This window comes from Arachis hypogaea, chromosome 15 (assembly GCF_003086295.3).
Source record: "Arachis hypogaea cultivar Tifrunner chromosome 15, arahy.Tifrunner.gnm2.J5K5, whole genome shotgun sequence".
Taxonomy (NCBI): Eukaryota; Viridiplantae; Streptophyta; class Magnoliopsida; order Fabales; family Fabaceae; genus Arachis; species Arachis hypogaea.
Window position 1 is genome coordinate 17,627,907 of NC_092050.1, and position 72,089 is coordinate 17,699,995.

A 72,089-nucleotide genomic window follows, 5' to 3' on the forward strand; every position below is an offset into this window, starting at 1 on the left:
CACCCACACGAACGCGTGCCCTGTAAAATCGACTTAAAAGAGGTGTATGGCAGCAAGTTGCGATGGAGCTGGGCTGGAATGATGCTGAAAGCACTAGCCCCATCACGCGACCGCGTGCTTCACGCGGCCGCGTCATTTTCAAAAAAAATGGCCATTCACGCGTTCGCGTGACCCACGCGAACGCGTCACCCAGATTTTTGGCAAAATGCATTTAAAACAGAGAGTTGCACGAACGCGAGGCTGCACTCGCGCCATTCGCATAAATCAAGTCGCGCGACCGCGTGACCCACGCGTCCGCGTCACCTGACCTTATCGCACACCACGCGACCGCGTCACTCACGCGTCCGCGTCACATGCGACGCACAACTTATCCATATCAGCGCCAACTATCTTATCTTTTCTTCCCCAAATCCAAATCTTTTTTCCCTTCTTATTTCTTTCTTCTTCCTTTCTTATTTTCTTTGACTTCTCATCTTCTTCACTTCCATTCTATTTTACTTAATTTATTTGCATACTTTCATTCATTGCATTTTAATTTTGTGCATGTTTTTATTTTTCCATTGGTGTTAAATTTTCTTATTCAACTGTTACATCTTTTCTTGAATTATTCTGGTGCTTCATGACTTATTTTATTCTGATTGGGTATTATTAGTTATAAGTCAATGCTAATTTTTATAATACTGGTATTCCTTTTGCATTGACATGAATTTATATTGTCTTTCATTACCCACACTTCTCCCCCATTTGTTGCAATTTTTGTACTATTAATATGCCATGTGCTTCTATTGTTTTCTCACTTGCATGTTGTAGCTACCATGTAATTGAGACCCCATTATTTGGCATTAACCCACCCAGACTTTATTTATTTTCTTATCTTTATTTCTGGGTTACTTTTTCTTCTTTTTCCTCTTCTTTCAGGATGGCCACCGAGGAAGAGAAACAGAAAATGTTTACATGGGGCGACAAACAAGTCTATCTGCACAATCCTTGGAGAAAAGCGTCAGTTGGAGCAGCCCGTCCACTTGTACATCTCAGCATGCACCAAGGACGGTACAATCTTTAAGTGTGGGGAGGTCGATACCGACTTTCAGGGGTTAGTTACCTTCTTTTCAATACCAATATTCTATTTTCTTTGTTTGTTCATTGTTGCATTTGCATATTTGATTGCATGTTTGTTTGATTTTATGCATTTAGTTACTACTTGGTTGAAGTAATATTTTCTTTTTCAATAAATTTTTATAGTATTTCACTAATTTAAATTAAAAACTTATGTGTTAAATTTGTTTGAAGTTGTATTTGGAACATAGTTTAAAAAGCTAAGATTACATGGTTACATTATTTAACCATAAATTTTTATTCTTATGTGTTTACTTCTCTATGATTGCAATCTTTGCTTTGTTCCATTCTATATGTCCATTATTTAGTGTATTTACATGCTTGCATATGATTGAGACAATCATTTGTCATTAACTCACTTATCCCAAATAGCCTACCCTTTTATGTCACCCTTGTTAGCCACCTTGAGCCTCTTAATCCCCTTTTGTTCTATATTTTACCACATCACTAGCCTTAAGCAGAAAAATAAATTAAATATCCCCAAATTGAATCTTTGGTTAGCTTAAGATAGAGATTGTGTATCAACTAAGTGTGGAGAACCGTGGGAACTTGAATGACAAGATATTTGGAATTTGGGTACATACTCATGTGAACTTAGAAAAATTAAAAATCCATGTGCATTGACAATGTTATGTTTATTTTTATGCTACAAAAAAAAAAAATAAATAAAAAATAAAAAAAAAGAGAAAAAAAAAGAAAAAAATCCAAAAAAAAATATTCAATAATTAAGTAAATAAATAAGGGGACAAAATTACCCCAATATTAAGTTTAATAAAAGATCAATGCATATGTGATAAAATTAAAGAAAAGTTGATACATGAGTATGTGAAATATACAAAAGTAGGAATTTTTGGTAGCCAGGCATGATTTTAGAGTTATATAGAGTATGTGTGTATGTTAGGTGAAAGCTTAGGTTAATTAAAGATTCATATTTCAGCTCACTTGGCCATACATATATCCTCACCCTTACCTTGGCCCCATTACAACCTTGAAAAGACCTCATGATGTTTGCATTGATATACTAAATATTTGTTGATTTGTTAGATGAAGAACAAAGTTTAGAAAGCATGACTAGAGAAGAGTAGAGAGATTAACCCTAGACACTTGAGTGATTAGAGTGCATATACACTACCAGTGAGGGTTCAATGCTTAATTCTATGTTCCCTGCTTTCATGAGCTATCTTCTTACAAGTTTACTTGTCTTTTATCGTATGATTTGGATTAGTAGAATTTGATTTATATTTGTCTTGGAGAACTTGTTTACTTTTAACCAAGTAGATAGAAACATCTTAGTATATAATTGCATTCATATACATAGGCTGCATCGCATTGCATTGCATTGCCTGAGTCTTATTTTTCCCTACTCATTTATTTTATCTCCTTAAGCTAAGCATGAGGACATGCTAATGTTTAAGTGTGGGGAGTTTGATGAACCATTATTTTATGGTTTATCTTGTGCTGATTTGAGTGGTTTTTATCAACTCTTCACTCACTTATTCATATGATTTGCATGAATTTACAATTCCTTCCTAGTTTTATGCTATGATTGAAAACATGCTTCCTAGAAGTCTTTTAATTGTATATTTTAGTTCTCTTTTATACCATTCGATGCCGTGATCCGTGTGTGTTAATTATTTCAGGCTTCATAAGGCAGGAATAGCTTAGAGAATGGAGATGAAGCTCGCAAAAATGGAAGGAACACAAGAAACTAAGGAGATGACCAGCGAGAAGCGACGCGAACGCATGGCTCACGCGACCGCGTGAAATGGAGAAGTTGCAATGACGCGTGCGCGTGCCTGATGCGTACGCGTGGATTGGAATTCTGCAAAGCGACGCGAGCGCGTGCTTGACGCGAACGTGTGACACGCCAAAACGACTAGTGACGCGTGTGTGTGACCGACGCGTACGCGTGACATGCGCGATCTGCAGAAATCTCAGAAAATGCTGGGGCGATTTCGGGCCGCATTTTGACCCAATTTTTGGCGCAGAAACACAGATTAAAGTCAGGGAACATGCAGAGACTCAATAAGCTTTTAATAATTCATAATTTTAGGTTTTAGATGTAGTTTTAGAGAGAGAGAGAGAGAGAGGCTCTCTCCTCTCTCTTAGGATTTAGGATTAGGATTTCTCTTAGTTTTAGGCTACTTCTCTTCAATCACAGGTTCAATGTTCCTTTAATTTATTTTCTACTTTTATTTATTCTATTACTTTAATTGTTATTTATCTTTTCAATTTGGCTTATGAACTATTCATGTTAGGATTTTCTTAATTAATATAATTTGAGGTGTTTCAGATTGATGATTGTTTTATTCTATTTATGTCATTGATGCTTTTGATTTATCCAAATTATTTTCATTCAAGTAGATTTTCTTCCCTTTTGGCGTTGGTTGATTAATTGGTAACACTTGAGTTATCAAGCTCAGCTGTTGATTGAAATTGGAGTTGCTAATTGATTCGAATCCCTCTAAAGCTAGTCTTTCCATAGGAGTTGACTAGGACTTGAGGAATCAAGTTGATTAGTCCACTTGACTTTTCTTTATTTAGTAAGGGTTAACTAAGTGGGAGCAATAACAATTCTCATCACACCTGATAAGGATAACTATGATAGGATTTCCAGTTCTCATACCTTGACAAGAGATTTTCTAATTATTAATTTATTTTTATTGCCATTTAAATTACTTGTTCCTTATTTCAAAAACCCAAAAATATATCTTTTTCCAAAACCAATAATAAATCATACTTTCTTGCAATTCCTTGAGAAGACGACCCGAGGTTTAAATACTTCGGTTATCAAAATTATTGGATTTGCTTAAGTGACAAACAAAACTTTTGTACGAAAGGATTATTGCTTGGTTTAGAAACTATACTACCAACGAGAATTTATTGTGAATTCTAAACCATCAATCTTCCGATCGTCATTTCCGCAGAAAAAGAGAAGAAGGCAAATGATGCTGTTAATCTTGACCTCTCTGCACTCAAACCTGAATATCTCTAGCTACAAAGGTCTAATTGACGTGATTCCAATGGCGTTGGAAAGCTAACTTCCAGAGCTTTCCAACGATATATAATAGTCCATATTTCTCTTCCATCAATTCTGCCAAGGCTGCGCCTAACTTGAGATTTCTCAAGTTAGGCGCAAGACATTAACAAGCACGCACAAGGAAAGGCCACATTCCAAGTTAGGCGCCAAAAACTTGGTGCGAAATTTATAACTACAAACTAACCGGCAAGTGCACCGGGTCGTACCAAGTAGTACCTCAGCTGCTAAATGAGGATTTCAGAAAACACCTTACCATCAAGCCCATCTAGACAATGCAGGAAATTCAGAACGTAGCCAGGAAATATATCAATGATGAAGAAATAAGTCAGGTCGTGGCAGCCAATAAACAGCAGCCCGCATACTCTAATGCCCGCCCATCTGGCGGCGGGAAAAGGTCTAAGGAACACTCTAGAGACGGATGATCGGCTAAGGCTTTCAAACCCTTTCTCCGAGTTGGGAAGTTCACCAACTACAGCCCCTAGCGGCCCCAATCGTCGAGGTCTATCAATAAATCACCGACATGGGCATCTTGTCGAAGCCCTGACAACTCAAGGACCGGACGGGAGGAAACAAGAACCTCTATTGTGATTATCACAAGGGTTATGGCCACAAGACCCAAGACTACTTTGACCTGAAGGACGCCCTGGAGCAGGCCATTCGAGAAGGAAAGTTGGCCGAGTTCTCCCACCTAATAAGGGAATCAAAGAGGAGGGACCGATCAACCGAGGATAAAAGTCGCGCCGTAAGGCAGAGACAGGAACCCGAGGAGGACGCTGAGTGTGGCCTCACTGTGGTAAATGTGGTGATTGGAAGGGACGTCCCTCCCAGATCAAAATCGGCTAGCAAGAAGGACGCCAAGATCCTAGCTATGTCCTTTGTCCCTGCACCGACCTCCCGGAGGGTACCCTTGATATCTTTCAGCTCCGAAGATCAGTGGTTCGATGAGGTTGCGGAGAATCCGCCGATGGTGATCACGGCCAGGGTGGGCACCGGCCTAGTAAAGTGGATCTTGGTGGACACGGGGGCTGACTCCAACATCATGTTCCGTAATGTATTTGATGCTTTGGGCCTACGGGATATCGACTTGAAAGGCCACCAACACGGCATGGTAGGCTTAGGCGACAACTTCATAAAGCCAGACGGTGTAGTTTCCCTCTCGATCTCCATTGGCGGAGGCAGGGGGAGGAGGTCGCTAATGGCGGAGTTCATTGTCTTGAGGGACTCCACGGCCTACAACCTCATCCTGGGGAGGAAGACCATCAACGAGTTCGGGGCGGCGATCTGCACCAAGCTATTACTAATGAAGTTTGTTGCTGATGATGGATCAGTGGGGACCATCAGGGGAGACCTGAAGACGGTGGTCGCATGCGACAACACCAGCCTCTCCCTGAGAAAGAAGTCAAAAGAAGCATCCGGTGTTTTTCTTGCCGACTTGGATGCCAGAGTTGATGACAAGCCCAGGCCGGAACCAGAGGGGGACCTTGAAAAGTTCAAGGTCGGCGACTCAGACGAGAAGTTTACCTTTGTGAACAGGAATCTACCCCATGATTTGAAAGAACCCCTGATGGAGATGATCAGAGCCAACGACGACTTGTTTGCCTGGACCCCGGCCGACATGCCGGGTATAGACCCCCAACTCATGTCGCACCATCTGGCCGTCAGACCGGAGGCAAAGCCGGTGGCTCAAAGGAGAAGAAAAATGTCCCAAGAAAGGGCACAAGAAGTGGCCAAACAGACGGCCAGCCTGCTAGAAGCGGGCTTCATTCGGGAACTCGACTACATGACCTGGTTGTCAAACGTGGTCTTGGTTAAGATACCCAGCGGGAAATGGAGAATGTGCGTGGATTACTCTGACCTTAACAAAGCATGTCCCAAGGACTCCTTCCCACTACCCAACATCGACTCTCATGTAGACGCGGCGGCGAGTTACCGGTATCTGAGCTTCATGGATGCCTACTCTGGGTACAACCAGATACCGATGCACCGGCCAGATGAAGATAAAACAGCGTTCATAACGCCAGAAGGGACATACTACTACAAAGTAATGCCGTTCGGGCTGAAGAACGCAGGGGCCACACATCAAAGGCTGATGAACAGGGTCTTTAGAGACCTCATCGGAAAAACGGTAGAGGTGTATGTGGATGATATCTTGGTCAAGACTGACAAAACTGACGACCTCATAGCCGACTTGGAAAACGTCTTCATCTCTCTTCGTCGACACGGAATGAGGCTCAATCCGTTGAAGTGTGCCTTCGCTGTCGAAGCTGGAAAATTCTTGGGGTTCATGATAACCTAAAGGGGGTAGAAACTAACCCGGAAAAAAGTGAAGCCATCCTACAGATGAAGAGCCCGGGAAACGTGAAAGATGTCCAAAGGTTAGCAGGCAGACTCACCGCACTATCCCGTTTCCTCGGCGCGTCGGCGGCCAAGGCTCTGCCTTTCTTTAACCTCATGAAGAAGGGGATCGCGTTCGAGTGGATCCCGGCATGTGAGGAGGCTTTCCAACAATTCAAAAAGATAATCTCGGCGCCACCCGTCCTCGCGAGGCCTAGAAATGGAGAAACACTGTATATGTATTTGGCAGTAACCGATGAAGCCTTAGCGGCGGTCTTGGTGCGAAAAGAGGGAAAGGCCCAGCAACCGATATATTTTGTGAGTAAAGCACTGCAAGGAGCAGAACTAAGATATAGCAAACTGGAGAAGGTGGAATATGCACTCCTGACCTCGTCGAGGCGGTTGCGACGGTACTTCCAGGGTCACCAAATAGTCATTAGGACGGATCAGGCGATCTGACAAGTTCTCCAGAAGCCCGATCTGGCGGACAGAATGATGACTTGGGCTGTTGAACTCTCCCAATATGATTTACATTATGAACCAAGGCACGCGATCAAAGCTCAAGCCATGGCTGACTTCCTAGTAGAAGTGACAGGGGATCTCGCCGGGGCACCGAACACACGGTGGAAGCTCCATGTGGACGGAGCATCCAACCAAACGTTCGGAGGAGCAAGAATCATCTTAGAAAATCCAGCTGGAGTTGTATACGAGCAGTCAGTCAGATTTGAGTTCCCAGTATCGAACAACCAGGCAGAGTACGAGGCCTTGCTGGGTGGACTAGCTCTAGCAAAAAAAGTCAAAGCTACCCGGCTGGAGGTATGTAGCGACTCGTAGGTCGTAACTTCTTATATCAATGGGACCTACCAAGCCAGAGACTCACTGTTACAGAAATATCTGGAGAAAGTCAAAGAGTTGAGCAAACAATTTGAGGAGGTCACGGTCCAGCACGTTCCAAGAGAAAGGAACACACAGGCAACCTGTCTCTCATTCAGGGCCTAATGAAAGAATCGGTAGTGGCTTTACATCTGACCCAGGCAGATCCCTCTTGGATGAACCCGATCGTCGACTTCCTGGAAAAGGCCAAGCTCCCCAGCAACGAGAAGGAGGCCAAAGCAATAAGGCGAAAAGCAGCCAAGTATGCAATCATGTAGGGCCAGTTGTTTAAAAAAGGGTTGAGCCAACCACTGCTGAAGTGCCTCCGCCTCGACCAAACAGACTTCGTCCTAAGGAAAGTCCATGAGGGATGCTGCGGCCATCACATCGGAGGAAAGGCCTTAGCCAGGAAACTCATCAGAGCTGGATATTACTGGCTCTCTATGATGGTGGATTCTAAGGAGTTCGTGAGAAGGTGTAAAAGATGCCAAGAGAACTCCAACTTCCACAAAGCGCCAGTAACTGAACTTAGCCTACTGACAGCCTCCCGACCTTTCTCACAATGAGGAATCGATCTCTTAGGACCTTTCCCGGTCGGGCCAGGGCAGGTCAAATACCTGATAGTGGCCATTGATTATTATACAAAGTGGATAGAGGCCGAGCCGCTGGCTAGCATATCCTCGGCAAACTACAGGAAATTCATGTGGAGGCAGGTAATAGCAAGATTCGGTATCCTGGAAGCCGTCATCTCGGATAACGGGACACAGTTTACTGATAAAAAGTTCGGAGAGTTCCTTGCCGGTTTGGGCATAAAGCAAAAGTTTTCATCAGTCGAGCATCCCCAAACCAACAGACAAGTTGAAGCCGCGAACAAGGTCATCTTGCAGGACCTCAAGAAGCGACTCGACCAAAAGAAGGGAGCGTGGGCAGACGAGTTGGCTTTAGTTCTTTGGTCCTACCGCACAACTCAACAGTCGACCACCGGGGAAACGCCTTTCCGGCTCACCTATGGGGTAGATGCAATAATACCCGTGGAAATCAGTGAGCTGTGCCCGCGACTACTCTTAAGAGGAGTCGAAGAAGCCGTGGAAAAGGACCTGGTGGATGAAGCCAGAGAAATGGCCCATTTATCAGAAACGGCGCTAAAGCAAAGAATTGCCTTGCGCTACAACACCAAGGTGCTCAAGAGAGAGTTCGAACGGGACGACCTAGTCCTAAGGCGCAATAATATCGGGATCCCGACTCCGGGGGAAGGAAAGCTGGCGGCAAACTGGAAAGGTCCCTACAGAGTGAAAGAGGTAATCGGCAGCGGCGCCTACAAGCTGGAGCAACTAGACGGCAAGGAAGTTTCGAGAACGTGAAACACGGGCAACCGAAAAAGATTCTATTCCTATGACAAGCCCACCGGCCTAGTAAGAACCCTTTATGATGAACTGTTTGTTATATAGTTATTATCATTTTGCGTTTGAGCCACTTTACGTTTCGGCCGTTTACTGTTGCCATTTGTAAACTACTTGTCGTCTCCTCCTTTTTATCGGCATTCATTAATTATTAATTAAACCACCACGGCAAGTAAACGGCCTCAAGCCAATATGGTAACCTGGGACTGATCACCCCGAGAACCACGAAATTATACGCCAAAATACACGGCTATTAAAATGATGAAAGCCACAGCCTGGTGATGAAAGAGAATTCTTGTTTGGTTCGGAATCAATCAAGACAAGCATCGATTCATTGGTAGCATAGTCCAAACCAAAAATGAATTCTCACAATCAAATGATAAATTCAAATACAAAATATAAACCGAGAGTATTTAGCTCCCAGGTCGTCTTCCCTAGGATTTGCAATGAATTGTACGATCATTGGCTATGAGAGCATGAAAGCATGGGGATTGTGAATGCAAGAGAGAGCAAGAGATGTAAATAGCAAGAATTGAATGGAAAGCAAGGAAGGCAAGGAAATCAAGTAAAGGCAATGCAAGGAATGTAAATGGCAACTCTTGGCAAGAATTGGGGAATTCAGGATTCCTATCCTAGTTATGGACCACAAACATGGCAATTGTGTGAAATCAATCCAAATCAATCAGTCTTCCTTGAGAATTAGTCAAAAGAGTGTAATTGATCTCAATCCATAAGTCCTATTCAACTCACTAATTACTTAGTGAAAGACTATCGTCAATGGAAACCAAACCAATTAACCATTCTCACATAATACGGAATGGACGTCCACAACTCAATTCCACCCAAACATCCAATTTCTCAACCAAGAGTGAGAAAACTTAACATGCAAGAAATTAAAAGTCAAAAGCAATAAAAGTCAAAGCAAGTAAAATTAAAGTGCAAGTAAAGGAAACTTAAAATGCAAGAAACCTCTTGGCAAGTAATTGAGGACTAAGGCTACCTATCCTAGTCATTGACCACAAACATATGATGATTATGAAGAGTTAATCCTGCTTAGTCAACCTTACATCGAAGATAAGTCAAATAGGCATAGTTAATTTCAATCCCTAAGTCCTATGTCAACACTAAGGGGTCACATAGAGTCAAGGAAAACCAAATCAACTAACTTACTCTAATATATCAAACAAGAATGGACATCAATGACTCAAGGGATACCAAAGTCAACAATTCCAAGCCAAGAGTGTAGAAAAACTAAGTAAAAACTAAGCCAAGCATTTTATCAAACACTTGGTGTGCATGAGAATAAAATAATATTAAAATACAATAAAATAAATTCTAAGACTACCAAATCAAGAAAGTGACAACGACAACTAAAGAAAGCAATAAATGACATGGAAACATAAATTTGCATTAATTAGAATTAAAATAACAAAGGTGTTCATAACATGAAAATTGCCATAAAAAAGAAAAGAACAAAAGAGATGAAGAAGATAAAGACAAGAAAACATAAAAACATAAAGGAAACTACATTAAAACAAGAATTAAAGTGCTGAAATTAAATAGAAACTAAGCTAAAAATCCTAATTCTAGAGAGAGGGGGGAGCTTCTCTCTCTAGAGAACTAAAGCAAAAACATAGAAAACCTAAACCTAATTGCCCCCCTTCATTCCTCTTCACTTTGGCCTTAAATAGCTTCAAAAACTGAGTTGGAATGGGTTTTGAGGGTCCAGAAATTGCTCCTAGCGGTTTCCAATTAATGAGCTCACGTGCAGGGACCTGTGCGGACGCACAGATGTGTGCGTCCGCACACTTGTTGTTTTCTGACCTGTGCGTATGCACAAGTTGTGTGCGTTCGCACAGGTAGACTTATGTCCACTATAGCAAATTATATATCAAATCAAAGCCCCGGACATTATCTTTTCAATGCCGCTGGAACCGCTTCATTTGGACATCTGTAGCTCAAGTTATGACCAATTTAGTACAGAGAGGTCAGGGCTGGCAGCTTTCCAAATCTCATTTCTTCATGGTTTCTTCCCTTTTGCATGCTCCTCTCCTCACTTATCCAACCCATGCTTGTCTTGAAAACCTGAAATTACTTAACAAATACATCAAGGCACCAAATGGAATTAAAGTGAATAAAATTAACTAGAACTAAGCACAAAAGAGCATGTTTTCACATTTAAACACAATTTAAGAAGAAAACTCAAAAGCATGCTATTTGGATGAATAAATGTGGATTTATGTGATGAAATCCGTTCAATTCAAACCAAAATATACTAACAAATATGGACTCATCACCTGGCTTCGCTAATTACCAACTACACGGTAAAGCAGTCATAAACAATAGTTAATATCAACAACACGGTAAAGAGCAAAAAAGAAGAGTAAACGCCGACAAGGCGGGAAAAAATGGTTTGTCACATGCCGGTCAGGCGGCAAACAAGTTCGAACAGTACAAAAGGTAATAAACATTACAAGTTACAAAAACACAAGTTGCAAAGAGGAGTCACTTCTTCGGAATATCGACGATCTTGCCATCCTTGATGGTCTTGAAAACGCCAACAGTCGAGGTGTCGAAGTCGGGAGACAGCAGCTTCACTTGAGCTTTGAGAGCCTCCTTGGTCATCAGGATGGCATTCTTGCCCTGCTTGACGGTCTCTTTATACTTCTTCTTAAACTCAGCAGTCTCAGCTTGAGCCGTCTTGACCGAGGAAAGAGCAACGTCACGCTCTTTCTCCAATTCGGCCACCCGACCTTGAGAGGCGTTAAGTTGACCCTCCAATGTAAGCTCCCGGTCAGTAAGATGAACCACGGCAGCGTCAGATGTCTTCAGTTTCTCCTTCGCGGTCTGCAACTTGTCGCCAACAACCTTGGCCTTCTCTTCGGCCAACTTGGCCCTCTCCTCGGCAGCTGCGAGCTGCTCCCAGAGCAATTTCACTTCCTCTTTGTATTTGACGTTAGCCTTAACCGAAGAATTAAGCTTCATCTCAAGAGATCGGGACCCCGCCAAAGCAGATTCAGCCTTCCTAGCTATGGCGGCCCCCCTGAGCAGAGTACGGTACATCCACCTCGCCTGGGCAGAGAAGTCCCCACCATAGAAGAAGTCCTCCGTGCCGGGGAGTAATTGGGAATCAATAAAGCTCCCGGCATCGAAGTTCTTCTCCATAACGGTGAGAACCCCCTCCGGGCTAGAAGACGATCTCTTTTTCCTTGGCTCCTCAATTATTTTAAATTCAGCACTAGCAGGTGATTTCCTTTTCTTTGGATTCTCTCCTTCCTCCTCGGCCCCCTCAGGTCGGGACCCCGAGCCATCCCCCGCCTCCAGCTGAGGACCCAAAGAGGCGTTGGCCCCGGTCCCCTCCCCCTGGGCAGGCTGGGACTGGACCTCAGGCTCAATGACGTCGTCAGCCGGGGTCTCCTGAGCGGGGGTAGCAGAGTCGTCATCACTACCTGCCAAGAAGGTATTGAACAAACCCTCAAGTCTGGTCACCTCGGCAGACATTGACACTACAGTAAAACACGGAAAACATTCAACCGTCAAAATGGGCAGGTAAACCAAAACAACATGCAAGTAAAAACAAGTCACTAAACGACTACTCACGGATATAACTCCTGGCCATATCCCGGTCACCCATAAGAAGATGAGGGTTAACAAGATTTCTCCCGAAAATAGCCAACAAGACGTCGGCAACCCTCTTGTTCTCGGGGGACAACCCTTTATACGTTATCTTAGTAAAGGCGTTAGTCCCTACCCCAAAGCTCCAGTACGTCGGTATGCGACGTTCCCCCTCTAGAGTCAACCAAAAAGGATGCCGACCTTCGGCCGGGCGGACCTTGAAGTACTTATCCTTAAAATCGTGATACGAATCTTCAAACACGCCGAAGATCCACCGACCCTGGGCCACCTGGAAGGACATGTAGCCCTTTTTAGCCCTCCCCTCCTTAGAAGGATTTGTTAAAGTAAAAAGAAAAAGAAACACTTCAACCGACACCAGCAGCTCCAGATATTCACACACTATCTCAAAACAGCGGATGGAAGCCCAGCTGTTCGGATGCAATTGGGACGGCGCTACAGCACATCGATTGAGCAGCGCCATTTGAAAAGGAGAGAAGGAAAGGCGGACTCCCAAACGAGTGAACATGGCCTTATACAACCACATCCAGTCAGCGACCTGAGGAGAGTGCAGGTTTAGTTCATATATTCACTCGTTGTCGGCAGGAACAAAGACTGCGTAATTAGCTTCCTCGTCGGTACCTCCACAAAGGTAGCCAGCCTGTCGAAACTCCTCCAGTTCCTCCAGGGGTATTTGGTTCGGGTCTCCTTTACATCCGATGTTACCCAGGCATATCGGTCGTACGGAGCCGGCCTCACGACCCTTACGACAGGACGCTGAGCCATACCTACAGTGGGGGTACCACTCAAAATCAGTCTATAAGGCCGGGAGGTCGGAAGTACTACTAGAAAACTACAGCACTACCAGCAACTACAATTTGCCTATCCATTAACTATAACCATCAAAATAAAGTCAAGAAAAACAAAATCCTAGAATGGTAACCCCCCTACAGCATCTACCTAATGCTAAAACACAGGCGAATACGCAGTTCACATCAGGCAGTTCATACCAACAGTACAAACGCGCATGCAAAGCTAGAAGGATAAACACCAATATTAAGAAAAAGAATAGGAAGCTTACCAGGATAAGGATAATAATGGAAAGAGATCGAGGACTTGATGAGGAGCAAGATGAAACAGAGGTGTGCGATGAAGATTCTCGAGAGAAAAAGGAGAAAGCAAAGGAAATGTAGCAGAACTGAAATGAAACCGAACGAAAACCGCAAGAAAAACCAACTCTGAGAAGCGCAAAGGACAGGGGCATAATGGTCTTCTCCCGCGGGATTTTGAATTGCCATTAAGAGCATTAAATACTCGGCGCGATAAACGAGGTGACAAAGGGTGCACCCCAACAACGAACAGGTCTGCACGCGCACAGAAAGCGCGTTCTCACCACAGGGGACCGACGAAACGACGACTTTGTGAGGGAAAAAGGAACGCGCCATCAACGGTGCTCGCGACAGCAGCTGGCGCGTTAGGGGCACTGTTACGGCCCAGCCCAGCTGAGCGAAATTGCCGCCCGGTCATGGGTAAACCGATCTGCACGGTTGGCTCAGAATATGTAACCCGCCGGGCCAACGACCCAGACACGCGTCCTGGTTGACAGCTACGTGACAGCTATGGGAAGCGAAGCTTCCAGGAAGGAGACCTCCCCTCGTGGGACCCACACACTGACAAGGTATATAAGGGGAGGGTCTTACCCCTCCCCAGAGCTACGTCACCACAACGTTTTCTCTCCGCCACTTGCACACCCATTGACTTGAGCGTCGGAGTGTCCTTGCAGGTGGCACCCCCTCAACTCGAGAAGAATCCGGGAGGCCGGTCGCTCACATTGTTCGTTCTCAGGACCCAAACTGAGACAGAGACTCACTTTCACACCCAATCAGTCATCCCGAATCGTCCGGTACCCAACTTACCGAACACACACACACGACTGTGTTAAGTGTATATTAAAATTAACTATCTAAATCAATCATTAATATAAAAAACATATTAAAATATAAATATACATTAAAAATAAATTAAATTACATATGTATTTATACATAAATATATTAATAGCTAATTTTAATCATTTAATGGCTAATTTTAGTATACAAATAATATTTTTAAGTTATTTTTATGTAAAGTGAATAAATAATCTAATCATTTTTAGTTATCAATTTTAGGTGAAAACAACTAAACATAAATCTCTACCATTAAATAAATATATTAAATTATGAAATAGATTTTAATTATTATTTTTATATAAAAAAATTTAAATTACAGATATGTCCTCATGTTTGTGAAGTGAGAAGGGAAACGGCAGCAGTGCATTTCCTAGAATAGAAGAAATAAAAGAATTTGTGATATGATGACGATGATGATGATATGTCTGATGCACTCACACTATTGAATTCCATCCGTCACAATACAAGCTCTCTCCAAATCCACGTGTGTTCTCAGCACACTCTCCATTTGCATGTTTCAACATACACATTTTACCCACTTTATATTCCTCCCTTGCTTCTTCTCTTCTTTTTTTCATTCATCATCTTTGTTCTATCACTCATCATGATGGATTTGATAAACAGTGTGCTCAACTTGTTTGTCCCTCCTGCCAGTTTGATCACGCTGGCTTTCTCATGGCCTGCACTCTGTTTCCTCCATGCCTGCGAGTGGCTCTACAACACCGTCTACGGCGACAACATGGATGGCAAGGTCGTCATCATCACCGGTGCTTCTTCCGGCATCGGAGAGGCAAGTTCACTCTCTTTCTTTCTTCTTTGTTTCATGACATGGTATCAGAACTTCTATTTCGTGACAGTTATATAATGATTTGGAAATTGGAATAATGAATTTGTAGCAAATAGCATATGAGTATGCATTGAGGAGAGCATGTTTAGTGCTGGTGGCACGAAGAGAGCACAGATTAAGAGGGATTGCGGAGAACGCCAGAAGAATGGGCGCAAGGCATGTCATGATTGTCGCAGCTGATGTTGTTAAAGAAGATGAGTGCCGCCGATTCGTCAATGAAACCATCAATTTCTATGGCCGTGGTATGTATGAATGTATCTACTTCATTACTTGTTATCTAGATCATTATTTTCCATTAGCAATAATTGAAGTAATGGTTTTGTAGTACAAGTACCTAACGAGTACACACCAATAAAAAATGTTTGTTAAGTGTTATACCTTATGTATGTACTCCTACTACAAAATTAATTACAACTGAGCTTACATTATTGTTAATGAAAAATGATTTAGATAATACTACTCGTTTCTAACCAATAACTTGTTCATTTATGTTTCCATGGCGTTGATGTTGCAGTTGATCATCTTGTAAATACAGTAAGTTTGGGACACACATTCTACTTTGAAGAAGTTACAGACACATCAGTTTTCCCTGTTCTCTTGGTAATAAATAAAATAAGAATAATTTATTTCCAATTCGCAGCATTAAGACTTCCAATTTTTCTTAAAATTTGATACTTTAATTTTTCAGGATATTAATTTCTGGGGGAATATTTATCCAACACTTGTGGCTCTTCCTTACCTTCATCGAACCAACGGTCGCGTGATTATCAATGCATCGGTTGAGAGTTGGTTACCTTTGCCAAGGATGAGTTTATATGCTGTAAGAATTTATCAATTTAATTGACATCGACGTTCTGTGTTTTAATGATTTGTTGTCAATTGATTCGTTCTGTATTTTGTGTGTGTTACTTGGTGGTAATAGGCTGCAAAGGCAGCATTAGTGAACTTCTATGAGACTCTCAGATTTGAATTGAGAGATGAAGTTGGAGTAACTATAGCAACTCATGGTTGGATTGGAAGTGAGATGACAAGTGGAAAGTTCATGCTAGAGGAAGGCGCCGAGATGCAGTGGAAAGAAGAAAGAGAGGTAAGCCCTCGCGCACTAGCATTTACCATCTTAACTAATTTCACGTTTATTTAGATGCGAAAGAGAAAGAGAATTAGAGGATGAATTAGGACTTGTAATCATTACTCATCTTGAATTGTTGTTGATTGATGATAGATGAATGTGATAGGCGGACCGGTAGAGGAGTTTGCGCGGTTGATGGTGGCGGGGGCATGTAGAGGAGATGCATATGTGAAGTATCCAAGTTGGTATGATGTGTTTCTACTATACAGGGTGTTTGCTCCAAATGTTCTAAACTGGGCATTTAGGCTCTTGATTGCACCACAAGGCACCAAAAGGACTTCATCCTATGTAGGCACCGGCAGATCTCTTGAAGGAAGGCCCATGTTGGAGGCACCATCCCCGAGAACCGCCCTCCTCGCTCCCTATAGCTTCTCCGGCGGCGGCCAGTTGAGTTAAAATGGATTCAATCAAAGGGATCCCATCCCCTCCAAGCAATGAAGGAAGCAAGGAAGCTGTGGTTTAACTTGTATTCTTGAATTCTTGTTGGAAGCTTGTTTTTGTGGACCTATTATTATGTCATGTAGTCTCAGACCTATCATCTCTTTATGTAGAAACTACGAAAATAAATCTCTCTGGTAATGCATCTGTCGTATGAATCAAATATCTTGAAAACACTGTCTCACCAAAATGGAATTTCCTGCCTTAGAGACTTAAAATGCGGTGAGCTTTTCATGAAAGTGGTCACCAAATCTGTCATTATCTATATATTTGTATAAATATACATATTTTGTTTAATTTATTTTTAATATATATTTTATATGAATAGTTGATTTTGTGTGTGTATATTTTTGTGTACATTTAAGTTGAATTAATAATTATAAAGCTAATAAAATTTATTACAAAAAATGTTTGATTTGCAACAAAGAGAGCCCTTTTTAAAATTTTCAGTGCTGCTAAAAAATAGATTATATAATCTGACTTGGGAAGTTTAAACTTCGAAGTGAAGCAAGTTTTTAATGGAAAGCAAGAGTTTTTATTTGGCAAAGCTACTTGAGTGGTGCCCGGCAAGGTTCTTCACCCGCGAATCCTCCGACTGGGCTGTTTCTCCGACACTTTTCTCTCCAAGAACCTCGTCCAATTGTACTCCAACAGCGATGACATCGTCTCTGCACATCAAGTGTTCGCGAAAATGCCTCAAAAGAACATCTTCTCTTAGAATGACATCTTAGCTGCATACTGCAAAAACCGCAACTTGCAAGACGCGTGTCGTTTGTTCCTGCAAATGCCTGAAAGGAACACCATCTCCTTGAACACCATGATCAGGACAATGCTACGTGCTGGCTATGAACGACAAGCATTGGATACCTATGATTTGATTAAGTAACAAGGTGTTAAACCTTCCCATATAATGTTTTTAGTGCTTGTGGTGCTCTTTTGGATGCAGGATGCGGTAGGAAAAATCATGGGGTTGTGATCAAGCTTGGTCTTGACGGTCTCATTTATGTAGTTAATGTTCTTTTGTCCATGTATGTAGGTGCGACCTTTTCTGGGGATGTAATTCGTGTTTTTGATGACATTGATGAGCCTAATGAGGTTACCTTTACTACAATGATGGGTGGATTATCACAGATGAATAAAGTCAAGGAAGCTTTTGGAGATATTTAGGCTCATGCTGCAAAAAAGGGTTCATGTTGATTCTGTATCCTTGTCCAGCATATTGGGCGTGTGCGCGAAAGGAGGATTTGATGAAAGGGATATTGGTCTATGCAATCAGAGTTATGGAAAACAAGTGCACACATGCACTCTCAATTAAACTGGGATTTGAAGGAGACATCCATTTAAGCAACTCAACGCTGGATATGTGCGAAAATAGGGGACATGGATATCCCCAAAAGGTTTTCGCCAATATGAATTCGGCATAGTGTTGTTTCTTGGAATGTGATGATAGCTGGGTATGGCAACAAATGCAACGGTGAGATAGCTATGGGTATCTCCAGAGAATGCAGTGCTGTGGATATGAACCGGATGATGTTACTTATATCAATAATTCAATATGCTAGCAGCATGTGTCAAGTCTGGGGATGTTGAAACCGGGCATGATATATTTGATAGCATGCCATGCCCGAGTTAGAGTTCAGAATGCTATACTCTCAGTCTATAGCTAGAATGCAGATCATGAAGAGGCGCTAAAGATGTTTAGAAAAATGCAGTTCCAATGTTAGCATCCTGATCGGACTACATTAGCAGTTATTCTTAGTTCATATGCTGAATTGGGACTCCTTGAGACTAGAAAACAGGTCCATGAAGCCTCTCAGAAGTTCAGGTTTGACAAGGATGAGTATGTTTCCAGTGGTCTTGTTAATATGTATTCAAAATGTGGAAAAATGGAGTCTTCAAAGAATATATTCAGTAAACTGTCTGAAGTAGATGTTTGTTGGAACTCAATGATAGCAGGTTTCTCAATAAATTATCTGGACAAAACGAAGCTTTCTCTTTCTTCAAGCAGATGCGCCAATGCAGCTTCTATCCTTCAGAGTTTTCCTTTGCTACCATTGTGAGCTCTTGCGCAAAACTCTTTTCGTTATCCTAGGGACGCCAGGCTCAGATCGTAAAAGATGGTTATGATGATGACATATTTGTTGGCAGTACTCTTATAGAAATGTATTGTAAATGTGGGAATGTGGATCAAGCCAGATACTTTTTCGATATGATGCCAGGTAAAAACACGGTTACCTGGAACGAAATGATACACAGTTATGCAGAGAATGGATATCGTGATGAAGCTGTTTCCCACTACAAGGACATGATCACATCTGGTGAAAAATCAGATGATATTACTTTTGTTGCTGTCTTAACTGGTTGTAGCCACTCTGCATTGATTGATGAAGGAGTTTAGATATTCAATTCAATGCAGCAAAGATTTGGGGTGGTGCCAAAGTCAGATCATTACACTTGCATCATAGATTGTCTCTCGTGCAGGGCGATTCCAGGAAGTAGAAGTGATCCTAGATATCATGCCATGCAAGGATGATCCAGTTGTTTGGGAAGTGGTGCTGAACTCATGCCGCACTCACACTAACTTGAGCTTAGCAAAAAGAGCAGCCGAGAAGCTCTTTCTCTAAATTCGGCATTTTATGTGCTTCTAGCAAACATGTACTCTTCTTTGGGAAGATGGGAGGATGCAAGGGCTGTCAGAGATCTAATGAGTGACAATAGGGTCCGCAAGGATCTTGGTTATAGCTGGAGTGAGCACAAGAATGATATTCAGAATATTATATAGTCTATTAACCTTCCACCTTATTGGAAAACAACTCATTGATTTCTGGAAGACATGTTTCAGATGGCTACGAAATTCAATTTGTCAAGCCAGGAAAAAGGACAACACATGAGCAAATTGGTCACCGTCTCTCTCTGCTTTGTAGCACTCTAGTGATTGATTATAATTCTTGCACCAATTGTAACTGTGGATAAATTAAAATTGACCAACTTTAAAATGAAGATATTGTCCTCGTACACATAATAAATAAGACTTAGCTAGTTAGCTACATGATTGTTATGGTATCAGTAAAAATGTTTGATTTTTCTTTTTCTACCCGATAATTTAAAGAACTTAAATTTTTTTACTAAAATTTTCTATTTTAAGACATGACTCATGATGCTGACACATTGCGTCTTCTCTTGGTGAACCATTTATATCTCTAACTATCTATATTTGTCTTAGAATTAAGAAGGCTCTTTAGTCTTTAACAGTTTGACACCATTTATATTTATATTTATAATACATCATAAGATAAGATTAACTTTGCAAAAAGTAAGAGGAGACTGGAGAGGGTGACGATGGAGGGCAGTATCCGATGCTCCGCCAACTATGTTCCGTTGACTCCGATCAGCTTCTTGGAGCGCTCTGCCGTCGTGTACCGCGACAGCACCTCTGTCGTCTTCGGTGACGTCACCTACACCTGGTCTCTCACTCATCAGCGCTGCCTCAGACTCGCTTCTTCCATCGCCAACCTCGCTATTTCTCCTGGTCACGTGGTTTGTCACTTTCTTTCATACTTCGTCAATTTCGTGTATACATATCACACCCTTCATGTGCTGCTTCTGTTTTATTCATATATTCGGTTCTACTAATTTAAACTGAGTATTTTTGTTTTTAGGAGAAAAGAAATAATTGACCGAAAAGTTAAAAATAGGATGAAAATAGTACCTCACCAAATTAAAATTAAGAGATACTCCCTTTTTTACAAGTAAAACTTTAAAATTAAAATTACAAAGAAGATGAAGAAGATTTTCTTCTAATGGAGTTAGTTATCTTCATGTTAATCAAAACCAGATTGGAGAGTTCATCTCAAAAGAGTTCAATAGTAAAATTTTAAACTTGTAAGCACTTGTAGATAAGTGTTAAATCCCATGGTGATGGTTACTAGTTATTAAATATTTGATTGAGCAGGTTGCTGTGTTGGCCCCTAATATCCCAGCTATGTATGAGCTACATTTTGGTGTTCCAATGTCAGGGGCAATTCTCTGCACTCTAAATACACGCCATGATTCTGCAATGGTTGCATTGTTATTGAAACATTCTGAAGCCAAACTCTTGTTTGTGGACTACCAACTTCTTGATATTGCTAGAGGGGCACTGCAAATCATGGCAAAATCAAACACCAAGCTTCCACTTTTGGTCTTAATTTTGGAGTGTGGTCAGGCTTCACCGGACACGGCCAACATTTCACCCCCTCCCGGAACATTGATATATGAGGATCTTATAGCTAAAGGAAGTCTTGAATTCGAGGTGAGGAGGCCAAAGAATGAATGTGATCCAATCTCACTCAATTACACTTCTGGGACCACATCAAGTCCTAAAGGGGTAATCTATAGTCATAGAGGTGCATATCTCAATTCTCTGGCTACAGTCCTTCTGAACGAGATGGGGTCTATGCCGGTATATTTGTGGTGCGTTCCGATGTTCCATTGCAATGGATGGTGCCTCCCTTGGGGAATTGCTGCTCAGGGCGGCACGAATGTCTGCCTAAGAAATGTAACTGCTAAAGGAATATTTGACAGCATTTTTAGGTACAAGGTGACACACACTGGGGGAGCACCAACAGTATTGAATATGATAATAAATTCGTCAAGTGAAGTCCGGAAGCCACTTCCAAGGAAGGTGGCAGTGATGACTGGTGCTGCCCCGCCACCCCCGGATGTGCTCTTCAGGATGGAAGAACTAGGATTCATTGTGACTCACTCATATGGCTTGACAGAAACTTATGGTCCGGGGACAATTTGCTCTTGGAAACCAGAATGGGATAGCCTTCCCCGAGATATACAAGCGAAAATGAAGGCCCGCCAAGGAGTGACTCACCTTGGAATGGAAGAAATTGATATAAAAGATCCAGTCACAATGAAGAGTGTGCCGGCCGACGGAAAAACAATGGGTGAGGTGATGTTCAGGGGAAACACCGTGATGAATGGATATCTAAAGGATCTGAAAGCGACCCAAGATACATTCAAAGGGGGATGGCTTAGGAGTGGTGACTTGGGAGTGAAGCATCCTGACGGCTACATAGAACTAAAGGACCGGTCGAAGGACATTATCATCTCTGGTGGAGAAAACATTAGCACCATTGAGTTGGAGGGTGTGATTTATAGTCATCCGGCAGTTCTTGAGGCGGCGGTTGTTGGGAGACCGGATGATTATTGGGGAGAGACACCATGTGCATTTGTGAAGCTGAAGGAGGGTAAGAGTGCCACAGCAGAGGAGATAATACAGTTCTGTAGGAACCGTTTGCCGCATTATATGGCTCCAAGAACTCTGGTGTTTTCTGAGCTGCCAAAGACTTCAACTGGCAAAACACAGAAGTTCATTCTCAGAGAGAAAGCAAAGGCCATGGGAAGCTTGTCTAAGAACAAGATTAGTCGCTTGTAAATGTAAATCATACTAATCAATATTCAGTTTGGATGCATTGTTTTCCAATGACAGGTGCTTGAAATAAATGGTGCAAGTTTGATCATCATCTGTGCCAAAATCTGTCTATTAACTAAGTGTGTTTGGATTAAGGTTTGCAAATGAGTATTCTCATTTATGAATGTGCTATTTTAAAATTAACTTTGATTAAAATTGGATCAATAATAATGTAATTTGTATTTGAAAATCTTTTGTCAAACATAATTATGAAAAAATAAAATTTGTTTGGATGATGTTATTCAGAATTTATTGAAATACAAAATTACTAAAATAAAAGTAAAAACTTAAGACTAGCATATTACTTTTCAAAATAAAAGGTTGTAATAGGTAATTGACATCCTATTACTATTTTAACGTAATTCTCACACATGAAGAAGTAAAAAATTAGAATTATTCTTTACATACAAGCGTTTTTTTTCATATAAGTCTTTACAAGTTATTTATATTCACGCGTTTCGTACGATTGCTACACGTTCTTCTTCTTCTTGTTACTGCACGTTCTCCTTCTTCTTCTTCGTTATTTTTCTTCTTCATTATCGTCATCATCAACACCACCTCTTCCTCCTCCTCTTTCTCCTTCTTTTTTTCATTGGAATGTTTTCTCCTCCTTTCTTTTTCTCTTTTTCCTCCATCATCAGTTATCTCGTTGTTGAAGATAATGAATAATTCAGGTTCAGATTGTCAATTGGACCAGAACAAAATTGATTATTGTTTTGAATCCAATCAAGTGGCTGAGGTATGGTTCAATTCAAAAGAAAAAAATGTAGCATTAGAGGAAACATTTTTCTGTATTTACAGCAAATTTGGGTGTAACACGAAAATATTTAGGTGTATTTTTATTCCGATAAGTTCTGCATAATTCAAAACTCTTCCTCTTCCTCTTTCTCCTTCTCATCTTTTGGTGCTTTTTTCTTATTTATCTTTTCTTTTTTTTTTACCTTATCAAGTTTTTTTTTATTTTACTCTCTTAACAATAATAAAAACAAAAAAATCAAACAAAGAAGAAGAAGAAACACGTAATGCTGTAAAATTATTTGGAAGATGATGAATTTATATTCATTTAACTAAAAGAAAGAAAGAAATAAGAAAAAAAAATGCAGCATTAGATGAAACATTTTTCTGTATTTGCAGCAAATTTGAGTGTAACACGAAAATATTTAAGTGTATTTTTATTCTCATAAGTTCTGCATAATTCAAAACTCTTCATCTTCCTCCTTCTCATCTTCTACTGCTTCTTCTTCCTCATCTTCTTATTCCGTTTTCTTATAATTCTTCTTGCGAGAAAAAATCAAACAAAGAAGAAAAAATACATAATGTTGCAAAATCAATAGAAAGAGGAGGAGGAGGAAAAAAATGCAGCAACAATAACAACAATAAAAAGAACCATGATGAGGATGAAAACGCGAAGAAGAAGAATAAGGAATACGAAGAAAAATGAGAAGGACCGTAAAGAAGAAAGAGAAGAAAAAGAGCAGGAAAAAGAACGTGAAATACAAACATTGAAAAAGAACCGTTTCTCATTTTGCGCTATTCAAAGTTGAGGAAGTGTGTTTACACGCTCTTTAAATTGAGAGTTGTTTTTGTTGCACTTAGGCTGACTTGTATATCAAAAAAATTTGTATGTGTAGCAAGTCTCAAAAAATTATTACTTTCACCAAAAATATATTTAGAATAAAATTTAATGCATGTTGAATTAACCAAATACTATGTATGTACAATTGTATTCATTTAAAGCTAACTTTAACTTACATTAACAGATGCCAACCACAAACCAGACACACACAAAAGTCTTCAAAGTTCAAACGTCCATCTGTTGGAATAGCTTGGCTTCCTAGCTATATTATTTTCTACTAGTTGTTTGAACTTGCTTTTTATGCAAAGTATTAATGACTTGTTATAAAACATAAATATTCAAGTGCTCAATTTAATGTTATTGTATTGTGTACAGGATTCATTTAATGCTGAGTTCCGGACAGAAATATTTGCAGTTTTCCAGCTAGAGGATACTATCATTTTTCAATTCGATTTTGTTTAGAACAATTCGTTCTAATAAGTAATAAATGCCGCCCCGCAAAACACGTATTATACTCTGTTCTGAAGAAGTGTAGTTTTAGTAGTTTCAATAGACCATTATTATAAATTGACTTGTAAACAATGACAGACGCAGATCCATGGTGGACTACTAGTGGATGAAATTACATATATTAAATCACATTTTTTTAATTAATCAATGGAATTTTAGGTCAACTCTTATTATTATGTTCAGAATGGAAATCAGCTTCTAGACATTATTGTTAAGGAAGAAATATGTCACTTTTTAATTTTAATATTAGAGAGATAATTGTGTTTTGCATTCTTATTAAAAGTTGGTGTATTTCATCCGGTGGTAAAGGTTACATTCGAAAAAATTGAAAGGTTAGTTTTCGTTCACGTGAAATCGGAAGGTCGATTTCTTAAATTTTATAAATTTGACTCGTATATTTCTTAATTTTGAATTTAAATTTTTTTATTTGCAAATTTGACTCACAGATTTGTCTTACAATAAAAATAAAAAAAATTAATCATCCACAAATCAAATTTTTAATTTATGTATCCTCAAAATCTGAACTTCTCACTTCAAAAATCTTACTCTTAAATTTTAATTGAAATTTTGTCTAATTTCAAATCTAAGCCTAAAATTTGGTTTCTGCAATTAAAAAAATCAAATTCATATTGAATTAAAACATGCCGTTTTTCTATGACTAAGAATAATTTTCACTAAAAAATTGAGTCGAAATATGTTGGCCATTATTTATTAGCAAAATATATTATTTTTAGTTAATAATTAATTATTAATATTTAAAAATATAAACTAAAAATATATTATTAAATTATTAAATTATATATTATTAAATTATTAAATTAAAAAAATTGAATTAATGATTAAATATAATAACAAAAACAATACTTAATTACTTAAATGCGCGTTCGTGGTTGAGAATTAAAGAACGGTGGAGCCACTCGAGTTTCAGTGGTTTTACCAGTGACGTGTGAAACCGAATTCATTCATCAAATGCTGACCAATTCAAACATTTTTCTTGTTTGACAGAATGGATAAGGTAGACCTTACATAAGACAAAATCTTCTCATAACATTGGCAGCATTAGTAAAAAGATCAGAGCTCCATGTACAACATCAAACATTTTCTTTTCTTCTACTAATTATTTTGAACTTCTTTTTCACCTAACAACTAATTTATACACGTGACATGTACCAGTTATAGTATATTAATATTAAATAATCATACATCTTAAATGTTAAATTACATTTTTTTAAATATATATATATATATATATATTAAAATTAATAAATAAATAAAGTAATTATTTATACAAAATATATATTAAAATATAAAATATATAAAATAACACAAATAAAATATATATATATATAACCACTAATTTAATTATTAATTCTTTAAATACAAATAATATTTGTATTTTTTTTATTATCTCGACTTTGAACTATGTTAAAATAAAAAATGAAAAGAGGAGCTACCAATCTCAAATAAGACAGATGAATCTATTTCTTGGTAATTAATTAAGAAAATGTTATTTATACATTAAAATCAGTTATTAACATATTTGTGTATAAATATACGTGTAATTTAATTTATTTTTGATATATATTTATATTTTAATATATATTTTATATTAATATTTGATATAGATCTAATATAGCCGTGACCTAAAGTCCTATCAAAAACAAAGAAGGAGATGATGAAACTAAAGATAATCTTCAACAGAAATGCTCAATGGCTGATCTCCTTGTCCACCACCATGATGATGATCTTCACTACTACTTTCTTGGAAAGTTGTTTCACCATTACCATCACCCAAACCTTGCCACCAAGAATCTCCTCCAAATCCAACATCATAACTGTTCATACCTGCGCCAGTTTCAGGTAACACGTCGGAACAATAACTACCACTACTAGTTTCTGTTACTGCAACAGTACTGGTGGTGGTAGTGAGCGTTGTTGATCTCCCATTAATGTTGCGCGCATCAACATCCATGGCAACATCTGAAGCGACCTTCTGAACGGACCTTGGTGACAAATCCTCTCTCTGCTGAAGACAGTGATGATAAGAAGACAAGGTGTCAGGGAAGTTAAGCTTCTCCAATGAAGAAGGTTTCTTCAGGCAATAAACGGCGACGTCGTGAGCCACCGCAGCTGCTTCCGGCGTGGCGTAGGTTCCCAACCAGAGACGCTCTTGGGTGCCCGGAACACGAATCTCCGAAACCCACTTGCCCCACTTTCGACGCCTAACACCCTTGAGCTTCTTATTATTGTTAGTGGTTGATGATGATGATGCAGAGTTATTTACATGCAACCACGAACTGCGACTCATGATTATGATGACTCTGTTTTTGTGTCTTTAGAACATGGAGAAGCCTTGTGACCACAAAAGTCCTTTATAAAGGTTTTGAAGATTTTCAGAGTCAAAGGGCCTTGCAAGAATTTACGAGGCATTTAATATTCAATATTGCAAAGTCAATATTTTCAAAGTCAAAGTTTATATTATTAACTACTTTTTACAACGCTATTATATAAGTTTATTATTTTTTTAATCAAAGTTAAAAAAAATATAAAATAAAAATTAACATCAAGTTAACCCATATATTATTAAAATATAACAAGTAAATGTAATATACACAACATTAATCTAATACTAAATTAGTACAATTATTTTCATACGTATTTATTATACATTAAAAATCATATATAATAATTAATTTAATAGTTAAATTTTGATATGCGTCAAACATTTTTTTTTCCCTTTCTTACTAGTTTCGTGTTCCCTTAAAGTCCTGCAAGTTGGAGAATGGAGATCGAAGTTTGGGTTATTGGTAGCCAATGGAAATGACAGCATGGCAACCACAGTAGCTAACCTAGCTAGCACTAGTAATATTCATCCTAGCTGGTAATTTTGATATGCATCAAACATTTTTTTTTCTTTCTTATTAGCTTCGTGTTCCCTTAAGTATATGCTATCGTTCTTATATTAAATCTATGCTTTAAGAATTAATAACTCATACAAATGAAAATTGATTATAAATATTTACCATCACATCTCAAGTATGTTTTAAGAGATAGTTAAGATTACTCTTATTACTAAATTTTGAAAAAGTATAGAAATTAATTATTGATATGGTCAACTAAAAAAAATTAAAAAAAAATCTAAAAAATTAACTTAATTTCATTCGCACACTCAATTTTATTTATTATAAAAAAACAATCACACAAATTTTTTATTAAATCATTTTTCTATTTTAGCCCATAATAACAATAAAACAGTTTTACGATTCACAAATTCAACCCAATAGAATACATAAATTCTATTATAATTTTAGCCTTTATCATCTTATCTTATCTTTATATTACCTTCTTATCTTATCTTTGCTTTTATCTTTCGTACTCTATATATATTTAATTGTATCTTTATAATCATAAATATTTTTTAACTATCAATGATTTTAGTCGCTTTACATGGGTTGTTTTGTTAAAATCAAAACAAAAAGTGCAAAATCATGTAAAGAATTTTATTGCTTTAGTTAAAATACAATTCAACTCTAAAATCAAAACTTTAGTCCGTTCTGATAATAGATCAGAATTTATTTTACATGATTTTTTTATGCTTCAAAAGGCATTATTCATCAACGTAGTTGTGTTGAAACTCCTCAATAAAATGGACGGATAGAACAAAAGTATCAACATATTTAAAATATAACTCGTACTCTTATGTTTCAATCTAATTTGCCATTATCTTTTTGGTCTTATGCTGTTAAACATGCTGTTTATTTGCTTAATAGAGTTCCATCATCGCTAATTAATTTTCAAATACCACTTGAGATTTTATTTAATCATCCACCAAATTATCATGGTTTTAAAGTTTTTGGATGTTTATGTTTTGTTTCTACCCTAATGACAAATAGATCATAATTTGATCCAAGAGCCAAAAAGGGTATTTTCATTGGTTTTCAAAATGATTTTAAAGAATATATCATTTATCTTTTGGATGAAAAAAATATTAAAATTTTTTGAAATATTATATTTTATGAATTAGTCTTTCCTTTGATCCACATAAATGACCCAATTTCTTTTTCCAACTCAACAACAAATTCTGGACCAAACAATTTTTCTGTTAATACACATAACCCAAAAATACCAACCCTTCCAATTGAACCCTCACCCATACCCATTGACCCAACTCCATCTAATTCTTCATTTTCTCCAACAACCTCTCATTCCTCACTGTCGTGTCCTAACTAACATGAACCCATGACAATCGAATCTCTTTCAAGGTCCAAACCCTCCTCTCCTTTCGCACTAGACACTAGTCCATCATCACCTCCTCATCCTCCGTCACCATCCTCACCGCCTGAGCAACTCCATCCTCGTCATTCCGACCGACCTCATCGACCTCCAACATATCTCTCTAATTACTTGTGCAATTCCTCTCTCACCTCTACAAATCAATCTCCCTCAAAGTGCATGTATCTTTTATCTTCAGTCATGCCTTTTTCTTCTCTTTCATCTTCACATAAAAGGTTTCTTTTATCTCTACATTCTGACGTTGAGCCAAAGTTCTTTAAAGATGCCAATCAACACCCTAATTGACGTAGTGCTCTGAAAGATGCGTTGGATACTCTTGAGTTGAACAAAATTTGGCGTCTTGTTGATTGTCCTACAGGTGTTAAGCCGGTTGGCTGTAAATGGGTCTATCGTATCAAACACAAGTCTGATGGTTCAGTTGATCGATATAAGGCTCGCCTTGTGGTTAAAGGATTCACACAGACTGAATGTGTTGATTTCTTGGAAACCTTCTCTTCTATTCAAGCCTGCCACCATCATATTAGTTTTGTCATTGGCGTTTATGAAGCATTGGCCCATACATCAGTTAGATGTAAATAATGCTTTCTTACATGGGGATCTTTTTGAAGATGTTTACATGACTCTGCCACCCGGGTTTACATCTCCTTGGCCAAATCAATGATGCAAGTTACTAAAGTCATTGTATGGTTTACAACAATCTAGTCGTATGTAGTATGACAACCTTTCTCATCTTTTGCTATCTCATGGATATCAGCAGACCTTATCTGATTATAGTCTATTTGTTAAATTTACTGGTGGTCAAATTTCTATAAACTAGTTCTCACTAGTAATTCTATTTCTGAACTTGCTGCCATTAAATCTATTTTGCACCAACACTTCCGAATTAAAGACTTGGGTCCATTAAATATTTTCTGGTTATTGAAGTAGTTCAATTAGCAAAAGAAATTGGCTTATCTCAGAGAACATATTGTCTTGATCTTTTGGAAGATTCTGGTTTATTAAGTGCTAAACCTGCCTCTATTCTAATGGATAGTACCACAAGATTATATCAAGACAAAAGTCCCTTGCTATCTGACCCTTCTGTGTATCGTTATTTGGTTGGGCGTCTTATCTACCTTACCACTACTCAACTAGACATCATGTATGCCACTCAACAATTAAGTCAATTTATGACATCTCCTACTGAATTTCATCTTCAAGCTGCTAAGCATGTGTACGATATTTGAAAACTAAACCTGATAAAGGACTCTTTTTTCCAAGAGAAACAGAAATTCAGCTTCTCGCCTTCAATGACTCTGATTGGGTCGAATGTCCTAACACTCAGCGATCTTTAACAGGCTATTGTTTCTTTTTAGGTAATTCTTTAGTCTCTTGGAAGATCAAGAAACAAACTATCGTTGATTAAGAAATACATAACAAAGTGTTCTTTATCTTTACCTACTCTTTATGCACTCTTTCAATTTTATTACCCTTGTCCCTCTCTCCTCCCTACGGCCGCATGCCGCTCCTCCCTTCCATAGCCACATGCGCTCTTTTCTCCTACCGCAGCACACTGCGCCCCTCTCCAATAGCTACATGTCGCGCTCCTTTATTCGTTAGTCGCACACCGCTTCCTTCTCTTCCAAAGCCAATCGCCGCACGTCCAATCGCCGAGGGTCATTGCACGCCGATGTTGTTGCTGCATCAACGAGAAAGAAGGTTGCTGCTATTGCCGCACGCCACCGCGACTAGCAGCGGAAGGACGTTGTGGTGCCCCGCCACATCCAGATACCGTGATCTGGCAGCGTTGCTTTTTCTTGGACGATTCTTTTTATTATTTTTAGATTGTTTTTTTTTACTAAATTTCAAATACTTCTTTTCTTTATGTTTTTTTTCCTAATTTTTAAATGTTTATTTTTTTTTATGTTTTAGAGGTTTTTTTTTTTGGATTTTGGATGATTATTTTAATAGTTTTAGATGTTTCTTACTTAATTTTCGAATATTTTTTTACAATATTTTTTGGATATTTTGTTTTGTTAGCTTTTGAAAATTTTAAAATAAATTTAAATATTTCCTTTTTGTTAGGTTTTTAGATGTTTTTTTTGTTAGTTTCAATTTTTTTATTAAAATTTTTTAGAATAGTTTTTAAAATAATTTTAGAATTTAAAAATTTAAAAATAATTTTAAAGTTTTTTATATTTTAGATGTTTTTTCATTAAATTTTAAATTTTTTATGATAGTTTGAATTTATGTTTTTTCTAAAAAAAAATCAAAAAATAAAAAATTACTAATTAGCTACAGACTGTTGGTCACCTAGCGGAGTTGCTGATTTTTTAGTTTTTATTTTCTTAATACATGTTTCATGAAATTTTAAGGTGAGTGAATGCTTTTATTTTTAAAATATTAATTAGCATTTTTTAAATACTAATTTAAATTGAAACGAGAGGAGGAGGTTTTAGTCATGGGACCTCGTGAGTCGTGACTTGGTGGCAGTATGGTCTGAAAGGGAATGTAGAATTCCAAACTCTTCGTGACTCGGAGGCCTTGCAGGTGAACATCACGCGCGCTCAGTAATGAGTTTTAGTAATATCAAATTGCGATTAATCCATTGTGTTCTCTTTCCTGGTCGGTGAGGTATGGGCTGCGAGTGGAGATAGATATCATGTTACGTCACCTGTGACGTTATAAATCAAAATTTTACGTCACTCAATCTCATGGTATATCTTTCATGGATTTATTATATAATATAAGAAAATGTGTTTAATGTCTTGTCTTAATTAGTAATATTAATATAAACGTGCCCTACCATCACGCTGGTCGTCTCACGACTTCCTTGTCTGAAAAATAATCCAAATATTATGACACCAGTTAATTAATATTTTTTTCCTTCTAAGATAAATTTTAATCAGGTTGTTCACATCTAAATATTTTTTTATTTAAATAGCTTCAATACCAACAAAAACTACTCTCATTAAAAGAGTGTGATTATAAATGTATTTTTCTTTTTTTACGCTCATTTATGCATATAGAGTTTCTTCTTCTTCTTCTTCTTCTTCTTCTTCTTCTTCTTCTTCTTCTTCTTCTTCTCACGCTCGTGTACGCATGGAGCGTCTTCTTCTTCGCCTTGAATTTGAATTTATATAATGGATAATGTTCGGTTCATTTGGTATTATACAGTGGTTCCACTTTGATAATATTTTCGGTTTATTCTAGACGCAGGTGTTTCTGAATTTGAATTTATATAATGGACAAATGTTCGGTTTATTTGGTATTATACAATAGTTTCGTTTTGATAATATTTTCAGTTCATTCTAGACGCAGATGGTTCTGAATTTGAATTTATATAATGGACAAATGTTCGGTTCATTTGGTATTATACAATGGTTTCTCTTTAATAATATTTTCGGTTCATTTTCAGTCCAGATGTGTTGTCGATGAATAATTTGTCCTAATGGTTGGAATGACTTTGAATACAAATGGAATGGAATGGAATGAAATCTAATACAATTAAATAAAGTGATAATAAATAATTTCATTCTTTTTTGCTAAAAAAAACTCAATCATTAACAAAATACATCGAAATTACTTAAAGAATAAAAAATTTGGTCAATACTTATCAGCAGTATCAAGTAAACCTCAATTAACACACAACGATACAAATGAACCGAAATAAATTAAGAAATAAACCGAAATTATTTAATGATGCCAGCAGAAAAAATCAGAACTAATAAAATGTTTGTAAAATGTTGATGAACTAATAAAGATGTTCGTAAAATGTTGATATTATTGATGATAACGAAGGAGAAGGAGAAGGAGAAGGAGAAGGAGAAGGAGATGGAGAAGAAGTGTGTGATTTGAAAAGTTGTTATAGCATCTTAGTTATACTTGGTTAAGTATTTTGCTTGGATGTAAAGTCTTATTAAATTTCAATTCAACTCATCAAAATTCATCCGTTATAGATCCGATTTTATTTAAAAATTTGTAATTAATTAATAAATTGTTACATATAAAAAATAATATTTAAATTTTTAATATTTATTTAAATTAATTCAAATTGATTAGTTAATTAATAATATTATAATCTAATATATATATATATATATATATATATATATATATATGGTTTAATTTTACTTGCCGTATTACCATTGTACTTTGAGAATTTGGGGCGTATTAAATAAAATGATGAGCTAAATTGTGATTATTTAATTATGTATTGATATATTAATCTATTAAAAATTTTGACTCACAAAGTAATTATTTTATAAGTTTCATTCAAATTAAAGTATGTAATATACTTGAGTTAAAAATTGAGATTACAACTATTTGTTGTATATAGGACTAGAATTTAGAAGTGATTCAAGCCAATTTATGAATTAACTTGAATTCAATTCGTTATTAGTTTAATAAGTTAAGTTTATAAATTTGTGAACTAAGTTTAAGTTAGAATTTTAAGTTCATATATTAAATAAGTCGAATTTAAATTTTAATAAACTCATTAATTTACGAGCTTGTTTGATTATATATTATTTATTATAATTATTTATATTAAAAATATATTATAAATTTTATACTTTAACATTATAGTAATGATATATAATTTGATACACGTATATAATTTATACATATAATTGTAATAAATGATATAAATCATAATTGATAGATAAATAACATATATAAATAGTAATCTTTTTACATATAAATTATAACTTTTTTTTATAAAAAATTATAGATTATATTTTTTTTTATTTGAATTCATTCGTGAATTCAAGTCAACTCGTAAATATTTAATTTGCATAGTTTAAAATTTATAAATATGTTTAATTGTTAATGGGTCGAGTCATAAGTTAAAATCAATTATCGTTAGTCCCAACTGATTAATTCATATTAAATTATTAATATTCATACATAATTTAAAAAGTCAGCGTCACTGGCTTTTGGAGAAATATATAAATTTGGATGATATATTAATCTTATGCAATTCAAAGTCAACGTTGAAACCCTAACTTGCCACTATGTATATCTTGAATGCTTGATAGTACAAGACATGCAACACGGCACGATCAACCTTGTTCAAAATGTTTCATGATTTAATTTTTTTTTTCAATTAAGAATAATGTAATTTATATGATGTCGGCATATTAGCAAAGATGGTCAAGAAGTAAGCAAAGCATGGTAGTTGTGTCACAATCATGGGATCATCAAATATCTAAACCTAACTTCTCAAAACATAGAGAGGCATAAATACATTTAATTTAACCTCCCCCCACTTGCACTTGTGCAAATTGCTAATAGAGAATGGTTCAAGCTATGTAGTGCAAGTTGCATTGGCATTCAAACTTTTATTAGAGCCACAGCTTATAACAAATATCTAAGCTTTATACACTACTTGATTTATGATTTTGTTGACCACCCAAAAGTGTAAATTTGTTTTTTCTGTTTAATTTCTATTCCACAATGCATATCAATGTTGGAATTATGGAATTATGGAACATAATACCTTTCTTTGCCCGTCATTTTCAACTATAAAGAGCTCATTCATTCTCACCAAACACAAAATTAACTTAAAAGCTCGAGTTAAATACTACTTCTTTATTAAAAGATAATTTTTGTTTTTTTTTTTTTAAAAAAACGAGGGGTTCTACTCAAAAATCAAAATACTAGTTAGAAATAACTAAGCAATTGCATGGTTTATGATTTCAAGAGTCCTTCAACTTTTAAGAACTTGTAAAAGCACACGTGCTCTGATCCAGCTGTGCCCACTTTTGTTTAAGAATTATAAGACGCATCGTTGAAGACTTCAACTTCAAGAGTGCATCATCGAACTTAGACGGAAATGGACGAATGCTATGTGCATTATAATTTTTATATTTTTTTATGTTATTCTTTTCATTAAAAGTTATTAATAAGAAGCGAGAGAGAAAAAAAATTTATTTTTTATGCGATAAAATAAAAATTTACAAAAGAAATGTAAACAAAAAATTGTATAAATAGCATCTTTTATGTATTACTTGTTAGTATTAGTTATTTATTCCGAATAATTATTTTACGCCCTCATTATTAAAATAAAGTTTTCTCGTTTTTTAAGTTTATTAAAAAATTAATAGATTTAAAAAACATTCATGATATACCCTATTTTGAGAGTGACACGCACACAGACCATTACCAGATATTTAACGATATTTTAAAAATTAAGATCCATCCAAATAAGAAGCTTCATTAGAAGTTTAGGAATTTGGTCATTGCCTGCAGTCCTACACGGTCACCACACGGGTCCAAGCTTCGCATATCCCATCCTTGTTGGTTTGAAAAATGATTAAGTACGATTTTGGTTTCTAACGTATAAATTGATATTTTTTTGTTTTTATTTTTTTTAATATAAAATCGTCTTTAAAGTTTGAGTTGTTTTTAAAATCGTTATTCAGACAATTATATTCTTCTTTTTCTTTACCAAAATACTCAATAACAATAATAAATGAATTAAAAGCAACAACAATGAAGTCATCTTTTATTTTTTTTTCTTTAACAACAACAATAAAGCAAAAATATCTCTTTTTTTTTTCTTCAGCAATAACAATGGAACAAAAACAAAAGCAGAATTAGAAAAAGAAGAAATAAAAACATAAGCAGAATTAGAAATAAAAGCAGAAATAAAATTGGAAATAGAAATAGAAGTAGAAACATAAGCAGAATCAAAAGTATTAAAAACAGAAACAGAATCAGAAGCAGAAAAAACAAAAATAGAAGAACAATGAATTAACAAAATAAAAAACAGAATCAAAAATAAAATTAGAAGCATCTCTGCTTCCTTTTCATCTTCTTCTTCTTCTTCATCACAGTGCCAACAATAACAACAATAAAATTAGAAGAACAAAACACAAAGAGATCAAAGATCAAATCAGAAGCAGAAGCAGAACGAATTAGAAACACCTAGGGAGGAACAACGGTGAGGACCAAAAGCGGCGTCGAGGACTAGAAGAATCAGCGGCAGCGACGGAGTGCGACGGCAACGAGGCACCCTCTCTCTCTCTCTCTCTCTCTCTCTCTCTCTCTCTCTCTCTCTCTCTCTCTCTCTCTCTCTCTCTCTCTCTCTCTCTCTCTCTCTCTCTCTCTCTCTCTCTCTCTCTCTCTCTCTCTCTCTCTCCACGAGCTCTTCGACGGCAGCAAGGCGTGGCGAGAGGAGGATGAGTAAAACGACGAAGCTTCCCTTCTCCCACCTTCCTTTCCCCCTTCTTCCTTCCTTCCTCGCGTGATTTTCTTCCCCTTTTCCTTTTCATCCATTTTCTTTCTTTTTTTTCTTTTTTATTTTATAATTTTTTAATTAGGGATAATTTAGTAATAAAAATTAAAATTTTAGTAAAAATGTCGATTTTAAAATTAAGTTAAATCTTAGGGACGATTTTATATACAAAAAAAATTGAGGACAAAAAAAATGTTGGCATATACCTTAGAGACCAAAATCGTACATAACCATTTAATAAATGTGTTTTTCAGAAACTAGTGCAAAATATATATATTCCTGACTATTGTGCAATAACTGCTGAAGAAAAACATGTGTAATAAGAGAAAGTATAGGTAATTTAACTCTATCCATCTGCAGTCAATTTGAACAATTTTTAAAAAAATATGATTTTGAAATAATAAAAGCTAGAGTTAGGTTCAGAAACATAAGTCGCTCAAAATCAACTCTTACTGTGACCTCCTGCTCCAATTACTTTCTTTGCCGCAACCTCCCATGCGTCCGCCCTATCCATTACACCTCTTGGCGGTGCTGTCCACTCATCATCCAACTCTGATCGCGGGCAACATCTGGCCTTCAACTTCCTCTCAACGTCACCGACCACCACCGCGCGCAAACCTCTTTCGTGAACGCACCGCCGCCGTACACATGTAGCACCATCCCTTTGCAAACACAGCGCTGCTGCATGCACGCCCATTCTGAACGCAGCAACCTCCATGGAGAACGCCACTCATCCGCCACTTCATCCCGCCGCAGTTCCACGCAGCGCCGCCTATCAACCGTGCACTAGTCGCCATACACGGCATTCTTCTTCGTTGTCATCTAGGTTTTGGATGTTTCTTTTTCATAGGTTATGGATGTATTTTTTTATATGTTTTTAGATGTTTCTTTTTCTTCTTTTTAGGTTTTAGATGTTTTTTAATAGTTTTGGATGTTTCTTTTCTTAGTTTTCGGATGTTCTTTTTTAATATTCTTGGATGTGTCGTTTTATTAGGTTTTGAATTTTTTAAATGATTTTGAAAATATGTATTTTTTGTTAGGTTTTGGATTTTTCTTTTTGTTACGTTTCAAATCTTTCTTTTCATTAGGTTTTGGATATTCGTTTTACAATGATTTTAGATTTTTGTTTCCATTTGGTTATAGATTATTTTTTAGATTCATTTAGTTTTGGATGTTTCTCGTGATAATTTGAATTCACGTTCCTTCCAAAGAGATAATTCAAAAATAGGCACAATTTTTTTTCGTTATTGGGCTTTCTTTTTTTACTAGTTAGCTGCACCCCTAGTTGGTTACCTAGTAGGATTGTTGTAATAAATATTAGGAAAAGTATAAGGGACCAACTATGATATAAGCCAACTCAAGAAACTCCCTTTTAATCCTAAATTTGAAATTCGAAAATTTAGTTTTGCCCCCTTTTTATATACGCGTCGTACAACCCTAAGCCACAAACCACTCCGTATATGCACTTTCTGTCTTCTCTCTCACGCTCCTCCTCTAGTCAATCTCCTCCCGCACGTTGCACCGCTGTCGTATCTCTGATGCACCACCATCAGTCACCCTTCCTCGCGTGCAGCCAGCTCTCCCACTCGTCGCCTCTCCGCCGCGCATCCTCCATCGCAGCTATTATGCATCGTGCCTTGTCCTTGCACCAATTAGCCCCAGTCGCTGCGTCGTCATCCATCGCAGCAGAGCTCCTGACGGAAGACAGCCACCAGCTTGCCGTCGCTCACCGGTCAGCATTCCATCAGCGTTAGTCTGCGAGGGAACAACTAACAGCGTTCACGCCTGTGCCATCGAGCACATCTTCACCACTACAAGAAAAATGTCGAGTACCGTAGAATTTACCGTCAGATTTAGCGTCGGACATTAACAACGAGTTTGCCGTTGGATTTACCATTGGATTTGGCTATAAACTTGTAACGATAAAATATTATCGTCAGAATTGTTGTTCCGACAGTAAGGTCGACGATAACAGGTGGCAGCAAAAAAGGAAATTATGGCGTGCTCCACTACTATCGGATTTACTGACGGGTAAATCTGATAGTAACCTTATTTAGTGAAACGCTGCGTTTTGGACAAACGAAAAATGTTGCCGTCGAAAAAATCTGATGGTAACATGCCTTAAATGATAACGCAAACCTTCGTCTCCCCCATTTCGAATTTCCTCCTCTCTTTACGTCTCCACCCTTTCTCTCTGATCACTGCCTCCACCGTTTTCGCCGATTCTCTGTCCCCTCCTGTCGCTGATGCCGCTGCTCCACCGTTCTCGGCGAGCCAGAACCTCCGTGCTCAACACTCTCTCCACCATGACGTCAAGCCTCCACTGCGAGCCAAGCCTCCACCACCACGATGTCCGCCGCTCTCTCCATCGAGGCACACTCCAGCGAGCCACTTCCACCGCCGCAACCTCCACCTCCACCGTTGCTCCACTCTTCTTGCTCTGAGGTTGGTTTTGGAATTTTTTCAATTTTCAATTTAATCTTCTCTGTTTTAAATTCATTATGATTTAATTAGATTTTAATTTTCGGTAGTAATTTGGTTTAGTTAAACTACTTTTTGCTGTTAGGTTGATTTAGAGTAAAATTAGAATTTTCTTTATTGGGATATCTTTTGGTTCATAGGTAATCATAATGTTGTGATTGTTGGGTTTGTAATTTGAATTTGTTTAGGGTTTATAATTTAGTTTGATTAATTTAGATTAGATTCAATACATTAGGTTTTGAATTATTAAAGTGTTTGAAATTCATTAATTTTGTTATTTCCTGCGTCGATGACCATTTTGCTGAGAAATTGCTACTGAGATTGTTTGCTAATTATTTAATTTCAATTTAATTTAGTTTAGATTTGGTTAGAATTTCAATTTCAATTTTGAATAAGTTTTAAAGTTAGTTCAGGTTTAGTTTTCTAATCTTAGTTGATTTAGGTTGATTAAGTTAGGTTAGATTCAATACATTAGGTCTTGAATTATTGAAGTGTTTGGAATTGTCTAATTGTGTTAATTGCTGCGTTGATGACTGTTATTTGTAGACATGTCGACAGACAGAGGTGCTGCGGATTAGGTTGCCAATCGTAGTCGCCGGTACCCCGAGACTTCTGGATCCTCTCCCTCTACTCCGACCACCCCGGTCACACCATAAGTTGCGGGTTTAGCGGACCAGCCATTCATCATGGTCCCTAACCCCAACTACATGCCGCCGTCCACGGCGACGACACCGCCTCCTATCGCTTAGTAGCCTGCATCCAAGGCGACGCCGAGTCCAGCGACAAATGCCGCAGACCTGGAGTCCAGCCATGACAGTGAGGTAGTAGCTGATCTCCCTCTACCACCTACCATCGTACACTTGCGCATTTGACCTAATGATAGTACGGGATAAAAATAGTTAAAAATCGGAATAAATTTGACTTATTAGGCTGAAGGACATAAATAAAAAAAGGAATAAATTTGAAAAGACAATAAAAATTTTAAAAAATAGTTAAAAAATACTCTCAGGAGTAAAGGCATTGAATAAAAATATTAAAATAATTAGCCAAAATTTATAGTATTTTTAGAAAGTATTTATAGGACCCTTGTTACCAGGACTCAATTAAATTAACCAATAATCAACAAACAAAAATTTTAAATGTATGATTCTTGAACGTAAAAGGTTCTCCAATTAGTAATTATTGACCAATTACAAAGTCATCTTCGTGTAATACCAAGAGCAATCATGTATAGATTACGCTTCAGGTTGAAGATGGATAAATAAGATACTGCTTTCTTTTTAAATTAACTATTTCTTTCATTTTTTATTTATTAAAAGGTTAATATATTTAAAAAGAATTCAGCTAATAAATGTTTTTTTATTTTAATATTATAGTCATTAAAGTTTTTATTTCTTTTGATAAATGTATTGAAAATTAAATTCATGTTTTTAATTAGTAATCTTAACAAACAGAACCATTTAAAAATAATTTAACTAATAAGTACCTTAAGAATGCTAGTTAAGGTATTAAATATAAGAAGTTTGTAATGGTAGACTAAAGAGTTCAAGTTTCCAATTCTTTTATTGTATTAAAAAAGGTATATAATAACTAAAAAGAACTTCTAACACAGATGACTTTAACTAATACCCTCGAAACACTTAGCAAAACAAGTAAAAAATATTTAAAGATATCAATTTGAGAAAGTGGGAATAAAATCTATACATGATTGCTCTCTCAAGCCAAAAATTATTCGCCAGCTTAATAGTTGTTCCAATAGTACGTAAGAAAGACAGGAGAATCGAGCACGTTATAACCGATATTTTTCATCAATACTACTTTATATGTCTTGGTTTTTACATTTCTAGAATAGTAGAATCTAGATCCTAGAGAATAGATATTGTAATGGAATTGATGACATTTTGGCATATCACATTTGCTACATTGTGAATTTGTGACTTCTTTGCTATGCTATTGATGACTGCTTGTTCAACCACCCATATTCCTGTGTTTTATATTGCCTGTCTTAATTTTGTTAATTGCAATATAAATCAGATTCTAGAGAACATGACTATCCATTATTGAAAAAGTTGATAAGGATAAAAAACACAAACTCTGGAATCACTTTGTCACCCTTTTGAATTACAAATTATGAGTAGTGTACAATCAGTGACATTGAGGCAGAAAGTGAGTTAAGAGGGAACAAAAAATAAGAAAAAGAAAGAAAGGTTGCAGATATACACTGAGATATAGGGTGTCCCAAAGCAAATTGTGATGACTAAAAAAAGGATATAATTATAAATGTATAATGTTGCTATGTCCTGGAAATGCACATAAATGGTGACGGTGATGACGACAACAATGACGATATCTAGTTGAGAGCATTAGATACTGAATATATGAAGTCCAAGAAGCCTGTTCCCTTCAAAAGACCCTTACCTGTTAATAGCTCAAAATCCAACAACAAAAGGAAGCCAATAACAGCTGCTTTCCCATTTATCAATTCATTTTTACCAGTAAAACCAAATCCCTCTGAATCCTCGTCAACAACCATTCTAACCTATAATCACACACACAAATCATGGAAGCAATAAGATAAAAATGTAATTTGCATGAATCCAAAGTTAACAATCAAAACAGAATGCTAATGTTGTTTGTTACCTCGTCGACATTGACATCACTCGCTGTTAAACCGGGTTGAGCCTTCCCACTGAAGACAATTTCGGCCGAGGCGTCAGATGTCACACCTCCTCTCATGCTGATATATATATTCTGTTCATCTGTTTTCACAGGATACACAAAGAGTGACCTGAGAGCAGGCGTGAGAACTCTCAGAACAGGATTTTTGGGATACCATTCCTTGATTTCTCCTGTTCTTAGATCAAATGTGCTATCAGTTGTTGGGCAAACTATGCATCCATCCTGAAAAGTAGAAAGAAAATGGAAAAAGATTAGCTTGTTTCCAAGTCAAACTAGCCAGAATCGTGAGTTAATTTGCATGGACCAATATCGACCCCATGATGATTGTCTATATTCATCTCACAAAACTTGTCCAAAGGTTCCATAAATTACAAAAATTTTTAAACCGGAAATAAAAATGATCTCATCCAATGCAGGGTGTGCATAGAGAGGGAGTTTGGAATGCATAATTGGATATAATTCAATTCACGGGAATTTAATATTTCTTCTGTTATGAGTTAAACCTTAATAGAGTATAGCGATCAAGAGAGTAATCAGTAGGGTAGTTAATTCTGTTACTTAATGACTAAGTCACAAGCTAGTTGGTTAATTCTGTTATTGCTAATTCTGGTATAACAGAATCTCTGAGTAGTTAGGACGGTTTTTTCCTTTCCTCATATATAATCAATTGTGCACAGTGAATATCATAATGCAATACAATCTCTCTATTCAGTTTCCTTTCACATTCATCTTCCTTATACAATCCGTCAAACCTTTCTTAGTTTGGAATGTAACTTCATCATGAATTGAATCCTTTAGTTTAACAATAATTTCATGAAATGAATTGAATTCTATTTGAATCTTAATTCACAATTAACCAGTTCTAAAAGAAAAAAACTGAAGTTAAATTCTAGAGCAACAGAACTAACCAAGCTCACATCTTTAGCAGCAACTACGAACAATTCACTATAATTATGCAAAAACCCTAAGCTAGATAGAATTGAATTGCGTAAGAAAGTAGAAAACGGAAGAAGCAGAACCTGCGTGAGCTTGGCATTGAGCAAACCCTCGCTGTAAGCGCCTTCAGCAGGAGAACGATTCTCGATTGCAAAGACCTCATCTTTGTACCAAAGCAGCAGAATCGTCTCTCCATCCTGTATTATCACGCGCCGCTCCCCCTTCGGCAGCGCCCCCAGCGGCACCACCGGCACCCAATTCTCCCCTCCCGACGACGACGACTCCTCCGCGACGGAAACCTGGGCGGCCTTGCACGCCACTCGTCGGCGAGAAGAAGACCTAGGGTAGTAGCAGAGCCGAAGAGAGTTGGTGTAATGGCGGTGGCAGAGAAGAAAGGGGTGTTTGCGGTTGCGAGAAGGAGAAGAAGAGAAAGGAGCGGGAAAGTGGGATTTGGAGGAAGAGAGGGAGAAAGGATTGGTGGTGGCCATGGCCATCAGTGGAAGGAGGAAGGTGTGTGTGTGAGAGAGAAAGTGAAGTCATGAAGCAGCACCACACAGAGAGGATAATGCAATAAGTTATGAATTATGAACCACAATTGTAGTCTTAATGCTTGGCACCATTTTATTCATTCATCCACATCAAACTCCAAATTGCAGTGTTCTTATGTAACTACCAACTACCGTAATGTATTTTGTTTGTAACACCAATATTCATACTCTTTTAACTACCTTAATGCATTATGTTGGTTATTTCTTATCCTCTCAAGCAAACAATTTTAAATATTTTTATTTAACAAATACAAAATAAATACATCATAAACTTAAATTTTTTATATTTTTAATAAAAGAATTTTAATATATAAACTTAACATATATTTTTAGGAGATAAGATAAATAAATCTATATTAATATAACCAATATAAAAAAAATAAAATTACTAAATTAATTATTATATATTTGTTTATAAATATATACTATTTAATTCATTTTTAAATATATTTTATATCAGTGTTTGTTTAGTTATTAATTTTTTTATACATGTATCATAATTATTCTGAAATATCTTTTTATATAATTCATTTTGAAGTTAATTTTTATTTTCCTTTCTTAATTTAAATTTGAAAATAATGATAAATCTATAATACTGTTGTGCTAAGCATTTAATGGTTCAGAGCGCAAAAAACATCGAGTTACTTTTGAAGCACCTAAATTTTATTTTTTATTTACTTATTAAAGTGTTAAAAAATAGGGTAAAAAACGTAAACAAGTCAAATGGAGAACAATTTGACACAAATAAGCCAAAACAAAATCTGATTCATCAATCAACCAAAGCACATTTCTATGTAGTTCGAATTAATATGGTTCGAACTCACTTTTCAAGTAATTCGAACCAAATAGGTTCGAATTACACATATAACCCATAGCCACATAATTCGAACCAATTTGGTTTGAACTCTAACTTCATAATTCAAACCAAATAGGTTCGAATTACACTCCTCAAGTAATTCGAACCAGCTTGGTTCGAATTACACAGACCATATTTCGTTCTAGGCTGGTTCGAATTAGTGAGGACCAGAGCTGTATATATATGGTGTGAACGTGAGTTGCTATCATTAGATGGGGGTAACATGGCTAGTGAGGAGAGTTTCGCAGTATTGGTTCACCACAGAGGATTCATTAAGAGGAAAACTCATTCCGGTGTGAAGTTCACTGATAAGGATCCTCTCTGTATTATCGTCAGGCCTACGACGAGGTATGAGGACCTTGTTAGCTCTGTACTGCTGAAATTTGGTCTGGAAGGTGTGAAACGGGTTAAGAAGTTTTTTATCGATTTCCAATCACGGTGCTCCAGGAAACCGTAAAGTACGATTGTTTCACGATCGGGAGTGATGAGGACTTGCAGGTCATGTTTCATTGTCGCCGGCAGTTTCCAGAGGTGAGGACACCAGAACTGTTGGCAAAGTTGGTTGACGCGGTGTCCAGCTCGGGGGGTTCAAACCGGAATACCACCACTTTAGCCACGGTAGCCGGTTCTAGCTCTAGACCTGCCGTTGCATCTTCCTCCGTCCCTGCGTACGAGCCACCCGTCCAACCTGTCGCCTCCCCTTCGTTTGCTGTTGATCTCAACGGCAGTGTAGGCGACGAGGTCGGAGAAGGGGAATATCTGCGGACCTCTTTACAGTGTGCTGCACCGGCTGGGGTTGGAGATGGATTCTTGGATGATCCAGAGGACGATGATGTCGAGCCGGATATGATTGCTGATGACAGTGGCGATGATGTTGGAGCAAGTGAGCCTGCTGGGGCGGGCGGTGGTTCTAGCTCTGGCACGCAGCAGTACCCTCCACATTTTTCCTCTTTGGACTTGGATGCCATGAGGCAGGAGGGGGTTCCTGGGCAGCCGACTGGATTTGGCGCTAGAGATGCTGAAGGGTCTGCAGGTCTGACAGAGTTTCAGGTTGGTCAGCAATTTTCGGATAAAGAAGAGGCCCTGTTAAGTGTCAAGACTTACAGCATCCGACAAGGGGTAAAGTACAAGGTCGTGGAGTCTGACTATCGCCGGTATGTGGGCAAGTGTTCTGAGTTCGGCAATGGGTGCACATGGTTGATTCGGCTTAGTCTCCGACAGCGCAAGGGGATTTGGGAAGTTAAACGTTACAACGGACCGCATACTTGTCTCGCCACCTCCATTTCCAGCGACCACAGGAGTTTGGATTACCATGTGATATCGGCATTCATTATGACAATGGTTAGGGCTGATGCATCCGTCAGCATCAAGGTGCTCCTAAATGCCACCACCGCACACTTTGGGTTTAGGCCGACTTACAGGAGGGTCTGGTTGGCGAAGCAGAAGGTTGTTGCCCTCATCTATAGTGACTGGGATGAGTCATACAACGAGCTCCCAAGGTGGGTGTTAGGAGTCCAGTTGACGATGCCTGGTACTGTTGCAGTGCTAAAGACGAGCCTTGTTCGTGTCGGTGGACAGTTGGACGAGTCTCGAGCTTATTTTCACAGACTATTCTGGACGTTTCCACCATATATCGAGGCATTCCGTCATTGCAAGCCCCTAGTTAGTATTGACGGCACCCATCTGTATGGCAAGTATGGGGGAACGTTGCTTGTCGTGATTGCACAGGATGGGAACTCCAACATACTCCCTGTTGCATTCGCATTAGTCAAGGGTGAGAATGCTGAGTCGTGGTTCTTCTTTCTCTCCCACCTGCGTGAGCATGTGACACCGCAGCCGGGTCTGCTGGTTATCTCAGACAGGCATAACGGCATCAAGGCCGCGCTTGAGGCTCCTGACGGAGGCTGGTTACCTCCGTCTGCATGCCGGGCATTCTGCATTCGACATGTTGCGGCAAATTTCGCCCTCACCTTCAAGGGCAAAGATGCAAGGAGGCTACTTGTGAATGTGGCGCACGCTAAAACCGAGGTCGAGTTCCATTACTAGTTTGATATTCTTAGGTCCGAAGACCCGGCGATGTGTGACTGGGCGAACCGGATTGAGTATTCGTTGTGGACACAGCATTGTGATGAGGGGCGTAGATTCGGACACATGACGACAAATATATCTGAGTGTGTGAACTCGATCCTCAAGGGTGTCAGAAACCTTCCTGTGTGCTCGCTAGTGAAGGCAACATACGGAAGGTTGGCCGAATTATTTGTTCGCAAAGGGAGAGAGGCTGAGGCACAGATGGGAACCGGACAACAATTTAGTCAGCACTTGGTGAAGTGTATAGAGGCCAACTTGAAGACGGCTAGGTGCTTCATGGTTACTGTGTACGACAGGGATAACTCCGAGTTCACCGTCGCAGAGACAACTTCGACTGGTTCTTTCTCACTGGGTAGCTACAGAGTCTCGCTTGCATCTCACACATGTGACTACGGATACTTCCAGGCACTTCATTTCCCGTGTCCCCACGCACTGGCATGCTGTGCCTACTCACGGCTTACATGGGAGCCTTACGTCCACCAGGTGTATCGTCTTAGTTCAGTCTTCAGTGTGTATCAGATGGGTTTCACACCTCCCATTCCAGAGGGTTTCTGGCCACCATATGACGGGCCGACTGTCATCCCTGACCCCAATAAGAGGCGTGCGAGAGAGGGTCGTCCCAGGTCCACTCGGATACGGACCAATATGGACGAGGCAGATCCGAACCGGCCAAAGAGATGTGGGCTTTGTCGGCAGCCCAGCCACACACGTCGAAGTTGCCCACAGCTCGGAGGAGCAGAGCACACACGGGGACATGATTAGGTGTATTGGTGGCTTTGGTACTTTTGTTATTTCAATTTTGCGTTTAGATTCCACTATTATCGGTTTTCTTACTTGTAGTTGGTGACTGATAGAATTTGTTAACGTTAGTGCGATGTACTTTGAATGGGATTTTAGTTAATGAATATGTTCTGTCTCCGCAGTTTTAAACGAAATGTATGTCTAATTCACACCGGAATAAATAACTGTACGAGTTTTATTAAGACATGATGCGAAAACTATGTTCGTAACTTAAATTGCTGTGTGGAACAAATTCTGAGTAATTCGAACCATATTAGTTTGAATTACTTGGTGACTATTTCTTCAGTGTAATTCGAACCTATTTGGTTCGAATTATGAAGTTAGAGTTCGAACCAAATTGGTTCGAATTATGTGGCTATGGGTTATATGTGTAATTCGAACCTATTTGGTTCGAATTATTTGGAAAGTGAGTTCGAACCATATTGGTTCAAACTACATAGAAATGTGCTTTGGTTGATTGATGAATCAGATTTTGCTTTGGCTTATTCGTGTCAAATTGTTCTCCCTTTGGCTTGTTTACGTTTTTTACCCTAAAAAATATTAGTATATTAATAGACTAAGCGTATAATTATTCCTTGTTTATCATTTGCAATCAGTTTTTATTATTTGTTAAAATTGTATAAATATAATCCAATTTTTTTATGTTATTATTAACATGTGAAAGTGAAATAGTAGCAAATAAAAATTAATTTTCATGCACTATTTATGTAAAAATTTTACACATATTTAATCGAGTATGATTATATTATTGAAAATAAATAATTTTTAAATTTATTACGGTCATATATACACATATAAAACTATTTATGTATGGACATACGCAAATATCTAATTATGTGTTGTTTAGTCATCATAAGTAATTAGAATGAGACCTGCGCGATGTGCGGAACGGTAAATTAATTATAGTACATAATAAATATTAAAAATTGCTATTTTTATAGAATTAAATTAAATATGTGTAAACTAAAGTTAAATTTAAAATGTGTTTTATTTAAAATAATTTGTAGTACACAAAATTTGGATGTTGGAGTTGTACAAAGTAACATTTTTATTTGATAGTTTGATTTTTGTATTTATTTTAGTTGATGAACTTAGTCTTCTTATATGGTGCTCATTCTCCTTTTTCTTTATTGGTTGTTGTTAGAGTTGTTGCTTTCTTTTTGCTGTCGTAGGTTCTTGTGAAAGCATGCTCTTTATGAATTGTTGAATTGTATGTACTTTCTATTGTGTTACTTATTCCATCTTTGCATGTATGTTCTTCTTCCGAAGATGTGTCTTGAATTTGTATGGATTTCTTTCTCCTTAATCTCTTGATGGGTATGTGATCTTCATCTGATGATAATAGTGTTGGCGAAATTGGTTCCTATAATCAATTTAAATTAGAAATAAAAATGATGTCTTGAATAAATGATTTTTTTGGAGTATTACCTATTTTATTTGTTGTAACGGGTGTTGAGGTTCAGTGTTCTTGGTTGGAACAAATGTTTTAGTAATAGTATATTATTGAGAACTTTCTTTGATATTAAAATAATTTACTTTGACTTCAAATATAAGTGTTAGGTTGCACAAATGTTTCAATTGGGGTGGTACTTCAATGTCATTATTTTTTTGGAGTGTCATTAGATTTAAAGCAATTATTGCCAACAATTTTTTTTGCTTCCCCATCAAATAGTACAAAAGTTGTTGTAACACTTTGATCTGAAGTCTTTAATTGAATTCTGAACCTAAAATGAGTATTGAATTAGTAACTAATAATCTGATAGATAGAATTATGAAAAGTATATAGAGTTACCTTATTGTTGGATATTGTGGTGTTTGATTACATGTGCCACAAATATAGTTGTCTCTTTTTTATATGTTTTCTTCTGACACTTTTTACATTCAACATAGTTCCATCCAAATTTGTCATCAATTTCATTTATAGTTGCTAAAATTGTGAAGATATTTTTCTATTCCAAAATTCAATTTATGTTATTATTAGGTATATGGTATTTGTGTAAATATGAATGTATAATGCATGTTGTGAGTTTTTTTTATCCATTTTCATTGTATGACCATTAGATCTTAGATAGTTTTTCGATTTCTAATCGTTCTGTTATGAAGATTTGTGTTGGCATTGTCTTGGCTTGGTATTTCCATTACTTCTTCATGTTGACCAGTCCTATTTAGGATTTTTATATTTATTAAATTAAATAATTAAATAAATAAATTATTTTTGAGAGACTTATTAGTTATCAAATACCCATAAGTCAGCTGTGCGAATTCTTTAGTTTGTGGATTGGTATAAATTTTTGTACTCGAAATTGTGCTGACCGAATAATCACCTAAAATATTATAATATAATAGGTTATATAAAATAAGATGGTGTTGTATTTGTATCATTTAATGTATTATATAAAATATAATTCTTTGAACTAAGGAAAACAATAGATATAATTTTTTTTTGAAAAAGATCGTACATTTGTATTTACTAACCAATGTTAATGTGAGTGCAACAATTTTTTGACCTTTTATTTGTGTTGTAATTTCTTTGTTTATCTGATTTGAGAGATTTTTTCACAACGTGACTTTTAATATGATGTTCTTAAAATTATTAGTATTTTGTTAATAACTATATATGTAAATGAAAAATGAATTGCTTGTATATTTTTTTACTCTTTAAGTATCAATTTCATTCTTCGTATTTTTGTAGATTTTTCTTTAACATCTACTTGTTTTTCTTTTTCTAGTGTATGCAGTTTTCCAATGACATCTATAATAAAAAGAACAAAAATGTGTAGAATTTTTTTTGAATAAATTATTTTTAATAAAAATAATTGAAATAGTATAAAGTTAAACTACCTATTAATATTTTTCTTTAACCCATTCCGTCAGACAATATCTCAAGTGATGCAAATTCAAAATAGTGTTAGGAAATGTTCAAAACTGCATCTTTAATTTCTTTTACAACAGTTGTGAGTAAAAAGTTTGCTTTCATTGTACCTTTAATTGGTTTATACAAATTATTTGCATCTTCTATTTTTAAATTTTTATAGTATAGAATTTTTCTTCTTTCAACAAATGTTTGAATTTGTTCATTATATTTTTCTTCACAATTACATGAAGAGGTATTTCCTGCAGTGTTAGTAAATTATAGTTAATAATTAGTTAAAAAATTTGATTACATTTATTTTTTTTAAGTTATTAGAAAAGGAATAATAAATAACATATTAAAAGAAGTATAATTTTAACGATATTAAAATACAATTATATGTAAAGTATTATAAAATAATATAAAAAATATAAATAATATAAAAAGTATAAAAAGCAAAAATAATTAAAGTATTTTTCCTTAAATTCAATTTAAAAATATAATAAATATGTTTGTTTTGTACCTTTTCATCTAATATAATCATTTCTAAGTAAAGAGACTCCTCTTCATTTGTGGGTGTTAATGTTTTCCATAGACGAACCACGCAAACTTTGGTAAACTAATTGTCTATTTGTTTGGTGATATTGTCCAAAGAATGACGCTTCATTGAGTAAGATTGAGATGTTGTGTAGTTCAGAAATAAATATATTTCTTGTGCTAAATTTGATGTTATTTGAAGGAATAGTGATAAGAGACGTATATAAGTAATTCAAATAGTATGAAATTTGAATATTTGTAACGTAAAATTTATTATGATTAATAATATTATTATGACATTTGTAATATGGATGTTTATTACATTTAATGAGTTATTTATAGAAATTAATAAATTAATTATTGGGGTTATAAATCTATTGTATTGTTTACAACAACAAGATATAATAAATATAAGGGTTAAGTACTGAAATTGTCCCTAAGGTCTGGGGTGAAAATCAAAATCGTCCCCGACCTTTTTTTGTTATTAAAATCATCCTTAACGTTACAAAACGTTATAAAATCGTCCTTTTTCCATTTCAATTTTATTTTTTTTACCATATTACCCTTCATTATTAATAAAAATAATTAAAAATAATATTAAAAAATTAAAACAACCTCCCCTCCCCTCCTGTAACTCCCCCACTTCCTCACTCACCCTCCCTTACCCCCTCAGCCCACTCCCTCACCCCCCACCCGTCATCCCTTTCTTCTTTTTCTCTGAACCACAACCACCCTCCAACAAGTCACGCAACCTCTTCCTCTCACCTTCGCCATGGCCGAACCACCACCGGCGACCACCTTAGCCACCTCTAGCAGCTGCTGTCCTCACCATCACTCGCACCAGCGAGCCACACCACGCTTCGTCGCGACCACATCGCCACCAGTTCTCCTTTGCTCTGTGCGAGACCCATCACATCCAGCTCGCTCTCCTTTTCACTGAAACGAAACTTTCAGAGCAGCGGAACAGAGCCCCTCTCCTTCTCAAGCACAGAAACCGAATCACAGACCACCATGGCAGACCTTCTTCCTCCTTCCGTCATGCGCAGACCGCCAGCGACCTATCAGCTGCAGCTGTCCTTGTCGCTACCTCCCTGTATCTGCGTTTTCTTTCCCTGTTTGCAATTAGATTCTTAATTAATTCTGTTTAAATTTTGTTTGCTGTTTTGGTTAAGAAAAATTGAAATTGAAATTGGGGTTGAGGTTTTGAAGATAGGGGCATCAAGAAGGGGATGGGGGGTTACGGGAGTGGGGCGGGAGTGGGGTGAGGGAATGGGCTGAAGGGGTGGAGGGAGTTACAGGAGTTGGGAGTCGGGAGTCAGGAGTGGGGTGAGGGGTGAGGGGTGAGGGGTGAGGGGTGAGGGATGAGGGATGAGGGGTGGGGGGTGGGGGGGTGAGGGAGTGGGCTGAGGGGGTTACGGGAGGGGGGTGGCGGTGGGGGTGGTGTGGGCGAGTGGGTGAAGGTAGGGGGAGTTGCTGGGTTTGGCGGTGAAGGTTGGAGACTGGGGATGGGGGGTGGCAGTGAGGGTAGGTGGAGAGTGGGAAGTGGTGGAGCTGCGGCTGTGAGTGGCGGGGGCTGGGGGAGGGAGTGGGGGAGTTAGGGGAGGGGAGGGGAGGGGAGGGGGAAGGGGGTTGTTTTAATTTTTTAATATTTTTTTTAATTATTTTTATTAATAATGAAGGGTAATATGATAAAAAAATAAAATTGAAGTGAAAAAGGACGATTTTATAACGTTTTGTAACGTTAAGGATGATTTTAATAACAAAAAAAGGTCGGGGACGATTTTGATTTTCATCCCAGATCTTAGGGACGATTTCAGTACTTAACCCTAAATATAAGAATATGGATTCAATGTCTTTGTAGGTTACAAATTTAGTTAAATACTATTAATTTTTAATTATTGTCATTGGTAATTTAGCACCCTAATTTACATATATTTCTATTACTTGTATATATATATATTTTCTACAATTTCAATTTATGTGTGAATTTATGTATGTAATAGAATATTTTTTTATTAGCTATAATTGAATACTTATTACTTATAGTTTATACTTTCTTATTACTTGTATATACTTTTTAATATATTGTCATTATTAGGTATACTTTTTATTTAGGTATGTTTATTTAAAAAAAAAGGAAAAAGTGTAAGCAAAATAGGAGATTATACATACACGTATTCATACTAATATTTCTTTTTCAATTTTACCGCATTTACAATTGAAATTGTTACCTTCAGATATATATTTCTATGACCGCTAGTGAAGTAATATGCAATAATAATGATATAAATTTATTTACTAACTAATAAATTATTATAAGCTTTAAAATGCAGCTTTGACCAGTAAGATTGTTATATGTTTCAAAGACTAATTTTAAGTGATTAAAATTATGGTTTATAGATGATGGGATTAAGAATTTTGTAAAAAAAAAAAACTATAGCATTATGTATAAATAAATTTGAAAGTATAATGTATAAAGTTAAGAGGAAAAAATATCTAACATTCTTAAATTTACTCTATGTTTATATATGCTGTGTCTAAAAAGAAGTATTGAGATTCAATTTTCGGATCAGTTGGAGCATTGTGGAGTTCGACCTTCTTAATTCAAAGTGTGTCATACTTGTAGATACAACCATTTTCACAGAAAATATGTATGAGGGATTTTAAAAGAAAGACATATGAACATTAGTCCAGACGTAAAAAACTGATTACTTATGAAGAAATATATTATTGCAAGTTTGTTCAAAGGAATTTGGTATGAAATTACTCATCGACTCACAATATTTAAGAGATGACTTACTTTATAAAAGATATATTCTCATGAGTTTGTTCAAATGCCATTGCTATGGAATCAAGTACTACAAGCATAAACAACTGGTAAAAGATAAATTTATGAATAAAAAAGATAAAAGATAGGTTAACTATATTAATATTTCTTATATAAAATTACCTTAATGTTGTATAAATTAAGGAAAGCCTACTACAAAATTTCCTTGTACACAATATTTAAGATTGTGTTGTCTATTGGTTGGTCTTTGTCAGTGGTGAGAATACGCAGACTGTTTCTAGTTGTGACCCTTGACACGACGACGTATAGTTGTCCATGAGTAAATACTTGCTTTGGGATGTATAGCCCAACATGTTAAAGGTATTGTCCTTGACTTTTATTGATTGTCATAACAAAGCATAGTGATATAGGATATTGCCTCCTTTTTAAGACAAATTGCCACTTAAATTCTGAAGGAGACAATGTAATTCTTCGAATTAGGACTTTTTTTCTCACACTTGAACCAGTAAAAAATTTCCCTTCACCATTTTCTAAGCTGTGTGATTTTTAGTCTTGTGCCATTGCATAATCCAGAGCCTTGGTTTAGATTTCTAAGAAGCATTATTGCTGCTCCTTTTTTCAACCTTAGTGTGTGTGGTGAAAATTCTGGAAATTTAAGTGTGTTAAGTAATTCTGTTGGATAAAGTAAGTCTTGATCTTCAACATGAAAATTTGCTTTACAAATTGAATCAGAAGAGAAATAGATGCTTTCTTCAGCTGGTATCTTTTCTAATATATGGTCATTTATTAGATCAACAGTCTCATTTGTTGGAGTTAAGATTGCTCTAGGCACTAAGAAATCTGATTCTCCAACATGACCCTCCAAATCTTGATATATATGTTGTCAACAATAGAGCGAACACCACTATCAATATTTTCAATCATCAATGCTTCTCCACTATCCGGGCAATGTTTTCCATTTTCAATATCAAGAATCCAATATGCAAAGTGTGTCATCTATTCTTTTGATGTAGAATCTAAATTATCTGCCTTTAACCTCATGTTTTGTTGTAGTGAATGGACCTCACAAACTTGCCAAACATAAGAAGTCTTAATACATGCTTGAATGGTGTCTTGTCTATCACCATTAGGAATAATTGGCAAAATTTTCCTGATATCGCATCCTAACACATTAGTTATCCCTCCAAAAGGCTTTGTTGACAATTCTTCTCAGACGGTTTCATAATATCACGAAGGTTTCTGTCTACAGCTTCGAAGCAATATTTATTTGTCATTGGCGCCTCATCCCAAATGATTAAAGATGTTTGCATGATCAACTCAGCAAGTTGTGTGCCATTTTTTTATGTCACATATTGCTTCTTTTGTTGGGTCCAAAGGTATTTTAAATCTTGAATGCGTAGTTTGACAACCCGGTAGAAGTAAAGCCGCAATACCAGAAGTAGTAACAGCAATTGCTATTTTTCCTTCGGACCTGACTTTTACTAGGATTGTTCTCTAGAGATATGTTTTTCTTGTTCCTCTTGAACCACTTACAAAGAATAACTTGCCCAAACTCAAATCAATAGATTGAAGTACAATATCATGAATTTTTTTTTGTCTGAGTTTAAACCACATAATAGTTGAACATATTCATGATGCATTTTTATACTGTCGTAGTTTAACTCTTGAAAAATAAGACGGTTGTTCATTTCGCTCATTAATGTGTCATTATTAGGAATTAGCATTCCTGAATAATCTTCTAATGATTTTTCCATCTTTCTCAGAATTTGCTCAATCTCCAGAAGAGAATAATTTTGCAACTGTTCATCTGACAACTGTAGGTTTGGGAGATCTAATAAGCGGCACTACTTGTATAAAATATCCTTTGAAAATAACTTTCGATTTGATTCCCAAAGGTGATGGATCAACCACTTTACAGTGCACTAAAATGGTGGAAATAATTGGCAAAGCTAGTTTCTTGTACCCCACATCGAAGCTTCTTTAAGGCAATCATCCCATTCTTTATCATCCTCTAATATTCCAAGTGCATAGCATGCATCTTTGAAAGTGTCGTATAAAATACCATCTACTATTCTTATTTGTTCATAAGAGCAACTTCCTCGAACAATGTTGAGCAGCATACGTAAATAATACTTTTCTCCAGCAGTAGGAGGCACATATTACATTCATCCAAGACATCTAGGTCTACGTTTTCTTGTCGACAACTTTTCCTTCTTATTCCAAACATACTTCATAGGGAATTCAGAGTATGTTAGTTGTCTGGCCTCAATGTCCTCACAATTCACTTTCATCCACTCAGTAACCATTGTTGCCTCAATTCTTGAACGACTCATAATGTTGTCAAGTGACATATGCCCTTGGAAATAAATTGGTTGTTGATAAGGAAGGTGGAATGATAAACGCTCTACAGATGGTTCTCGATAAAACATATCAAATTGGTAAATTCTCCAAGCAGTTTCGGAAACAGAAATATATCTACAATCCAAGTATGCCTTTATCTCATCATGTTCCTCAATTCTAATTTCAGATGTGGAGGCAGAATTTTGTTCATTTGAGATAACTACAGTAGCATGATTAGGTCCTTTATTGATATATTTGAATAAATATTTGACCGATCTAGATCGGTTACAAAGCTCAACATTAAGATGGGCGTCGTACTTGACCAAAAGATTCCTGTTATATGGAACAACATGACGAATGTCAAGTTGGACACCATTCTTCAATATATATCTGCCATTAGCTCTCCTCATGTATATAGGGAATCAATCATCATCAAATGATGTACTATCATGAAATCTTTCGGATAATGCTTTGAGCATTTGTCATTAATCATGCATGGAGAATTATGGTTTAAAACCCCACAAGGTCCATGAACCATGAATCTATCAACTGCATTATAAGCAATAGGATTATTTTCTTTATCTGGTATTTCAGCAGAAATGATTTCATCAACCTGAGATGCTAGCTATATCTTGTCATTCGGATGTAAAAAAATTAATATATGAGCATGTGGTAATCCTCTCTTTTGAAATTCTATTGTGTATACAACTATTTAAATAACAAAGAAAGTTGGAACATCTAATTGCTGATTTTGATGAAATTAATTATATAGAATAAGTAAAAAAATTACTTAAATAGAAAAAAGAAATAGCAAAGGAATTTAATGTAAATCCCGCAAGGAAGGATTTAATCCAATAAGGATTATGTTATAAAATTTAAAGATTCTAAATTTTATAAGTGATTGTAAAACTAAAAGGATTTATCAAGTAGATAAGAATTGTGAAAGGCAATTATTGAAAGGACAAATCTATTTGTATAAAGAAGGTCAATATTTGCCGATTAAAGAAGTTGGAGAGTGTTGCCTATCATTTAATTATGGATTTTTAAAATAAAATTTAAATTTTATCTATGGAAAAAAGTTTTTATAAATATTTGCTCCTAAATTGCACATTCGATAGATCATTCATGTAAGATTAACATTTTGTTTATGTGGTAACAGATTCATTTGCAAGAATGGGTAAATATTATATCTATGTATTTTATTCCAAAAAGTAGATGTAAATAACATGAGTAAAATATTAGAGTAATAAATAGATACATTACCGGCAGTGACTCTCCTAAATATATGTCGATGTTTAATATCATTGATGAGCTCTATTAACTTTATAAAAAAAACACGACTGACAATGTCAGGTCTATCAATGCTTTTTTTTTCCTTCAATATCTTCCAGCATATAATCATTTTCAAACCACTTTGGATTACAAGTAAAAGTTAGAAATAAGTCTGAATATCCAACATAGAGACATATTGCCATTGCATCTTGTACATAAATGAAATAATTTTTTTTAATTAACCATAATATTAGCAACCAATATTTTTAAATTGGGAAAAATGCAATAATTGTACACTATCAATATTTGATTTTGAAAATATTGCACAAAGAATAATTAATTAATTTTTAAGTTGTCTTAAAACTTCTCAAAAATAATTATGCAATAAGTTAATTATTTACTTGATAGTTTTGTATTCGATATCGAGGTCCACCCGTGTAATTTGAAGGTAATATTGTTATTTTGCCAACAATATCGGCCATTACATCTTATTGATTGATTGCATCTCTCTTTATCCAATATACAATTCAACTCGCAATTATTTTTTATTATTTCTAATCCAATGAAGTCTCCCGTATTCAATACAAGCATAAACATCAACCATGAATTGTTGTAATAAACGTCCACCTCACAACAAAGTTTGGGATTCTCCAATTCTTTATTAAAGACAAAAAGCATAGTATTGTCTCATAGTGACTGTTTGTTGTTTATACCTTCTACCTGTTCGTTTATTAAAATGACTTATCCCTATCCTAAAGGCATATTTTCCATACGGAAACAGCAAAGGATATTGTAGGGCCATAAAACTTGGATGTATTTCAGTTATTCTTTGAAGACCAGCTTTTTTATGTTCAATAACTATATCACGGTGGCATTCCTCCTCATTAGAGTACTGATCAACTAAAAGTGTTGTAACTTCTAAAGAAGAAGGTAGGTTATAATGTCTTCCATCAGTTGTCCTTTTACTTATCAACCGAAGCTTGAAATCACAAATTCCATCTTCTTGATGTTTGTCTCTAGCCATTCTAAAAGATTGAACCAAGACATTATGTTCATCAAACATACGAATTAGATCTCTTGCAACTTCCTCTTCAAGGGGGTTATTTCCATCATTATTGTTGAACACTCATAATCTATTTGATATCTCATTATCTGTGTCATGTATATAAAGTTGTGCAAATTTAGCTTTTCTCCCATCTAAAGGAACCAAAGATCCAAGAAAATGGTAATTTTGGCCATTAATGCGAAAAGTATATGGGCCACCGTGTTTATTAATTTCATGGTTAATCTTTTCACCCATAGACGTAAAAGCAAAGGCTGCATTATAGATGCGAATATGCTTCCTAAAATTTTTTGCAATGTTGCTTCCATAGTAATCCAGTAAATTGTGTAGCAAAGAAGGAGAGGGGTTTTAACAATGGCAATTGGACTCTTCCTTCCAAGCAACAAATGGAGAATTTCAGATGAGTTGTATTTGTAGTTTTGTGGGTCCTTTCTTCATACCAAAGTGTTGCGCCACAATACTCACAGACGCATGTTGGTCTTCCAAAATTCCATAATTCATTAGTCAAATATGTAAAAATTCAAATAAAGAACATAATTTAAATGATATCTTTGCAACCAAATTAAATTAGTACCTAAAGAATCAATTTAATAAAACACTATTTGTGATAAAAGAGTTCACTCAAACATTTAGTTGCCTTAATTTTGAGCTATAATGTTAAGGAAAAATAAATAAAATCTTGGCCACTTACTTGGGCGTTGATTTGCTCGATTAGAAACAATCCTCGTTGAGAAAGAAGTTGGTTGAATTTCGGGATTGCGTGCTACAGTGTTAAAAAAAGGAAAAGAATTAATTATGAGTAATAAAATTTAAAATTTACTTTTGAAAAAAAAGGGAGAAACTATTGCTAAAAGTAGGTATACTTGAATTTTGAGTAGATCAAATACATTTCTTTTGATTTAATAATTGCCTTATTTTGCGTCTTGCCTCTCGAAACACAGCATATCTTTTCATCTCATTATTTGTATTATCTGCGGAGTGGAAGATATACAATAAAGCCTTAGTAAATATATAAATATTATTATGTTGCAAGATTTATATTATGCCATAAGCTCACCAATATAATTATGCACAGTGGCAGCCACAATAGTTCTTGAAGGTGAGCTATGAATAGATGACGATTATCCACCTGTAAATAAAAAACTTCGATGAAATGCAGTTGAAAGTAGAAAATATATAATGAAGAAGTATTAAAAATACAAATAGGCTTCTCAATTTCTTTCTCAACAATTGGATTTAACTAATGGATTGGACAATATTACACAATAAAATTGGAAGGATAGCCATATTTTCCTATGGGTTGCAAAATTACTATTGATGTAATTTTTTAAAAAAGATTTATTCGTTTTCTCAATAATTGATATGATTTTAAATATAATGCAAAAGAATTCATTTTTATCCTACATAATGACAACAAACAATTACAATAAACGATACGGATTTTTCCTATTAATTAACTATGAGTAGCAACAATTAGAACAAAACATGTTACAAAATAATTTGTACTCACCTGAAGTGGAAGCTGAATTGACAATACTCCTTAACTTAAGACATTGCTTTCTCCTCAAGGATTATAAAATTATTATTGAAGTAAATTTTTTTAAAAAAATTATCTCTTTTTTCACACATTGGTAGAATTTTAATGTAAAATATTTCCGTTAAATGCTACATAATAATCTAAATAATTACAACAGACTGTTTTTCTATTAATTAGCCATGAGTACCAAAAATCAATACAAAAAATAGAACAAAACATGTTATAATACAATTTGTACTAACCTGAAGTGGAAGCTAAATTGGCAGTCCTCCTTGAGTTAAGACATTGCTTTCTCTTCATCCTTGCTTGTCTAAATCGGATAGATCTAAGTGTTCCAAATAATTGTATTTTTACATTTTCAAAATAGGCATCAAAATCACCTTAGGAATCAATTTACAATAAAATAAAGAAGGTGCAGTTAAAATTATGTTAAATAAACCAAGCTCCATAATCATATGTTGAAGGGCCGTATCCTTGTGTCTTCCTTTTTTTGCAAGGATTGCTCTCCGCCTCTTTAATTTAGCTATTTTAGATATTAAGTCTTCCACTCTGTTATTGCCACTAAAAATCCTTGTACAAAAAAGGAATAAGACATGGTCAAAGAATGATAATACATTCCAACTAAATTGTGGAAGCAATATTGCACATATAGAATAACAATTTATATTTTGATGCTGAATATGTAATCAACACTATACAGGGAGCAATAATTTTAAGTGAATATTAATTTTGGTTGTGACTGTTGTACAAAATCCGTTTAAAAAAGAGGAACACATGAATGTAAAATTGTGGAAGCAATACTCCACATGTAGAATAACAATTTATATTTTGATACTCAAATGTTGCAGTTGAAAGTATACATGGAGCAATAATTTTAAATGCACATTAATTTTGGTTGTGACAATTGTATAGAACTCGTTAAAAAAAGAGGAATATATAAACATGTGCTACTTGCAATGATTTCATAATTTAAAAGTTACTATTAATTACAAATAAAGAGGGCTATTAAAAATGTTATTGAACAATAGAATGAGAAGAGTAAACGAAAAATTGGAAAATCTATAGGAAAATACCTGGGACGAATTTCCTACGTTGGTGGCACCGGCAGCGCCGGATGGTGACGTTGTCCTAGGATCTGGAATCGAGCTCCGGCAGGGATTGATGGGGCGGTGGGTAAGTGAAACCGCAACAGGAGGGGTGACCGCACCGGATTTTGGCATAGTTTCTGCAATTTATGCAATTGGGTTCCGTTGGAGATGGACATCGCGATGGGCAATTTTTTTCGAGGAAAACGCAGTGGCTCATGGGGCTGCAAGAGGATGCAGGAAATAGGATCTTGGAATGGAGAGGTGCCAAGAGAAAGAAAGAGGGTTTCTAGAGGACGAGAAGTATGAGAAAGGTAATAGGCTCTTTTGTTTTCATTGGGGTTTTTTTTTTTTTGAGCAAATGTTAATTTATTTTTTTGCTGTTTTAAAAATAAGGATTGATTTCGAAAAAGTTAAGTTGTTGGTTTTTACCAGTGTTTCTTAGGTTTTTTTGTATATATATATATATTGCTGATTTGGAAATAATAGTTGATTTGGCAAAAATTGAGTGGTTGATTCTAAAATATTATCAAGTAAGCGATGTTGCTGACATGGCATTATTAGAAGGAGAAAGATATCTTAAAAGCAATGTGGGTAAACTTATCCATTTAGTTTTATATATTAATAGATTAATGTTTAAATTTATTATTTACAAATTGAGTATATTATTAAAATGATAGCCGAAAATTCTCATCATTGATTGAAATAATTTCAAAAGATGTTAACGATAATAAATTCCTAAAAGATTTAAAAATATGACTAAAGGAACTAGATATTCAATTATATCTTCTAAAAAAAACTTTAGAGATTATATTTTGATGCAATTTTTTTTCATTCTCAAAATTTTGTAATTTGATGTCAATTGAATTTTTTTAATTTTTGTATTGTGAATGACTAAATTTTTTTGAAAAATAAAAAAAATCTATAGATCGAATTTTACTCTGAATTTGTTTGTGTATCTTCTAAATATATATTTAAATATTGACACACAAAATCATATTAGATGGACAAGTCATTTGCTAAAGACGAAAGTTTTTTGTTACTTATCTATTCTAAATATAATAGTTAGCCAATTAACTCAACGAGGCAAATCCACAGTGTTTCCTCCAATTGAGCATAGTCCCTGGCGACGACACATCGCAGCCAAAGAAGATGGTTCCCTCCTTGAAACTTAAAATCTATTCTAAATATAATAGTTAGCCAACTAACTCAACAAGGCAAATCCACAGTGTTTCCTCCAATTGAGCATAGTCCCTGGTGACGACACATCGCAGCCAAAGAAGATGGTTCCCTCCTTGAAACTTAAAATTCGAGGCAAGTGGAAAGTAAAATACGAAGCAAGTGGAGGGTTCCCTCGATGACACTCAAAATGCGAAGCAAGCGCAAGGTAGACATATGGCTAGGCTTCGGCGAAAACTAATCTCACGATGAAAAGAGAAGGAAACTAAAATGTTATAACAATAGGGCTCGCATCTGAAAAGAAATTGACGTCTTGTCAACAGGGCTTCTCGCTGATATTGTATCGCAGTGAATGAGGTTGCTAGTGTTACTTCCAAAAACCGCGCTAATGTGACGCCTTGCTTGGTGAGAGGTGCTGCAAAAATTCAAAATATCTGTACAGGTAGAATCTTCTGCAGTGCATGATGAGTGACTTGCGTTTAACAAAGCACTTGACTTGGTACCTCCCACTTAGGTGCGCTCCCTTGGGTATTCAAAAATCACGGATTTTCCCACTCACCACTGTCATCGTGAGAGGAATAGTTGTGTATAAATATGAGGTCCCTAGAGCTTATATAGAAGATAAATGTGTATTGTTATTTGGACCTGCTATAGCTTGAGCTTGATATTCTTTTTTGCTGCAAAAGATGGTCATGGGGAAGGATTTCGTCAGGGATATCAATCCAACCAATCTTGCTTGATCCTTGGTTGTGGGGGTTGCTCGATTGTATGAGTTTCCCCGTCAATGGAACAAGAATATGGTGTTTAGCTTGGAGTTGATTTTGCAAGATGAGAAGGTATTTGCATCATTGATACTTATACCTTGCAGCTTCTTCTTAAGTGAGTACTAATAAGTTATGTTCATGTTGTTTTTATCCAACTTACAGGGTGGTAGAATTCATGCAACCATTTGCAAGTCTGCGTTGGAATTGTTCAATAATAGGATAAAGGAGCATGTTATTTATAGTATGCAAAATTTTATTGTGAAGCTTAACAATGGGAAGGTTAGGACAACTCCTCACAATTACAACTCCTCACATGTACAAGCTTAACAATGGTGGTTCAGCTCTTTAAATCCAATATATACTTGAGTTTTGTCAATATTCAAAGCACCTATTATGTATCTAGCTGTTACTTCAATCCAAACCTTCCTGAGGTTATTGACTTCAAGAAAAGGTGTGTCATTAGTGCATAAATACTGGGTCTATTCTGCATTTAGATACCAGCTTTTGAGTATGATATTAATGTATGTTAACTTTTTTGCCATATGCACATATTGGCAATGGATTTTGTTCCCTGTTCACAACGAATAAGTCTGCTGGAAACTCAATATCAATACCCAATTATAGATGAGATCAACACCGACATTATACCTATGCGCACTATAGAAGAGGTTCTTAATATGACTGAGTGAGATTGCAACCTGATAACTTAGACTGTAAGTATTTCGTTACTGACCTAGACCATTTTTGTTAGGAAATCTCGTGCTAGATTGTTGGAACCATTGTTTCTCTAGAGGTTGGTAAAGATGATTGGTCCTATACGTCTTGTAAGACATGTCCCAAGAAGGTTACACAGAGCAAAGATACGTATTGGTGTGATAATTGTTGGCGTGTAGGCTTCAAGGTTATGCTAAGGTTAGTTGTTAGATCAACAAATTTTCCATCTTTTCTTAATGCGTGCTTTACATATTCAATTTGCAAATATAGTGTAGTTGCATGTAGTTATCTTTTAGGGTTAGGGGTAATGTGTTGCTGAGATATTGATGCAGGTATAGGCTCCAAGTAATTGTGACTGATGGAAGTAGTTGTCTCAAGCTCCTTGTGTGGAACAAAGAAGTAGAGCAAATGGTAGGAAAGGTTGTTGAGAAAGTTAAGGAATTATTTGTAAGTCAAATTAATTCGAGCTAAAAAAAATTTTGTCATGTCAAATATGTTTATGCGGCTAAGTAAAAAATTCTAATATCCATGTAAAGAAATGGGAGAAAGGAGAGTCATACCCTAAATACCTAGATTCTGGAGAATATGATTGATAAAAAGTTCTTATTCAAACTTAATATCATATACAAGAATATCAATGCTGTGGAGGGGGTGTACAGCATCACAAAACTTTCGGACGACGAGTCCCTCACGTCCAGTTATGGTGTGGCCAACTCTTCTTGTGATGCTTCTGTAAGTGCAGGATGTTATGCTAAGAGCTAAAATTCTGCTCTGCTGTTCAATGTATTATTGAACCTAACATGATTTCTTAAATTCATCTTGCTTCCTGCAGTATTCGCAGATGCTAGCTAATATCCCTATAGCTGAAACAGACGAAAATAGCAATGAACATGCTGCAATTTCTCTGTCAAGGGTAAAGAGTTTATGTGTGTCACATAATATTGTTAGCTATGGTAAACAGAGATACCTATATATAATAAAGAGGCTACTGAGTAGATAGTTTCTAATTGTGGAGTTTGTGTGAAACTTAGGATTCTGCTGTTTAGAGCAATGGCGTTAGCTCCTATCAAACTCCAGCCAAGAGAACCTCTCTTGATGTAGCTGATGACTCCACGGCAGAAGCAGCCCTGCCTCCAGATGTTCAAGCATCAGCAAACAAAACCTTTAAGAGGAACTGTGGAAGAAAAAAGATTGATTGAAAAGTTTGTATGGAAGTTACAGTGTTGGTTTGTTTAAGTTTGTCTTGAGACAAATCTTTTGTTAGCATTATAGCTTAATGTTTTCTTAGCCTTTCAATCTGGTTGTAGTTGACATTGTGTATTGTTGCAATGGTCCTCGTTTTGTGATGTGTCATGTCTCCTCAATTTAGTTGCTTTGTTAATTAGGTTCTTAGGTGCATTATCTGCACCTTGCTGCATCTGGTAATGTTGTCCGAGCTTTTAAGCCTTACAAGTTATCTTATTTATTAAGCTATTTGCCACAAAACTCTTTCCCCTTATCGTACATTCACATCACTCTCCAATCCTCCATTGAAAAGTATACTAATTAAACCATTATAAATCTGTCAGGTCATGCAACAAATATTTCCCAATTGATTGTATATATGGAAACTCAATTTAGATATCAAAACTCTATTATAAGGATAACTAGGAATAGTCTTAATCACTTATTTCAGTTCTTACTCAGATTGTATTTACTTACATAAAAGGAATGTGATATTATTGACAAAAGAAAGCCAAATTGTTCCATCTATACACATTGTTTGAGTATTTCAACAATATCATTTATACTCAGTAAATTCTTTAATGGGAGCATAGCTCATACATTGACCAAGTGTTGTGGCAATTAAGGGAAAAAAATTGCTATTTTGAATGACCAGAGTTCCGAATGATAACCCCACAATAACGTGCAACATTTAGATTAAGCTACAAATTGCTCTGTATGGTTTTTCCCAAGTTGTTCCAGTTACTAAAAATGGATGATGGAACCCCTTCCATTGTGGATCACAAGTGCCATCTCAAATTAGCTTATTATAAGAAGTGAGTTAATATCAAGTTTTACACTAAGGAGTGTTTTCCAAGTTAAATAACTTTAAGATATCTTGACAATTTGGTGAAAACGGGTATCAGGCAAAGCAAAAAAGTGAATGTAGCTAAAACTGTTTCTAGGTTTCCCAGAAATAGTCTAGCTTGTTGAAGGCATTTTTATTGTCAATAAATGTAATATTTGAAATATCATCATGAAGACTAAGCAGAGGCATGCATATGCAGAACTCCAACTTGAAATTAAGACTAAGTTGACTCATAGGCAAAATTAAGTTTGTTATAGATAAATGCATAAATTACTTGCATCAGAATAACACAATAAACTCAATTTCAAGTGCATAAATTTCAATCAAATTCGTAGAGACTCCACTATGGTTTATGTTGTTGTGTGGTACCTCATGGAGCATCTTTAGAATTATGGAATGACATCTATTGTGGTGAAAAGCTACCAAGTTTGCATGTGGTTAGAGATCCTTAACTAAGTTCATCGGCACAGTATAACCAATAATCTTAAGATTTTACAATACATTTAACCACTGTAGTTTAAATTTTAATTTTAATTTAATACCTTGCAAAGCTAGCCTACTTTCATTTTGCAACATGCTGGATCAATCAATCAATCAATCAAAGCTAGCCTACACCATCGCCAGATTGGATCCCATTTTGTTAGCTTTCTTTATAGCAATGTAATTCCAGAGATCATGATATGAATATCCTGCAATCAGATTTGAAAAATTCAAGATCATTATCTATTGTCATTTCTAGCAAGTCTGTTCAGCAATTTAATTTGGAAGTTTGTCGTCGCATTACTAATGGCGGGCTTGCTTCGTTATATTAAAGGAGCCAAATGGCAAGGGCAAATTATTTTAAAGGTCAGACTTAACTCATTGCAAACTAGGAGTTTTCATTAGTTAAACAAATCAAGCAGGGGGCTAGAATGAAGAATACACATAGCTGGGTAAACTTGATTTATTAGTCATGTCAGCATTAATAGTGAATCTTCACCAGGATTATGTGTCCCCTGCTTTGTAGCTTGATTTAATACTTATTTTTATTGCACCGAAAAATGCCTTCCATATGATGACATATGAGCTTCTTGCTATTGTATCTAATTGACCTTAACTTACTCTCCAGGGATTTCGCCATTACGAGCCTCGAGGTGAGCTTCAGCAGAAAAAACATTTGTCAGCTGTATATGCAAAGTCAATTGATTACTTTATTTTGGACATGCCAAAATACTATTTACTTATTGATCATTAGAAGGTGACTAAGGGAGTTGTTGGCCCACCATCATTGGCTTGAGAAAATCTAACTTCCCTGCCAAAAGTATCCGTCAAATCTGTTCCCCTTTCAACTATAAGATCTTCTAAATTTGTCAACCTCGAATATTACCTATAAAAGACTAAGCAATATACTTCTCCTTCAATTTCTATTTAGTACGAATGCGTAAATACAAATAAAAAATAGTTATTATCTCATTAATGATATACTCCTCTCTACTCCTCTATAAATGAAGAGGAGTTTTTAGAGCATATGAACACAAATCATACACTGAAAAAACACATGTCCCTAGCACCCATATCTTTCCCCTCTTAAATATCTAACTTCCACAATCTTCACATCTCAGACACAATGAGTGATATTTCTCCCGTCTCTATTCTCCTGCCCGAGCTCCCAAATGAGATTTTGCTTGACATTTTCCACCTTGCTGATGCTTCAACCATTTTGAAGGCTCGCAACACCTGTTGCTACTAGAGAGCCAAACTAAGCAGTTATGACTTTATGACAAGAGTTGCTCAAAGGTGGAAACATTATGGCTACTCACTGATGATGCCTTTTTTGCTATCCATCCTCTCTGATGAACTCAGTAGATTAGGTTAGGAGGATAGATGCTTCGAGTGGTTACACTATGCCATTTCACTTTCCTTTTTTGCTGACATATGAAGGTTAGTTCAACATTATTGGCGTTGAAAATGGGATCCTCTGCATAAGATACAGTTCCATGGGTAAGAAGTCTTACTTGCTATCTTGGAACCTTGTTAGCTGAAAATCCAAAATTCTCCAGGATCCTGTTTATATTTTCCAGCCTGACTTGGTGTGTTTATATGCTTTGGTGTACTTTTCGTACACTCCGGATTATGCCACCCTTTATATTTTCAAACAGAGTTCAGAAAGTCCTTCATGCACACTTTCGATATATACAAGCTTTAGAAGAAACTGGAATGTGATCATAACATGTCCACCATATGTTGTAACCTTAGATGCTATGTATGTTACACTTGATGGATCAATTTATTGGTTAACATGCTCAGTTGAGGATGTTGAAAGAAGATCCCCATATATCGTATGCTTCTTCTTATTATCTAACACTTTTCAACAAATTTTCATTCCTCAACAGGCTTTGGCTTATTGCTACATGCTCATGCTCCTAAACCAAAAGGTTTGCCTTGCCTAATCTACTCATGACGAGGAAGCATTCAACACCTCTATTTGGCATGTTACTATTACTAAGGAGGAGCCAGCATAGACAAGGTTGTTCATGTATATTGGCGTTGCCCCTCTCTTTACTCCTATCATATTTGTTGATGAAGATATAATACAAATAAAGGAGAGGAATTTAGAAGAAGATGGCGTAGATGATTCAAACTTTTCACACTTTTACATCTGCCGATACACTCCCCATGGGCAACACTAGGAGAACTCTTCACTGGGTAGAATATGAAGATAAAGTAAGGATTAGGTTACTGCATGTATATCATGAGACATTATACCTGGTTTGAAGTCGAGATCTAAGAGTGCATTTAGTTTGAGGAAGGTTATAAAGAGCCACATGGTATGGTTAGTCTGAATTACCTCTGCCATTTGTAATCAACTTAGTTTTGGGGTTAAGTGTGGTGCATGTTTTGTATCCTATCTTTGGAGCCTACTTTTAGTTATTAATTCCATCTTTTATGTCGTTATCCTTAGTGGAAAAAGATATATGTTAAACCTTATTATGCAGTGTTTAGGTAATGCATCTCTGGTAGGCCACATCTACTAGAATATCATGTATTTTTATGATTTGGTAGTTAGAAAGTTATAACTTATCTAATGGACTAATATTTGCAACATGAACATGTATACCAACATGATTTTCTTTTTTCTCTATGAATGATTATTGGTTGAGGTAAATTTTGTTATACTCCATCATAATTAAGAAAGCAATACATCAATTTTTACAAGCCTCATATAAACTAAATCTATGCTTTTAGCCCGTGATCATATACTGCTCCATATGCATAAGGTATAGATGAAATTGAGGGAAAATGACTGCGATTTAAAACAAAGTGTAACTCTACATAAGTTGTTAGCTTACTTGCAGATACTGTGGTTCTTATAGCTTATTGGCAAACAGGATAGAATTTTATTGCATCACTTTTTATGATTAGTTTCTCATGCCATGGATTATTGCCTTCTAGACCTTACCTTTATGCCTGCATAATATAGTTGGACCTATGATGTAACGATATACATTAATAAAATATTTTTTGAGGGAATAAGATGTAACGATATACATTAATAAAATATTTTTTTGTGCAAATATTGCCCTCAAATGTGCGCTTTTAAGGAGGTACTCATTACATTAAGCATGATAGCGACAATAGATTGAGTTATATATGTATTTGGAAGCATGAATGACAAACCCTGGATTCTTGAATTGTTCAAAATTCGATTACCAAAGTAGTTTAACATCGGATTAATTGTGTTCTATACTTATGTGTTGAGAGACAAAGTAGACGTATCCGAACTGCTCATAGCAAACTTTATCTATTCTTTGATAAGCATTTCATACTTACTCATATAAGAGCAAGTAAAAGATAAGATGTATACATATGGATAAAATTAACTTTTTTTAGTAGTCCCTTAAGTCATAAGTGATTAATCATGACACCAGTCTCAGTCGATTCTTTGGCTTACAGATTATCCATGACCTATAATGTCCAGACATTGACATGGACATAGGATACGACACGACATGGGACACGCCGACACGCGAATTTTAAAATCTTACAAGACACGGAGACACGCACACATATAAAATATAAAGTATTTTTTAGATAAATTATAATAATATTTTGATATTTTATTGAGATTAAACATAAATTAATTTTTTAATTATTTTTAATGTCTTATTTTAATATATAAATTATTTAAAATATTTTTTGTTTTAATAAATAATAGTATATACTATTTTTAAATTTATTTTAAGAATATATGTTAAGAACAAGATTGGACACGTTGACATGTGATGATATTTAGGTGTGTCCTCGAGTGTCCGGAGAAGAATTTTTTTTTTATTAAGACACGGTTGGACACAACAGACACGCGTGTTGTCAGATGAGTGTCAGTGAGTGTCGTGTTTGAAATGTGTCCGACATACAGACACGGCAACTCAGTCGAGTGTCCATGCTTCATAGTCCATGACTAATGTTTTCAATTTATAATTCAATTTTGTAGCAAAAATGTTCATTTTAAATTTTTAATCATGTGAACAAAAATTTGGTGTTATGTTGTAGGAATAAAAATTAAAATATAATATTCAATTCATTAAGTTGATATATAATTAAAATAGCACAATTGTCACATTTGAAGTTAGACTCAATTTAAAACCAAAGGATGGCCATGAATAGATTTTTTGTTTTTCTATAGCATGACTAAATATAAAGTTTATTCTCAACTACTATTACTTACCAACTGCATGAAAAAGATATATATAGTTACAACTTGATGTTGTGCCTAAAGAAGCAAAGTTGGGTTTAAACTAGAAAATTTATATTACTTTTGTATTTGGTTCACATCACTTTAAATGCCAAATCAAAGTTGTATAATTGGCACACTAAGTTGTTAGCTTAGTTGCACATATTGTGGTTTTTATAGCTTATTGACAAACATGATATAATTTTATTGCATCCCTTTTTATGATTAGCTTCTCATGCCATAGTTTACTGCCTTCTAGGCCTTACATTTATGCCTGCATAATGTACTTGGACCTATGCCCCTCGAGTTTTCATAACATAGTCATTTTACTTTAACATTGAATAAAATAACTTTTTGAGGGAATAAGATGTAATGATATACATTAATTGGTGCTAAGGAACCAAGGCCTAGAGGGCTTTGTGCAAATATTGCCCTAAAATGTGTGCTTCTTAGGAGATACTCATTACTAAGCAGCGACAATAGATTGAATTATATATGTATTTGGAAGCATGAATGACAAACCCTACGTTCCTGAATCGTTCAAAATTCGATTACTAAAGTAGTTTAACATCAGATTAATTATGTTCTTTACTTATGTGTTGAGAGACAAAATAGACATATCCGAACGACTCATAGCAAACTTTGTCTATTCTTTTATCAGTATTTCATACTTACTTATATAAAAGCAAGTAAATGATAAGATGCAGACATGTGGATAAAATTGACTTTTCTTAGTTGTCCCTTAAGTCATAAATGATTAGCCATGACACCACTCTCAGTTGATTCTTTGGCTTACAGTTTAGCCATGACTAACGTTTTTAATTTATAATTTAATATTGTAGCGAAAATGTCATTTTAAATTTTTAATCCTGTGAACAAAAATTTCGTAAATTATTGTAGGAATAAAAATTAAAATATAATTTTCAGTTCATTAAGTTGATACATAATTAAAATAGCACAATTGTCACATTTAAAGTTAGACTCAATTTGAAACCAAAGGATGGCCATGAATAGATTTTTTGTTTTTCTGTAGCATGACTAAATATAAAGTTTATTCTCAACTACTGTTACTTACCAACTACATGAAAAAGAAATATATGGTTACAAGTTGATATTGTGCCTAAAGAAGCAAAGTTGTGTTTAAACTAGGAAATATTACTTTTGTATTTGGTTCACATCACTTTAAATGCCATATTAGAGCAGTATAACTGGCGCACTATGCATAGAAGCCTGAAAAGTTATGCTAGCACATTATTACTTTTCCTGTGATTTGATGTCAATTAGTTCAACTTACAACTTCCTAAACTTTGCTCTGTGACAGGAAACTTTGTAAACAATTTCACATGTGAATGGGTTTAAAAAAAATATCTAATGAAGTTAACTTGGCCCTCTAAGGTCTATTTATGCTTTTCTAAAATCGTGCATCAAAGAGCAGGGCCTCCCTTTGACGTCTCTTTATACTTTTGTGTTAGCTTCCTTTCCAATACAAACCATGTGTTCAACTCAAGTTTAAAAATGGAGCATATAACTGGAATCGCTGATTCTTCTTCTAATTGTCTTCCAAAGGATGTACTCCTCTACATCTTTGGAAAGGTGGATCCTTCCTGTATCTGCAGATGCAGGGCACTAAACACATTTTGGTGTTCTGCTTTAAAGGAGTATAAATTCCTATCGCAGTACCACACAAGTTATGCCCCATCTAAACAAACACTTATATTGTATATTTTGTTCCCCGAATGGAGAACCAGTAATAATGCAATTCTAAGTGTTAATACTTCAACAAGTGCAGCTACCAGGTTGTCCCTCCCAACGGAGCTGGCAAAGTGTGATGATTTTGCAATTATGGGTTCCTGTTTCGGCAACTTCTACCTCACATTCAGTAACGGTTTTCACTACAACAAGTTGCTCATATGGAACATTCTCACACGCAGCGTCCGGCAATTGCCTTAGCAACGCCCGTTTAAGGCGCCTACATTTGTCTTAGTTTTTGCTTTTGTTTACTATCCTTCCAGCACATACGACTATGTTGTGCACGCATTCAAACAAAACTTTGAAGACAAAAACATTTGGTTACCCTATGGAACAGCCAACACGAACACTGGAAACCAAAGAGAGTTTCGACTGGTGATATCAACAAGGTGGGTCCTGACTACGTTTTGCAGAATGGGTTTGTCTTCTGGATTAACTTTGGAGGCCACAATTTACAAGTTCCTATTTCTGTAATAATATTTTTTATAAGTAGCAACAAGTGGCGTCATGTTCGAATTCCTAACAATCCAAGGTCATATTGCAATTCACTAATTCTGTTGAAAGATTTGACTTGCTTCATGTTGTACACAACTAAGAATGATCACTACAGCATTTCGTTATGGTTTCTTGAAATGAAAGGAGAGAATTGCCTTCGATGGTGCCCTCTGTATCAATTGGAAAGCTTTAGACTATATGAGCAACCCAAGTTATTTTTGGATGAGGACATTATGACTCTAACACAAGAGGGGAGGCAAGCAGAACTGGATCCCAATGATATTGTGCTCTCAAGATGCTCATGGAATCCATATCAACGACGACATCTGCTTTGTCAAATTTGGCCAACGAAAGTTGGAGTGAAGAAACTCATGCTTTACATTCCAGGCCTGTTCCTAGTTTAATTTGAAGAATAGCCTGCAGCCTATAGATAAAAGACCTCGCATTTCAAGTCTTCTTTGCATTTATCATGATAAATTATGTGGAATTTATAGTGCAAATCCATAATCCTTGTTAATCATATATTACCTTGGCCAAATTCAGTCATATTTTTTATGCTATTAATTAATAGTTAGTTATACACTTAATCATATTCCCAACATGACACATTAAAAGGGATGTTACATTCTGAAACTTAGTTGATAATCCTTAAAATAAATTCACTATGTGGCACAAGTGAAGAATAATACAGAGGGATAATGTTAGAAAAATATTACAGTCCATTATGGACCTTGAATTTTCTACAGTC

The 72,089-nt window shown here is 36.0% G+C and overlaps 7 protein-coding genes across 7 annotated transcripts; 4 read left to right on the forward strand and 3 right to left on the reverse strand.

Annotated features, from left to right (window-relative positions):
- Positions 1 to 14,685: 14,685 nt before the first annotated feature.
- Positions 14,686 to 17,082, forward strand: LOC112749754 (11-beta-hydroxysteroid dehydrogenase B-like). Its single transcript, XM_025798116.2, has 6 exons — positions 14,686 to 15,113; positions 15,220 to 15,412; positions 15,685 to 15,770; positions 15,859 to 15,990; positions 16,093 to 16,257; positions 16,393 to 17,082. The coding sequence occupies exons 1-6, from the start codon at positions 14,745 to 14,747 to the stop codon at positions 16,693 to 16,695; spliced, it is 1,248 nt and encodes a 415-aa protein (XP_025653901.1). The 5' UTR covers positions 14,686 to 14,744; the 3' UTR covers positions 16,696 to 17,082.
- Positions 16,878 to 19,135, forward strand: LOC112748015 (pentatricopeptide repeat-containing protein At4g20770-like). Its single transcript, XM_029292903.1, has 4 exons — positions 16,878 to 16,959; positions 17,684 to 17,832; positions 18,462 to 18,793; positions 18,886 to 19,135. Exons 1-4 carry the CDS (start codon positions 16,878 to 16,880, stop codon positions 19,133 to 19,135), a joined length of 813 nt encoding a protein of 270 aa, XP_029148736.1.
- A 26-nt stretch (positions 19,136 to 19,161) lies between these two features.
- LOC112749753 (butanoate--CoA ligase AAE1) lies at positions 19,162 to 22,247 on the forward strand. Its single transcript, XM_025798115.3, has 2 exons — positions 19,162 to 20,274; positions 20,690 to 22,247. Exons 1-2 carry the CDS (start codon positions 20,077 to 20,079, stop codon positions 22,160 to 22,162), a joined length of 1,671 nt encoding a protein of 556 aa, XP_025653900.1. The 5' UTR covers positions 19,162 to 20,076; the 3' UTR covers positions 22,163 to 22,247.
- Positions 22,248 to 25,743: 3,496 nt separating this feature from the next.
- On the reverse strand, positions 25,744 to 26,679 carry LOC112749755 (uncharacterized). The gene has a single exon (XM_025798118.3). It carries the CDS (start codon positions 26,590 to 26,592, stop codon positions 25,966 to 25,968), a length of 627 nt encoding a protein of 208 aa, XP_025653903.1. The 5' UTR covers positions 26,593 to 26,679; the 3' UTR covers positions 25,744 to 25,965.
- A 13,693-nt stretch (positions 26,680 to 40,372) lies between these two features.
- LOC112749756 (uncharacterized) lies at positions 40,373 to 42,613 on the reverse strand. The gene is made up of 3 exons (XM_025798119.3): positions 41,976 to 42,613; positions 40,918 to 41,178; positions 40,373 to 40,816 (listed from the first exon to the last, which is right to left on the reverse strand). Exons 1-3 carry the CDS (start codon positions 42,384 to 42,386, stop codon positions 40,628 to 40,630), a joined length of 861 nt encoding a protein of 286 aa, XP_025653904.1. The 5' UTR covers positions 42,387 to 42,613; the 3' UTR covers positions 40,373 to 40,627.
- Positions 42,614 to 45,372: 2,759 nt separating this feature from the next.
- Positions 45,373 to 46,146, forward strand: LOC114925329 (uncharacterized). Its single transcript, XM_029292904.1, has one exon. It carries the CDS (start codon positions 45,373 to 45,375, stop codon positions 46,144 to 46,146), a length of 774 nt encoding a protein of 257 aa, XP_029148737.1.
- An 8,380-nt stretch (positions 46,147 to 54,526) lies between these two features.
- On the reverse strand, positions 54,527 to 55,111 carry LOC140179137 (uncharacterized). Its single transcript, XM_072217776.1, has one exon. It carries the CDS (start codon positions 55,109 to 55,111, stop codon positions 54,527 to 54,529), a length of 585 nt encoding a protein of 194 aa, XP_072073877.1.
- Positions 55,112 to 72,089: the final 16,978 nt, after the last annotated feature.

Coding starts and splice junctions, on each gene's coding strand:
- LOC114925329 (XM_029292904.1), top strand. CDS start 45,373: ATGTGTGACTGGGCGAACCGGATTGAGTATTCGTTGTGGACACAGCAT.
- LOC112749756 (XM_025798119.3), bottom strand. CDS start 42,386: ATGGCCATGGCCACCACCAATCCTTTCTCCCTCTCTTCCTCCAAATCC. Junction 41,179..41,975: donor TCAATGCCAAGCTCACGCAG/GTTCTGCTTCTT, acceptor TCTACTTTTCAG/GATGGATGCATAGTTTGCCC. Junction 40,817..40,917: donor GTGATGTCAATGTCGACGAG/GTAACAAACAAC, acceptor GTGTGATTATAG/GTTAGAATGGTTGTTGACGA.
- LOC112749753 (XM_025798115.3), top strand. CDS start 20,077: ATGGAGGGCAGTATCCGATGCTCCGCCAACTATGTTCCGTTGACTCCG. Junction 20,275..20,689: donor CTATTTCTCCTGGTCACGTG/GTTTGTCACTTT, acceptor TTGATTGAGCAG/GTTGCTGTGTTGGCCCCTAA.
- LOC112749754 (XM_025798116.2), top strand. CDS start 14,745: ATGTCTGATGCACTCACACTATTGAATTCCATCCGTCACAATACAAGC. Junction 15,413..15,684: donor CATCAATTTCTATGGCCGTG/GTATGTATGAAT, acceptor TTGATGTTGCAG/TTGATCATCTTGTAAATACA. Junction 15,991..16,092: donor CAAGGATGAGTTTATATGCT/GTAAGAATTTAT, acceptor TGGTGGTAATAG/GCTGCAAAGGCAGCATTAGT.
- LOC112749755 (XM_025798118.3), bottom strand. CDS start 26,592: ATGAGTCGCAGTTCGTGGTTGCATGTAAATAACTCTGCATCATCATCA.
- LOC140179137 (XM_072217776.1), bottom strand. CDS start 55,111: ATGAGGAGAGCTAATGGCAGATATATATTGAAGAATGGTGTCCAACTT.
- LOC112748015 (XM_029292903.1), top strand. CDS start 16,878: ATGCATCTGTCGTATGAATCAAATATCTTGAAAACACTGTCTCACCAA. Junction 16,960..17,683: donor CCTTAGAGACTTAAAATGCG/GTGAGCTTTTCA, acceptor TTTTGGATGCAG/GATGCGGTAGGAAAAATCAT. Junction 18,794..18,885: donor AGTTTTCCTTTGCTACCATT/GTGAGCTCTTGC, acceptor ATTTGTTGGCAG/TACTCTTATAGAAATGTATT.